At 45.6% G+C, this 68,719-nt stretch overlaps 1 protein-coding gene across 1 annotated transcript; it reads right to left on the bottom strand.

Annotated features, from left to right (window-relative positions):
• Nucleotides 1-23,504: 23,504 nt before the first annotated feature.
• Nucleotides 23,505-61,902, bottom strand: LOC310867751 (noelin-3-like; the record flags this gene model as incomplete). Its single annotated transcript, XM_083777872.1, has 8 exons — nucleotides 23,505-23,696; nucleotides 30,230-30,533; nucleotides 33,551-33,732; nucleotides 36,890-36,996; nucleotides 38,181-38,400; nucleotides 40,387-40,542; nucleotides 41,954-42,097; nucleotides 61,831-61,902. 8 exons carry the CDS (start codon nucleotides 61,900-61,902, stop codon nucleotides 23,505-23,507), a joined length of 1,377 nt encoding a protein of 458 aa, XP_083633998.1.
• Between the last annotated feature and the right edge of the window lie 6,817 nt (nucleotides 61,903-68,719).

Here is a 68,719-nt window from a genome sequence, read left to right as displayed (position 1 = left end):
ATTATGCTCATTTTCACTGTGATTATGAGACTGAACGTCAGCAATGCTGCATGCATCACCCCGTCCTCAACAAATGAGCGCTGAAAAGCACCAATCTACAAGCTCGCAATGCGTCGCATGGTTAAGTAGGCCTACAGTTTGTGTATTGCGTTGCACAATGTGTACAATCAGAAAGGACGACGTGCTGTAATAATTAGGCTTTATTCCAGACTGTGGTGGATCACTTTCACATCGGAAGGCTGACTTCACACAACTGACTGTGTATGTGACCGCGCACACACTGTGACACACCCACCACCAGTGGATACGTTCCATTTCCAAATCCTCGAGGCGTGTATTTTAGAACATAATCATTACAACCGTAACGCATAACCATAATATCATGTCTATTTTCAAAAACTATTTTTAAAGTTGAAAGGTTATATATATATATATATATATATATATATATATATATAGTGTAGCGGCCAGCTATGGCTTTAGCCAATGGGACTGTCTTGGGGGTGGGACTCCCGGGACGGAGGAGTGAGTGACGCGGCATGTGAGCCTGTGAGAGGCTGTGTTGGTAGTTAGGTTGAGAGCGCAAACCTGGCTAGCATGTACACACACAAATGCTGTGGTTATATGGATGATTGTTGAACTATAATAAAGAGAGATCTTTATCATTGGAACTACGTCTCTGCCTCCGGTTCCTGGGATCGTTACAATATATAATAAAGCTTGGGTCCTGCACGGGTATTTCGGGTATTCTGCATTTCAGATACCCGAAACGAGATCCGCAGCTTTGAAATGGAACCGCCCGTTCCCCGACGGCACGTCAATATTTTGCACCCGACCCGGCTCGGTTCTCGGGTCGGATCTCGGGTATTCGGGTCTGGGTGGACCCGTGCTGTGCTCTACCTGCCGGCTGCGGGCCCTGGAGCATATAGGGTCCTGCCGGCTACGGGCCCGGCCTGGAGCATAGGGCGCCGCAAGCTGTGAGCCCACATTTTCAAGATTTTTCAAAAATAGCATTTTTCAATAGTTAAAGTATAACATAAGGGGTTCCCGCCCAGAATGGGTTGAAACTGATTTCACATATTTCCTGCTATACGCTCCTGTGTCCCTCTGGGTCTGTCCCTCTGGGTCTGTCCCTGTGTCTGTCCCTGGGTCTGTCCCTGTGTCACTTGTTGGTGACCAAGTGTCACTGTTGCACAGCCTATACACACAGACACACACACAGGCCAGGGAGGAGGGCTTGCACAGCACAGTACAGCACAGTACAACACAGCACAGCACAGCACAGCACAGCACAGCACAGTACTCACTCACTTCAGATGGGTCTGATTTCTGTTTTCTGTGGCATTTCCTCCTTGGCCTACTAGTGTGCGTGCAGATCGTTGTAAACAACGGGCCTGCACTCCTGCAAGCTTTGGAATCCATATAAGGAATGGAATATGAAACATCTGACAGATCTATAGGCTATAGAGGTACTGGGATTCATCCATGTCATCCATGCTAAACACCTTATCGCTGAACCGTTTTAGTTAAAATAGCCATATAAGCTCACAATGTGTCGATGTAGATCAGCTGGTTCAATTATTCAAAAGAATATATATTTTCAAAATAGTAAAGAAAAAAGGGCAAGGTATATACTGTGGTTTAGGGATAAGGGGTTTAGCGTGGCCAAACACAGAGGACAAAGTGGACTAATCCGTGGTGATGTTTGGGCAACATCTGCAGAGAACTGCAGTTTTTCAGGAGGCATTTTGTAGAATCTTCAACATGCAGGTCTTAAACGTGCGTTTACCAGGACGGCACGTGATCTCTCAGAGATTCTGGCTCCGTCGTTTAACCCATTCTGACCTGAGATCAGATTCTAAAAATGTCTTCTACACATCCTGACAGTTTACCATTCTGACCTGAGATCAGATTCTAAAAAATGTCTTCTATACATCCTGACAGTTTTCTGAAAAAGCCATGTTTCTATGTCAGTCGTTCTTCGATGTTTTTCAAAAATAGCAGACCTACAAGCTCGTAGCGCGCCACTCGGTGGCGCGCTATGAGCTTGTAGATCTGCTATTTTTCAATAGCTATAAAGCACAACATAATGCTAACACCAAAATGGGTTTCCGCGCGAAATGGTTTAAGAGAGGCTGACACTCGTGACAGCTCTGAGACGCACCGCGCGATCGGCTCCGCTTTTGTTCTCAAGCAAGCTGCGGAACAGATGAAAGAGTCAGCCTATAGGGGGGGGGGGGGGGGGGGGTACTATACGTACTTTTACTATCTCTCCCTTTTTATCATCAACAACGATGTACTGGTGATTGATATCGCGTGCCCTCGGAGCGCTTCCACTACTAATTGAACTCCTTCAGCGCCACCTGGTGGTCACCAGTTTAGGCTCTGAGTGCCAATTCTCCCATTATAAAAAAAAGAGAGGGCGTTTTAATGGCCCCTGGCATGGCCCCTGAAATGGCCCCTGAAATGGCCCCTGGCATGGCCCCTCAAATGGCCCCCTGGCCTATATACGCTCAGTGCTTTTTTCTTTCCTTCTAATTTTTTATGCCACAATTTTGCAACCCATTTTTTCACCCAGTGTCAAAATGATCTAATGTATTCCTTGCGCTACACTATAACTATCAGAAGCATAAAAATATATAATGATAAGTCATATTAAATAAATTAAAGAAATAAAAGGTCCCGTACGTCCAACAGTAAATCTTTATACTGGGAATTAACTGTAGCAAAAAGGAAACAATACTATTTCTCTCAAAATTAAATTTCAATATTCTTTATCTGATTTAAAGTAGATCAAACAAAAATAACACAATTGAACAATAGAAAATAGAAATTAAACGTTCACTTCAGTTTTTTCCTCACCCCAATGTCCCTTTAAATGTGTCCCAGAGTCAAGTATACACTGACACCAAACAAGATTCACATCCGGTGTTTTACCCTGGGCAGAATTTTCTATGGCTGCCAATGCAACTTTTTCCAATCCTTAATCACATACGGACAAACATCTATGCCGATAATATCTAACTTGCGGAGGTAACGTGCCTTGTCCACGGGCAACAGATCTTTCAACGTATGGCATTGCAAATAACGTTTGATAATCGCTACTCTGCGCAATATTGTTTTGGAAATGCCGCAAATTGCATTGCAGTGAGCGAGAGCAAATCACAACTTACCCTGGGTGTGTAGCCCCTTTCGGGACCCTACATAAAGCTTTTCTGAAATTTTTATGAGTTTTATGTTGGGTCCCTTGTCATAACTATATTTTCGTATGGGAATTCCGGAACGCGGAAGTATACATGCTCTCTAAGATTGAATCTGCGCCGTGTGACGGTCTTTTTTAGCTTGAGTTATTCTGAATTCGGGAACTTTAAGTACCTATACATCCCGCTGCGAATATCTCCTGTGGCGCGGAAGCCGTTAAGTATTTGTAATCTTTGTTTGACCGATTTGGTCGCTTTATTTCTTCTTGTTTGTTTACCGTTTATTGTACCGCCTCCCGGTGTGCGGTTGGCTTGTGCGGCTACGTCCCTGCCTCTGATCTGCTCTGTCATAGCTATAGCGCCACAAGCTAGCCAGATAGGCGGTACAATGAGGAGTCAATAAACAAGGAAGGAAGAGAAGAATCAAAGCGACCAAATCGGTCAAACAAAGATTAAAAATACTTAACGGCTTCCGCGCCACAGGAGATATTCGCAGCGGGATGTACGGGTACTTATACTAAACATATTCAGAAACGCTCACACGAAAAAATATCGTCAAAGAGCGCAGACAGGCGCTAAACATGTTGTTTATGTTTAAGAATGGCTGCGTACCAGGTGGCATGGTAGTGGTGCAACAGGACCCAATGCACTGGGTCGAACAAATGTCAGAAACTTCAGTAGCATTGGGTTCTGCTTGGAGGGCTACCTGGGTGTGGTGACTCCGCCCTGAATACGCGTTGTCGTGTCAGTGTATCCCAAAGTGTATCCCCAAAGCAGTAATCCGAGTAAGTATATCTTCACTTTGGTCCAATAAAGTATATTCACCAAGGTCAAAGTTATACAAAACCAAAAAGCCAATAATGCATTGCTCACTGAAAAAAGAAAAGTTATCCTCCTCACCCAACCTTCATGTTAGAAGTCCCCAGCTGGTTATTCCTTTGTTCACAAACACTGCATTGTTTGCTTCGAGCTCAAAGCTTCAGAAAATGTCCGACCAAACTTGATCTCTTCTCCCACCCAAAGCTCTTCGGTCAAACTGTGTATCGGTTCTCATTTAGCTCAGTATTGGCTTGACAAGAGTGTGTTTGACAAACAAGTGACAACCACCACCAAACACTCTTCTGACTGCACAAAATGGAACCCAGCTCGACGCCTCACTTCCTGGAACTATTCCTGGAACTGTTCCTCACATATTTCCCCCCACAGCTCCCCCTATGGTCAAAATTTGTCATGTTGTCAACAGAAAATGGATGACCATGGTTCAGTTACACACAACACAGTAGTATATTCTCCATAGATCCATCTTAGTGCACTAAATGATACCATGTGTCGCTAGATTTGTTTTTAATGTATTTTCCACTGTTGTCCTGCATTTCTGCCATGGAAATAATTGTGTAAGTGTTGTTACTGTTGCTGTTTTTTTTTTTTTTGTTGACCCTTTCATGAGCAACGGAATATTTCTCTACCTGGTAGGCCTACGGGGAGATTATATACGCGGGAGGACGGGAACATTAACCCATTCTGACCTGAGATCAGATTCTAAAAATGTCTTCTACATCCTGACGGTTTTCCATTCTGACCTGAGATCAGATTCTAAAAATGTCTTCTACATCCTGACAGTTTTCCATTCTGACCTGAGATCAGATTCTAAAAATGTCTTCTACATCCTGACAGTTTTCCATTCTGACCTGAGATCAGATTCTAAAAATGTCTTCTACATCCTGACGGTTTTCCATTCTGACCTGAGATCAGATTCTAAAAATGTCTTCTACATCCTGACAGTATTCCATTCTGACCTGAGATCAGATTCTAAAAATGTCTTCTATATGTCAGTCGCTCTTCGATTTTTCAAAAATAGCAGACCTACAAGCTCGTAGCGCGCCACTCGGTGGCGCGCTATGAGCTTGTAGATCTGCTATTTTTCAATAGCTAAAGCATAACATGATGCCAACACTAAAATGGTGCAGAAACTAAAACAAAAGATGAACCTTTCAATCTGTTCCAGGTTGGTGGCAAAATATGTATATCAGCATGCCACAACATGAGGGACAATGGGTGAACACTATATAAGTCTACTACAATTAATAGATCAATGTCATTTTGCTTATGTTCATCCTTGTCTTGTTTATATTATTTGTTCTGATTCCGAATATGTATAATTTATTGTATTACATACTGTGTGTATGTAATGCTTTGGCAATATAAGAATGCTTGTCGTGACAATAAAGCGAGAGAGAGAGAGAGAGAGAGAGAGAGAGAGAGAGAGAGAGAGAGAGAGAGAGAGGAGAGAGAGAGAGAGAGAGAGAGATAGAGGGGGGGGAGAGAGAGAGAGAGAGAGAGAGAGAGAGAGAGAGAGGGTATATAATGATATATGAATATGACATGAAAGATGATTAGTTTCCTTCATTCTAATGGGTTTTTTTTGTGTTTGCTTTTGCATGAATGAACGTCTCCCTTGACCTTTGCGGTGCAGTGTGCAGGTCTGGTGGTCTAAACATAAAACATAAAGGCATAATGCACGCATATCAAACACTCATTTGGCAATCAATATCACTGTGTTTGCGTGCGTGCGCGCGCGTGTGTGCGGTGCGTGTGCGTGTGTGCGAGAGCGAGAGCGAGAGAGAGAGAGAGAGTCAACAAAGGTTGTGGTAACACAGACATTAAAGCGAGATGCTTAAGCTCTTCTTAATGACTTGATATGAATATAAATCAGCACGCTGTAATTCAGTTGACCCGCCGCGACCTCCCCCCCCCCCCCCCACCCCCTCTCCTGATTGGCTGCTCTGTGCGTGGGTTGCTGACTTTATAGACTATACCTGCTTGCGGAACTCGACTTCGTCTCGTTCCTTAATCACGTTAAACCTGCACACCCTCTCGTGTAATATTGCTTAATTAACAGTATAGCCCTTATACCCGTTGTGAGATATTGTCCTCCCCCCTTTGTGGCCACGGGGGGTACTGCGCCCTGGGTGCAGGGCCTCATGGGCTCATTTTTAATTCATTATTAATTTATAATTTGTTAAATTGGAAAAAGGGCTTCGTTAAGACCTCCATATTATTATGGTGCAACGCTTGTGTGAAAAGTGGGAGCGATCGGTGCAGGCGGTGAGGAGATACGGCGGTGTTTCTGACAGACAGACAGACAGACAGACAGACAGACAGACAGACAGACAGACAGACAGACAGACAGACATTGACTGAATTATAGTATGATGATGATGATGATGATGATGATGATGATGATGATGATGATGATGATGATGATGATGATGATGATGATGATGATGATGATGATGATGATGATGATGATATGCTGCTAATCTTGAGGTTTACGCCGGGCAAAATCAGGGACAAGTTAGCCATTGGGCCAGTGGGGCCGTGGCCCAGGGGCCCTTGGCTCTCAGGGGTCCTTCAGGGAAATTGGGCGGCGTGGTACTGGGTTTGACGCCCTGAAAAGGGCTCCTGGGGCCCTTCATTGGCCATTGATTTTGTTAAATTTAGGTCAAAAAGATGATAAAAACACGGAAAAACACAAAAATTTCGTGCGCATACGCGCTATGGGGGCCCTGCAGTGTTGCCCGTAAACTCTTCTTGTCACACAGTGCGTGCTGCGTCCTATACGGAGGAAACTCCCCCATATGGACTCCTCACGCAGGGAAGGAAGCCTGAGGTCCGTCCGTTGTTCTCCCCAGGTTAGGTTGGCCGAGGGAATGCAGAGCCCAGAATTACACTATACAGTAACTCTATGCTGCTACAGTTTTATTCTTTTGTAATATATATATATCTATAACTGAAATAGCCCATGTGGCTTTAAACGAGTCCTTCATTATTGTCTTGACCAACGGCTGTAATAGGCTACCATCAAAGACAGACATATATTGGTTAATGGTTATGCTGCAGACTGGCCGGCGCTTGATTATACTGCCCTTTTTGCTGTGTTTATGGCTTTTAGCCTTTTGATATTATTTAGCAGTGATCTTTGCTGTGTTTACAGCGTTTAATGCCAATTTACCTTTGGCTCAGAGTGGCTGATTTGATTATTTTGCATATTTTTCTACATAATGCCTCATTTGCATATTTAAAAATGTATGTTAATACAATAAATCATTGTCTTTGTGTAAGTACTCAACTGGGGGAGTTTAATGGTGATAACAATCTAATATAGGTATGGTTTTCAATTTTGGAGCTCTGGCTCATATACTAAAAACCAAAAAGAACTGAACCGGTTCCCATTGGGAACCAACCGGTGGAAAATAACTGAACCGGTTCCCACTGGGAACCAACTGGTGGAAAAGAACTGAACCGGTTCCCATTGGGAACCAACCGGTGGAAAATAACTGAACCGGTTCCCATTGGGAACCAACCGGTGGAAAATAACTGAACCGGTTCCCATTGGGAACCGACCGGTGGAAAAGAACTGAACCGGTTCCCACTGGGAACCAACCGGTGGAAAATAACTGAACCGGTTCCCACTGGCAACCAACCGGTGGAAAAGAACTGAACCGGTTCCCATTGGGAACCGACCGGTGGAAAAGAACTGAACCGGTTCCCATTGGGAACCGACCGGTGGAAAAGAACTGAACCGGTTCCCATTGGGAACCGACCGGTGGAAAAGAACTGAACCGGTTCCCATTGGGAACCAACCGGTGGAAAAGAACTGAACCGGTTCCCATTGGGAACCAACCGGTGGAAAAGAACTGAACCGGTTCCCACTGGGAACCAACCGGTGGAAAAGGGGCCTAGGTGTCACATGGACGGATCGCATCAGAAATGTGGACCTCTATGGGGACCTACCGCGGGTCACGGACCTCTATGGGGACCTACCGCGGGTCACGGACCTCTATGGGGACCTACCGCGGGTCACGGACCTCTATGGGGACCTACCGCGGGTCACGGACCTCTATGGGGACCTACCGCGGGTCACGGACCTCTATGGGGACCTACCGCGGGTCACGGACCTCTATGGGGACCTACCACGGGTCACGGACAAAGTCAGAGAGAGAAGGATGAGGCTGGCAGGGCACTGCGTCAGGCACCCAGAACTAGAGTCTGGCAGGGCACTGTGTCAGGCACCCAGAACTAGAGGCTGGCACTGTGTCAGGCACCCAGAACTAGAGGCTGGAAGGGCACTGCGTCAGGCACCCAGAACTAGAGGCTGGCAGGGCACTGTGTCAGGCACCCAGAACTAGAGGCTGGCAGGGCACTGCGTCAGGCACCCAGAACTAGAGGCTGGCAGGGCACTGCGTCAGGCACCCAGAACTAGAGGCTGGCAGGGCACTGCGTCAGGCACCCAGAACTAGAGGCTGGCAGGGCACTGTGTCAGGCACCCAGAACTAGAGGCTGGCAGGGCACTGCGTCAGGCACCCAGAACTAGAGGCTGGCACTGCGTCAGGCACCCAGAACTAGAGGCTGGCACTGCGTCAGACACCCAGAACTAGAGGCTGGCACTGCGTCAGGCACCCAGAACTAGAGGCTGGCAGGGCACTGCGTCAGGCACCCAGAACTAGAGGCTGGCACTGCGTCAGGCACCCAGAACTAGAGGCTGGCAGGGCACTGTGTCAGGCACCCAGAACTAGAGGCAAGTAAATTGACCCTATGGGAGCCAACCCAGGGCAAAGCCAGGAGGGGAAAGAAGCGTACCACCTAATGTAGACGTGCTGCCTGCGGCGCGACAGCTTAGCTGACAACACTGCAGAGCTCAAGAACCTGATGTTGGATAGGAATTTGTGGAGGGCAGCGATCCAGGAACCCCGAGTTGGTGTTGGCTAGACCTCACTCTCGCAGCAAGTGATTGGCACTGCATGGATGAAAAAAAGGGTTCATGGGATAAAACTATATATATATATATATATATATATATATATATATATAAACAATACATGTAGGTATTGACCCGTTTACCATCGCTGACAGCGTGCCGTGTGTAGAGACTGTTGTTGTGGAATATAGCTTCTGAGATGAAGGCACTTCATTTTATCCGACGGCATTATAAATCATTCTGGGCAGGAACCCCTTTTGGTGTTTTAAGCATTGTGTTATTATACTTTAGCCATTGACAACATAGCAGATCTACAAGATCATACGAGCTTTTGTAGATCTGGTATTTTTTTGAAAAACCGTTCTCAATAATGTTTTGAGAACGATTTTTCAAAAAAATACTGACATACTGTAGAAACACAGGGTTTTTTGAGAACGACTGACATACTGTATAGAAAGACAGGTTTTTTTTAGAACGACTGACATACTGTAGAAACACAGGGTTTTTTTTTTAGAACGACTGACATACTGTATAGAAACACAGGGTTTTTTGAGAACGACTGACATACTGTATAGAAAGACAGGTTTTTTTTAGAACGACTGACATACTGTATAGAAACACAGGGGTTTTTTTTTCAGAAAACTGTCAGGATGTAGAAGACATTTTTGTCCTCAGGGATAAATGGGATAAATTAACCCATTCTGACCTGAGATCAGATTAAAAAAATGTCTTCTACATCCTGACAGTTTACCATTCTGACCTGAGATCAGATTCTAAAAATGTTTCCATGTCAGTGGTTCTTCGATTTTTTCAAAAAGAGCAGACCTACAAGCTCGTAGCGCGCCACTCGGTGGCGCGCTATGAGCTTGTAGATCTGCTATTTTAAAATAGCTAAAGCATAGCATAATGCTAACACCAAAAGGGGTCCACGCCTAAAATGGGTTAATCTGCCCATTCGTCTTGTCAAAGAACCCCTCGTACATTCGGGGCTGTCTTGCGTGAACTGCACGAGGTTGAGAGGGAGACGTGTATCTGGATGATAATATGGAGGTCAGGAGAATGTGATGGCCACTCTCTACAGTCTGAATGGAGACCTTCGCTTGTGTGTGTGTGTGTGTGTGTGTGTGTGTGTGTGTGTTTTCCCCTGCCGTCTGTTTCTAGTCATAATGACAGATTGAGTCGGCCTTGTGTTTTGGTATCACAGCTGTCATGTTGCAGTCGAGCACAAACGGCGCGCGTCCCTCGCCGAGCGCGTTCCGCTTTCTGGGCTGACGAGTTGTGGCGTTGGTCCCAGAGTGTTTTCTGATAACACGGCGGTGCTCCGTCCATCTATAGCCGTCCATTTTGACCCACTTTTTCCCTGTGCCGCTGTTTGGCGCCCCGCCCCCTACAAGATGGAAGACATCAACCCTCAATCCAAGCCAGCCACGAGATATTATCGAGGAAAGCTTACTGTATTATTTCAATCTGTGGCCATCCACGAGAAACACAAGATTAAAATATATTTATACTACTGTATCAGACTGCGGTTCTACTGGTCAGTATGACAGTATCAGACTGTGGTTGTACCGGTCAGTACAACAGTATCAGACTGTGGTTGTACTGGTCAGTACAACAGTATCAGACTGTGGTTGTACCGGTCAGTACAACAGTATCAGACTGTGGTTGTACTGGTCAGTACGACAGTATCAGACTGTGGTTGTACCGGTCAGTACAACAGTATCAGACTGTGGTTGTACCGGTCAGTACAACAGTATCAGACTGTGGTTGTACCGGTCAGTACAACAGTATCAGACTGTGGTTGTACCGGTCAGTACGACAGTATCAGACTGTGGTTGTACCGGTCAGTACAACAGTATCAGACTGTGGTTGTACCGGTCAGTATGACAGTATCAGACTGTGGTTGTACCGGTCAGTACAACAGTATCAGACTGTGGTTGTACCGGTCAGTACGACAGTATCAGACTGTGGTTGTACCGGTCAGTACAACAGTATCAGACTGTGGTTGTACCGGTCAGTATGACAGTATCAGACTGTGGTTGTACCGGTCAGTACAACAGTATCAGACTGTGGTTGTACCGGTCAGTATGACAGTATCAGACTGTGGTTGTACCGGTCAGTATACAACAGTATTAGACTGTGGTTGTACTGGTCAGTACAACAGTATCAGACTGAGGTTGTACTGGTCAGTACAACAGTATCAGACTGAGGTTGTACTGGTCAGTACAACAGTATCAGACTGTGGTTGTACCGGTCAGTACAACAGTATCAGACTGTGGTTGTACTGGTCAGTATACAACAGTATCAGACTGTGGTTGTACCGGTCAGTACGACAGTATCAGACTGAGGTTGTACCGGTCAGTACAACAGTATCAGACTGTGGTTGTACCGGTCAGTACAACAGTATCAGACTGTGGTTGTACCGGTCAGTACGACAGTATCAGACTGTGGTTGTACCGGTCAGTACGACAGTATCAGACTGTGGTTGTACCGGTCAGTACAACAGTATTAGACTGTGGTTGTACTGGTCAGTACGACAGTATCAGACTGAGGTTGTACCGGTCAGTACAACAGTATCAGACTGTGGTTGTACCGGTCAGTACAACAGTATCAGACTGTGGTTGTACCGGTCAGTACACCAGTATCAGACTATGGTTGTACTGGTCAGTACAACAGTATAAGACTGTGGTTGTACTGGTCAGTACAACAGTATCAGACTGTGGTTGTACTGGTCAGTACAACAGTATCAGACTGTGGTTGTACCGGTCAGTACGACAGTATCAGACTGAGGTTGTACTGGTCAGTACAACAGTATCAGACTGAGGTTGTACTGGTCAGTACAACAGTATCAGACTGTGGTTGTACCTGTCAGTACAACAGTATCAGACTGTGGTTGTACCGGTCAGTACGACACTATCAGACTGTGGTTGTACTGGTCAGTATACAACAGTATTAGACTGTGGTTGTACCGGTCAGTACAACAGTATCAGACTGTGGTTGTACCGGTCAGTACGACAGTATCAGACTGTGGTTGTACCGGTCAGTACGACAGTATCAGACTGTGGTTGTACCGGTCAGTATACAACAGTATCAGACTGTGGTTGTACCGGTCAGTACAACAGTATCAGACTGAGGTTGTACTGGTCAGTACAACAGTATCAGACTGAGGTTGTACTGGTCAGTACAACAGTATCAGACTGTGGTTGTACCGGTCAGTACGACAGTATCAGACTGTGGTTGTACCGGTCAGTACGACAGTATCAGACTGTGGTTGTACTGGTCAGTACGACAGTATCAGACTGTGGTTGTACTGGTCAGTACGACAGTATCAGACTGTGGTTGTACCGGTCAGTACGACAGTATCAGACTGTGGTTGTACCGGTCAGTACGACAGTATCAGACTGTGGTTGTACTGGTCAGTATGACAGTATCAGACTGTGGTTGTACCGGTCAGTACAACAGTATCAGACTGTGGTTGTACCGGTCAGTACGACAGTACGCTGCGACGCGTTGTGAGCTTGTAGATCAGCTATTTTCAGCATAAAACCAAGTGAAAAATTACTTGTGTCTTATACTATTGTCCACTAGTCCCTTCCTAACATTTTAGTCTAGTTTTTATTTGTCGACGAAATTGTCAGTATATTTAGTCTTCGTTTTAGTCATCATAGCTTAGTTTTCATTTAGTTCGCCAGTGGAAAAATGTAGTCGACGGACATTTTTCGTCTTAGTTTTAGTCGACGAAAACAACACTGGGTTGCACCGCTCAAAAAAATAGAAAGGAAAAATGAATAAGAAAGGGGGTGAGAAAAAGGGGTCCTGATAATTAATTCATTTAGGCCCCTGACGTCGAAGTTTAAAAGAAATGTCTTCTAAAATCCTGAGAGTTTTCTGAAATACCTCATGTTTCTATATCAGTGGTTCTCAATATTTCGCGTCAAGGACCCCCGAAAACTATTATGTATTAATATTACCTGAAAATATGTTGTTCCAGGAACCCCTCAGAAGCAAAGATTTGAGTTAAACGCACGTTCGCTGTGAAAGAATATATATGGAAAGATTTGCGCGACATTTTAAAAAATAGCAGACCTATACAAGCTCGTAGCGCGGCACTCGGTGCTGCTATTTTTCAATTGCTAAAAAGTATAACATAATGCTTAATAAACACCAAAAGGGGTTCCCGCACAGAATGGATTAAATACAGGTGGACGAAACACTATAAATGCAAATCCGGCGACAGAATTGCAGATACCGTTGCGTTAGTGTCGGGGAGGGAAGGAGAAAAACGGGGAAAGAAAAGCTGTATCCTGCATGGCCTCATGCCCGATTGGAAAAATAACATGGTGGGCTTTTGCTCGTTTCTCGTTAAAATCGATGCGAATCAAAAGGCAGGTCCCGCCGAGCATAAAAGAGAATATCTTTGATGTGCATACTTAGTTTAGACTAGTCATTGGTTAGACATGGGTTAAGGTTTAGGTTTAGGTGTGCTGCCCCGTGGGAGGTTATAGTTTAGACTAGTCATTGGTTAGACATGGGTTAAGGTTAGGTTTAGGTGTGCTGCCCCGTGGGAGGTTATGGTTTAGACTAGTCATTGGTTAGACATGGGTTAAGGTTAGGTTTAGGTGTGCTGCCCCGTGGGAGGTTATGGTTTAGACTAGTCATTGGTTAGACATGGGTTAAGGTTAGGTTTAGGTGTGCTGCCCCGTAGGAGGTTATGGTTTAGACTAGTCATTGGTTAGACATGGGTTAAGGTTAGGTTTAGGTGTGCTGCCCCGTGGGAGGTTATGGTTTAGACTAGTCATTGGTTAGACATGGGTTAAGGTTGGGTTTAGGTGTGCTGCCCCGTGGGAGGTTAGGTTTAGACTAGTCATTGGTTAGACATGGGTTAAGGTTAGGTTTAGGTGTGCTGCCCCGTGGGAGGTTAGGTTTAGACTAGTCATTGGTTAGACATGGGTTAAGGTTAGGTTTAGGTGTGCTGCCCCGTGGGAGGTTAGGTTTAGACTAGTCATTGGTTAGACATGGGTTAAGGTTAGGTTTAGGTGTGCTGCCCCGTGGGAGGTTATGGTTTAGACTAGTCATTGGTTAGACATGGGTTAAGGTTAAGGTTTAGGTGTGCTGCCCCGTGGGAGGTTATGGTTTAGACTAGTCATTGGTTAGACATGGGTTAAGGTTAGGTTTAGGTGTGCTGCCCCGTGGGAGGTTAGGTTTAGACTAGTCATTGGTTAGACATGGGTTAAGGTTAGGTTTAGGTGTGCTGCCCCGTGGGAGGTTAGGTTTAGACTAGTCATTGGTTAGACATGGGTTAAGGTTAGGTTTAGGTGTGCTGCCCCGTGGGAGGTTATGGTTTAGACTAGTCATTGGTTAGACATGGGTTAAGGTTAGGTTTAGGTGTGCTGCCCCGTGGGAGGTTAGGTTTAGACTAGTCATTGGTTAGACATGGGTTAAGGTTAGGTTTAGGTGTGCTGCCCCGTGGGAGGTTATGGTTTAGACTAGTCATTGGTTAGACATGGGTTAAGGTTAGGTTTAGGTGTGCTGCCCCGTGGGAGGTTAGGTTTAGACTAGTCATTGGTTAGACATGGGTTAAGGTTAGGTTTAGGTGTGCTGCCCCGTGGGAGGTCAGGGTTAGACTAGTCATTGGTTAGACATGGGTTAAGGTTAGGTTTAGGTGTGCTGCCCCGTGGGAGGTTAGGTTTAGACTAGTCATTGGTTAGACATGGGTTAAGGTTAGGTTTAGGTGTGCTGCCCCGTGGGAGGTTATGGTTTAGACTAGTCATTGGTTAGACATGGGTTAAGGTTAGGTTTAGGTGTGCTGCTCCGTGGGAGGTTATGATTTAGACTAGTCATTGGTTAGACATGGGTTAAGGTTAGGTTTAGGTGTGCTGCCCCGTGGGAGGTTGTGGTTTAGACTAGTCATTGGTTAGACATGGGTTAAGGTTAGGTTTAGGTGTGCTGCCCCGTGGGAGGTTAGGGTTAGACTAGTCATTGGTTAGACATGGGTTAAGGTTAGGTTTAGGTGTGCTGCCCCGTGGGAGGTTAGGTTTAGACTAGTCATTGGTTAGACATGGGTTAAGGTTAGGTTTAGGTGTGCTGCCCCGTGGGAGGTTATGGTTTAGACTAGTCATTGGTTAGACATGGGTTAAGGTTAGGTTAGGTGTGCTGCCCCGTGGGAGGTTATGGTTTAGACTAGTCATTGGTTAGACATGGGTTAAGGCAGGGATATATATATATTTTTTTGAGAATAATAAGAGGGATAATAAAAGTTGGTGTGTGCGATATTAATTGTTTGATTACCATAATGACGGTAATCATTAAAGGACCACTTTTCAACCTATCTTCATATAATAGGTCCTCACTAATAATCATGATAAAATGACACGTTTTTTTCTACTCGGTCTGTGTCACATAGGAAGGCTGTGGGCAGTTCAGAAACCCACCCAACAGTGACATCAATGGAGAATCCAAGCTAATAGAAACTGCAGGCTATCTAGTCCTGAAAAGTTGCAATGCGAAAATGGAAGCCATCATTCTCACAATAATAAACCCTGTTAGGGTCCATTTGGTTCCATTTGTACACTCTCAGAGTTACAGACCCATAAGGGTCCATTTGGTTCCAAACCATCATTTCCCTGGGGACCCCCTGGAACTGCCTCCAGGACCCTGGGGGTCCCCGGACCCCGAACCCCACTTTGGGAATCACTGCTCTATGTAATCTGATCTTTATAGTCTGATAAACTATTCTCACGTAAATAAATCTTGTTTAAAAAACAATCTGCCTAACGATGATGTCACTGGTGGTCGTGGACGGGTTTCTGAACTGCCCACAGCAGAGTGAGTGTGTGTGTGTGTGTGTGTTTGTGTGTGTGTGTGTGTGTGTGTGTGTGTGTGTGTGTGTGTGTGTGTGTGTGTGTGTGTGTGTGTGTGTGTGTGTGTGTGTGTGTGTGTGTGTGTGTGTGTGTGTGTGTGTGTGTGTGTGTGTGTGTGTGTGTGTGTGTGTCCGTCCAGTCGTTAATGTCAAAGCAATGCTGTTTATGCACTGTCAAATAGGTCTAGGCCTACATCTATTCTAAGGTAGTCTATACCTGTATAGACATATTATCCTGCTCATTACTGTGCGGAAATATACATAAATCTTCGTGTTTGAGCACAAAAAGCATTTTGAGAACCCACACATTTCCGCGCTTTGCGCGCACACTGTGCGGCCCCCAACACACAATAATTCTACAGTTGTGGCCCCCGGCCTAATCTAATTGAATACCCCTGGGTTAAGGTTAGGTTTAGGTGTGCTGCCCCGTGGGAGGTTAGGTTTAGACTAGTCATTGGTTAGACATGGGTTAAGGTTAGGTTTAGGTGTGCTGCCCCGTGGGAGGTTAGGTTTAGACTAAGTCATTGGTTAGACATGGGTTAATTAAGCAATAAGCCACGAGAGGTCTCAGGTTACCGGGTATTTTACACTGCCTGGGAGCGTAGGCAGACCCGAGGCGCAGCCGAGGGTCTTCTACCTCCCAGCCAGTGTAAAATACCCGGTAAGCTGGGGCCTCGAGTGGCTTATTGCTTTTCTAAAACGGTTACAAACATATAGCAATATTAAAACTATTAAATTCACAAAAGTATCTACGCTTTGTGCCACCAGAGCGAGCGACCCAGAGCCAAAACACTTCCTTGTTTTGCTCCGCAAGTAGCCTATGTGACGGGAGAATAGCGCTTGAAGTATTTACAGGGCTGCCTGGAGCCACACATTCACAGTCATATGAGCCGGGCGGTGCTTAGACGCCCGCACGGCATGTGTTTGTAAAGCAATCAAGCGCTCCCCTTCCCCAGTTCAGCTACAAGGCTGCAGTTTGATACAAAGTGATTGAAGGAGTGGGTTATCGGTGAAATTTACACCGGTCACGTGACGGTAACCAGCCAATCAGAATGAAGTATTGGGACTACCCGTTTTAGAAGGTTAGGTTTAGGTGTGCTGCCCCGTGGGAGGTTAGGGTTAGACTAGTCATTGGTTAGACATGGGTTAAGGTTATGTTTAGGTGTGCTGCCCCGTGGGAGGTTATGGTTTAGACTAGTCATTGGTTAGACATGGGTTAAGGTTAGCTTTAGGTGTGCTGTCCCGTGGGAGGTTATGGTTTAGACTAGTCATTGGTTAGACATGGGTTAAGGTTAATGTTTAGGTGTGCTGCCCCGTGGGAGGTTAGGTTTAGACTAGGCATTGGTTAGACATGGGTTGAGGTTAGGTTTAGACTAGTCATTGGTTAGACGTGGGTTAAGGTTAGGTTTAGGCGTGCTGCCTCGTGGGAGGTTAGGGTTTAGAGTGAGGGTTTGAGATAGGTTGTAGTTGTAGGACTAATGACTGGTCTAACCAATGACTAGTCTAAACCAAAAACTGTCTAAACTAAGTACTGCACCCCTCCGCTGCGCGTCGGGGCTGCCTCTGCCTGCCAGACATTGTAAAATAAAGCGATAACCTGAGACCTCTCGTGGCCTATTGCTTACATCTACGAGACTTTGCACAGAGCCCTATTAAAACATTTCATATTCATAATATCTGTATCAGATATTGTATATGTCTGTCCTGTTTTAATGTTACTGTATTCACGAACCAGCTGGTTTTGAATGCGTGCATACAATATACAATTATACTAACAGTATTGTTTCTGTCGACTAAAACTAAGACAAAAACTGTTCGTCGACTACCTTTTTCCTGCACTGACGAAAACTAAATGGAAACTTAATGAAAACTAAGCTACGATGACTAAAACTATGAGACTAAATATACTGACAATTTCGTCAACAAATAAAAACTGGTCTCAAATGTTATGAACGGACTAGTGGAGCTTGAAGATCGGCTATTGTGTAAAAGTGTAAAATCAGCCATTACGGCGGCCTCAAGGCCCGACGAAATACATTTTAGTCGACTAAATCAACTGCAGATTTAGTCGACTAAAATCTTATGATATTCAGACAAACCGAACACATGAAATGGTCCGGTTGGTCCCACTGGGGTCTCCTCCCAGTGGGACGTGGTCCTTGGTCTGCCCCGGGGTCTCCTCTCAGTGGGACGTGATCCTTGGTCTGCCCCGGGGGTCTCCTCCCAGTGGGACGTGGTCCTTGGTCTGCCCCCGGAGGTCTCCTCCCAGTGGGACGTGGTCCTTGGTCTGCCCCGGGGTCTCCTCCCAGTGGGACGTGGTCCTTGGTCTGCCCCGGGGTCTCCTCCCAGTGGGACGTGATCCTTGGTCTGCCCCGAGGTCTCCTCCCAGTGGGACGTGATCCTTGGTCTGCCCCAGGGGTCTCCTCCCAGTGGGACGTGGTCCTTGGTCTGCCCCCAGGGGTCTCCTCCCAGTGGGACGTGGTCCTTGGTCTGCCCCCAGGGGTCTCCTCCCAGTGGGACGTGGTCCTTGGTCTGCCCCGGGGGTCTCCTCCCAGTGGGACGTGGTCCTTGGTCTGCCCCCAGGGGTCTCCTCCCAGTGGGACGTGGTCCTTGGTCTGCCCCGGGGTCTCCTCCCGTCCGTAGACTAATGCATGTCAAACTGGGGGTCCATGAAATTAAAATAGTTGAGAATCACTGCTGCTAGAGGCGCAAAAGCCTTCTCTCATGGGGGTCGCTGGCATATTATATTTTCAAATGGGGGGGTCCGCACAGGGCTAATTAATTAATTAGTGTCAATTTGGGGGTCCTTGACATGAAAAGGTTTGGGGACCCCCTGCTCAGTACACACACAGTACAGTACGTTGTGTCCATCAGAACACGGACACAGGACTTCAGGAAATCACAGCGTACTGTACTGGTATAGCACAGGGTAGTAGTGGGTACACATGGGCATAAAAAGCTACAGCCGCGTGCGTGCGTGCGCGTGTGCGTGTTCGTGCGTGCGCGCGCGCCAGCGTGCGTGCGTGCGCGCGTAAAAATCAATGCTAATCAGGTCCTCTGCGAGAGCCATCTCTGATTTAATACAGCTGCCTCTGATGGTGGAGCCGATGTTCCTTTCTTGTTGTTTGAGGGGCGGGGGGAGGGGGAGGGGGAGGGGGAGGGGGAGGGGGAGGGGGGGGGAGGGTGAGGGGAGGGGAGGGGGAGAGAGCACACAGATGGGGGGGGGGGGCACTTGTAGCCAATCCCCCCTCCCCCCCCCCCCCCCCCCTCCCCCTGGAACCATATAGATGGGAAATCGATAAGGATTCATGATTGCTGGGGAGACTTCACTGACCCCTACCCCCCCCCCCCCCACACACACACACACACACACTCCCTGCCCCCCCCTCCCCCCACACATCACCGCTGAAGTGCCCTTGAGCAATAAGGCACTGAACCCCCAACTGCCCCCCCTGGAGCTGCTTAGTGGCCAACAGTATAATGACACTTTGGTTGTACTGGTCAGCTCCCAGGTTTTAACGTGTGTGTGTGTGTGTGTGTGTGTGTGTGTGTGTGTGTGTGTGTGTGTGTGTGTGTGTGTGTGTGTGTGTGTGTGTGTGTGTGTGTGTGTGTGCATGTGTGTGTGTCTGTCTGTGTGTTTCTATGTGCAGGGTGTTGCTGAAAATGAGCACCTGTGCTCAGCTACTTCCCTGGGTAAATAAAGAATGACAAAAAAAAATATATATATATATATATATATTATCGTCTCGACTCTGGATTTAAATTCCACGCAGCCCTCCGTCCATCAGAGAGTTGGCTTCGCTGTCGAGCGTTTGTGACGAGCGTTCTTATCTCAGGCACGCCAGCGCTGTCGAGAGCGGGCCAGAATTCATCGGCGTATAATGTCGTTGTTTGTTTTTTTCCATCGCTATATTTGCATGTTTCCCGGAAAGGAAAGGACATGTCAAGATAAGTCGTCGCGTGTATAGATGAACCGATCGCCATTTCAGATTATATCCCATTCAGGACCAGTGTTTTAAGCATCGTGTTATACTTTAGCTATTGAAAAAATTGCAGATCTATACAAGCTACGAGCTTGTATAGATCTGCTCTTTTTGAAACATCGTGAGAATGTGGCGCAACATCTTTGAATATAATAATATTCTTTCAGAGCCAACGTTTTCAACTCAAATCTTTGCTTCCCTGGATTGGAACAACATATTTTCAAATGGGGGTCCGCGGCCAAATACAGATATGAAAAAGGTTGAGAAAAAACATAGGTTCTTCAGAGAACGGTTAAGGATTTAGAAGGTCTAAGTGGTTTAAAGGGATGGTTCAGATTTTTTTAACTTAAGTTGTATGAAATACTTCTAAAATAGAGGGGAGGGGAGGGGAGGGGAGGGGAGGGGAGACAGTTTGTTTTTACAGACGGGGTAAAAGGGCAGTTTGTTTTTACAGACGGGGTAAAAGGGCAGTTTGTTTTTACAGATGGGGTAAAAGGGCAGTTTGTTTTTACAGACGGGGTAAAAGGGCAGTTTGTTTTACAGACGGGGTAAAAGGGCAGTTTGTTTTTACAGACGGGGTAAAAGGGCAGTTTGTTTTTACAGACGGGGTAAAAGGGTGCACGGGGCTGAAGCCCCCTTTGATGTCTTATGTGTGCACGGACAGCTGTAAAACCCGGAAGTGACCAGTAGAGTGCAGCACAGAGTACACTATACTACAGTACAGTACAGTACAGTACAGTACAGTACAGTACAGTACAGTACAGTACAGTACAGTACAGTACAGTACGAGCTCTGGATGTTTCCGGGGAACGCCCCGGGGAACCCCACGCGGTTAAAGGGACACTTCACCCTTTTTGCAAAAAAATATATGCTAATGACGTTTAGAAGCTTTAGAACACTTTCCTGGGGGTCGTTATGTGTGTAATATGTGGTTTTAGATATTTTAGATTGTAGCAGTGAGCCCAGTGTCTCTGATGTCATGGACACTGGGCTCACTACCTTCCTGGACTACATGTTGTCTCACTAAGACAGCCCTCCGCCCCTATCCACAAGGAGGAGCAGTGCACCAAAGAATTATGGGAATTGTAGTCCAGGAAGGTAGTGAGACCAGTGTCCATGACATCAGAGACACTGGGCTCACTGCTACAATCTAAAACATCTAAAACCACATATTATACACATAAAGACCCCCAGGAAAGTGTTCCTTTCCCCTCCATCAGGCGCCCCGGCTGGCCAGGGGGAGGCAGTTTTAGAGACCAGGATTACTGCATGTTTTTGTGAGGGTATCTACCCTATAGGGGACACGGGGAGAACATGTGAGGGTACCTACCCTAGGGGACACGAGGAGAACATGTGAGGGTACCTACCCTAGGGGACACAAGGAGAACATGCAAACTCCACACAGAAAGGCCCTATCGCCAACCCCCGCCTTCGGGTATGGGCACTGATGACGCGGAGGAGGGAACACGCCGCCAGTGACCACAGCGTCCCCAGCGGGAATCGAACCCAGGACCTTCTAGCTGTGAGGCGACAGCACTACCAACTGTTCCACCGTGCCCCGTGTCTGTTGGTTTGTATCATTTATGTTGTTCTGTAAAGGTGGTGGTATTATTAGGGGCTTGTTTGTGTGTGTGTGCCTCGACGGAGCGGGCGGTAGAGTTTCTGCTATCTGCGCGCTGGTTGTGGTGGGCCGGTCGGTCGGTCTGGGCCAAATTCACACGAAAATGCCCGGGCCGAATTTTTGTCCCAGCCCTGGTTGCACCGCTCAGTTCACTCTGGTGTGATTCTTCCTATCTCTTTCAGATCAAAGCACGTGTCAATCAATGTCCAAGCCATGAAAACATACACAGGTATCCTCTTATGATGTGTATATATATATTTTTTTTATATATAAAAAAATACAAATGTACTTAATTCTCACACAGAGACAGATATACTATAATACCCATATTTTCATATAACTGACCGACACGTTGTTGTAGCAAATGTGTGCAATGTTACATTTTCAATAATTTAAACACTCTCCATCCAAAGAGACAAAACATTACGAACACTGAGAGAAAAGAAACGCGACAGAACTAAAATCACAGCGGACAATTATTCATGTCAACAACCAACCATGCAAAAAGCTTATCGTGTAAGAGTCCTGGGTTGGTATAGAACGTCGCAGTCCCTCCCCCTTTCAGAACAACGAACGGCCCAGGAAATGAAAACACAATGCATTTCCCCATAGGCAGTTCTTATTTAATTTATTTAAAGACCTTTTAAGCGTCGTACGAAGCCAACTCTTGTCGTGACAAATCATGACAACACACACAATATTTTGGACCAAACAAATAATTACAAAGAAGAAAAACAACAAAAAAAGTGTTGTAACCTGCTGTTTTTTTCTACTTTCTAATTCTTTGTTTGGCCCGAAAAATTCTGTGTGTTGTCATGATTTGTCACGACAAGAGTTGGCTTCGTACGACGCTTAAAAGGTCTTTAAATAAATTAAATAAGAACTGCCTATGGGGAAATGCATTGCGGTTTCATTTCCTGGGCCGTTCGTTGTTCTGAAAGGGGGAGGGACTGCGATGCTCTATGGAAACCAACACAAAGCAAATAAGGCATAGCAGTTTGATCAGCAGCATGTAAATGTAAACAGTGACATATTAAAACTTTAATTAAATAAAGTATGACGTTTTTATTGCGGTGGTTTTCAACATTCTTTTTTTCATATCAAGGCTCATTATCTATTCTGCATGTGAGCCACGGAACCACCGTTTGATGACGTTTAGCCTCTCGGACCCAAAACTAAAGAATATTTTGTTGTCGTCCATTTGATTTCATTTTACGCTCACAAGAGTGAAAGATCTAATGAGGGTCCATTTGGTTACAAACTCTCTGTCATTTAGCTGCATGGGGACCACCTCAAAGCCTAATGCATGCGAAACTAACTTGAATTTAAAATGGTTTAGAATCACTGCTAGAGCTGTGAAAAGATCTTCTGTTATGGGGTTCCGCGGCCTAATGAAATGTCAATCTGGGGGTCCTTGGCATGCAAGGTTTGAGAACCACTGCCAGGATATTCTGTGAAGATGAAACATGTCCTTGTTAGGACAAATCATCACCCATTGTATATGTATCCTTTCAGAGCGAACGTTTTTAACTCAAATCTTTGCTTCTGGGAGGAGGGTCCCTGGAACAACATCTTTTCAGATGGGGGGTTGGCGGCCAATTACAGATGATTTTTGGAGTCCTTGAAATGAAATAGTTTTGAGAACGACTGACATAGGTGAGGTGACCACCGCTCCGGTGGTGAGGTGACCACCGCTCCGGTGGTGAGGTGACCACCGCTCCGGTGGTGAGGTGACCACCGCTCCGGTGATGAGGTGACCACCGCTCCGGTGGTGAGGTGACCACCGCTCCGGTGGTGAGCTGACCACCGCTCCGGTGGTGAGGTGACCACCACTCCGGTGGTGAGCTGACCACCGGAGCTGAAATAACGTTGAGCGGTGATGAGTATAAAAACAGAGAGAAGGGCTGAGGGGCGGTGGCGGTGGTTTGCTCTTCACCGCGGCTCAGTGACGTAACGTTGTTAGTTGCGGTGGTCACCTCACCACCGAAGAAAATATTAGACTATGAATAACGCTTAAGAGTCGTCCTCAGTCTCGTGGAACAGCGGAACGTTGTCCGTTGTTCCAGGCGTAGAGCGCCCCGGTCTAAGAGTCGTCCTCGGTCTTGATGACGTGGAACAGCGTGACGTTGAAGAGGACCTGGTGTCCGTTGTTCCAGGCGTAGAGCGCGCGGTCTCGGGCGTTGTACGCCAGCATGGAGATGTGGAAGTACTGGTTGTGGAACGGGATGTCCGTGTACTCGTAGGTGGACGTCTCCGTGTGGTACGCGTAGTAGACCTTATGGGAGGAGGACACAAACACTACAATTACAATTTAGGCATTTAGCAGACGCTCTTAATCCAAAGCGACAAAAAGCATGGGAATACATCACAAAAAGCATTTATCATAAAAACATGCGTAAGCTAAGAAAGTAACAGTGGGATATCTATATTATGAGACTATACATATAAACTATATATATATACTACTATGCTATACATAATGTACTATGGCGTGCTATGACTATATACAATGCAATTATAGTGCTGTCTACATAACATGCTATAAGTCTGTATCAGATGCTATCTAAGTCTACAGAAATGCTATCTAAGGGGGTAGGGTAAGTGCTATGGGCCATGATGGAGTCTGAAATGGTGGGTTTTCAGACTACGGCGGAAGATTGGGAGTGATGCTGCAGTTCTGACTGCAATGGGAAGTGCATTCCACAGTTTTGGAGCCAGAATGGAGAAGAGTTTGGGACGTGCGGAGCGTTGTCCCGGCGTGTGTAGTAGTAGACTGTACACTGTAGTAGACCTTATGGGAGGAGAACACAAACACTGTAGTAGACCTTATGGGAGGAGAAAACAAACACTGTAGTAGACCTTATGGGAGGAGAACACAAACACTGTAGTAGACCTTATGGGAGGAGGACACAAACACTGTAGTAGACCTTATGGGAGGAGGACACAAACACTGTAGTAGACCTTATGGGAGGAGGACACAAACACTGTAGTAGACCTTATGGGAGGAGGACACAAACACTGTAGTAGACCTTATGGGAGGAGAACACAAACACTGTAGTAGACCTTATGGGAGGAGAACACAAACACTGTAGTAGACCTTATGGGAGGAGGACACAAACACTGTAGTAGACCTTATGGGAGGAGGACACAAACACTGTAGTAGACCTTATGGGAGGACACAAACACTGTAGTAGACCTTATGGGAGGAGGACACAAACACTGTAGTAGACCTTATGGGAGGAGGACACAAACACTGTAGTAGACCTTATGGGAGGAGAACACAAACACTGTAGTAGACCTTATGAGAGGAGAACACAAAGACTGTAGTAGACCTTATGGGAGGAGAACACAAACACTGTAGTAGACCTTATGGGAGGAGGACACAAACACTGTAGTATACCTTATGGGAGGAGGACACAAACACTGTAGTAGACCTTATGGGAGGAGGACACAAACACTGTAGTAGACCTTATGGGAGGAGGACACAAACACTGTAGTAGACCTTATGGGAGGAGGACACAAACACTGTAGTAGACCTTATGGGAGGAGAACACAAACACTGTAGTAGACCTTATGGGAGGAGGACACAAACACTGTAGTAGACCTTATGGGAGGAGGACACAAACACTGTAGTAGACCTTATGGGAGGACACAAACACTGTAGTAGACCTTATGGGAGGACACAAACACTGTAGTAGACCTTATGGGAGGAGGACACAAACACTGTAGTAGACCTTATGGTAGGAGAACACAAACACTGTAGTAGACCTTATGAGAGGAGAACACAAAGACTGTAGTAGACCTTATGGGAGGAGAACACAAACACTGTAGTAGACCTTATGGGAGGAGGACACAAACACTGTAGTATACCTTATGGGAGGAGGACACAAACACTGTAGTAGACCTTATGGGAGGAGGACACAAACACTGTAGTAGACCTTATGGGAGGAGGACACAAACACTGTAGTAGACCTTATGGGAGGAGGACACAAACACTGTAGTAGACCTTATGGGAGGAGAACACAAACACTGTAGTAGACCTTATGGGAGGAGGACACAAACACTGTAGTAGACCTTATGGGAGGAGGACACAAACACTGTAGTAGACCTTATGGGAGGACACAAACACTGTAGTAGACCTTATGGGAGGACACAAACACTGTAGTAGACCTTATGGGAGGAGAACACAAACACTGTAGTAGACCTTATGGGAGGAGAACACAAACACTGTAGTAGACCTTATGGGAGGAGGACACAAACACTGTAGTAGACCTTATGGGAGGACACAAACACTGTAGTAGACCTTATGAGAGGAGGACACAAACACTGTAGTAGACCTTATGGGAGGAGAACACAAACACTGTAGTAGACCTTATGGGAGGAGAACACAAACACTGTAGTAGACCTTATGGGAGGACACAAACACTGTAGTAGACCTTATGGGAGGAGAACACAAACACTGTAGTAGACCTTATGGGAGGAGGACACAAACACTGTAGTAGACCTTATGGGAGGAGAACACAAACACTGTAGTAGACCTTATGGGAGGAGAACACAAACACTGTAGTAGACCTTATGGGAGGAGAACACACACACTGTAGTAGACCTTATGTGAGGAGAACATAAACACTGTAGTAGACCTTATGGGAGGAGGACAAACACTGTAGTAGACCTTATGGGAGGAGGACAAACACTGTAGTAGACCTTATGGGAGGAGAACACAAACACTGTAGTAGACCTTATGGGAGGAGAACACAAACACTGTAGTAGACCTTATGGGAGGAGGACAAACACTGTAGTAGACCTTATGGGAGGAGGACAAACACTGTAGTAGACCTTATGGGAGGAGGACAAACACTGTAGTAGACCTTATGGGAGGACACAAACACTGTAGTAGACCTTATGGGAGGAGGACACAAACACTTTAGTAGACCTTATGGGAGGAGGACACAAACACTGTAGTAGACCTTATGGGAGGAGAACACAAACACTGTAGTAGACCTTATGGGAGGAGAACACAAACACTGTAGTAGACCTTATGGGAGGAGAACACAAACACTGTAGTAGACCTTATGGGAGGAGAACACAAACACTGTAGTAGACCTTATGGGAGGAGAACACAAACACTGTAGTAGACCTTATGGGAGGAGAACACAAACACTGTAGTAGACCTTATGGGAGGAGAACACAGACACTGTAGTAGACCTTATGGGAGGACACAAACACTGTAGTAGACCTTATGGGAGGAGGACACAAACACTGTAGTAGACCTTATGGGAGGAGAACACAAACACTGTAGTAGACCTTATGGGAGGAGAACACAAACACTGTAGTAGACCTTATGAGAGGAGGACACAAACACTGTAGTAGACCTTATGGGAGGAGAACACAAACACTGTAGTAGACCTTATGGGAGGAGGACACAAACACTGTAGTAGACCTTATGGGAGGAGAACACAAACACTGTAGTAGACCTTATGGGAGGAGAACACACACACTGTAGTAGACCTTATGGGAGGAGAACACAAACACTGTAGTAGACCTTATGGGAGGAGAACACACACACTGTAGTAGACCTTATGGGAGGAGAACACAGACACTGTAGTAGACCTTATGGGAGGAGAACACAGACACTGTAGTAGACCTTATGGGAGGAGGACACAAACACTGTAGTAGACCTTATGGGAGGAGGACACAAACACTGTAGTATACCTTATGGGAGGAGAACACAAACACTGTAGTAGACCTTATGGGAGGAGGACACAAACACTGTAGTAGACCTTATGGGAGGAGGACACAAACACTGTAGTAGACCTTATGGGAGGAGGACACAAACACTGTAGTAGACCTTATGGGAGGAGGACACAAACACTGTAGTAGACCTTATGGGAGGAGGACACAAACACTGTAGTAGACCTTATGGGAGGAGGACACAAACACTGTAGTATAGCTTATGGGAGGAGAACACAAACACTGTAGTAGACCTTATGGGAGGAGAACACAAACACTGTAGTAGACCTTATGGGAGGAGGACACAAACACTGTAGTATACCTTATGGGAGGACACAAACACTGTAGTAGACCTTATGGGAGGAGAACACACACACTGTAGTAGACCTTATGGGAGGAGGACACAAACACTGTAGTAGACCTTATGGGAGGAGAACACAAACACTGTAGTAGACCTTATGGGAGGAGAACACAAACACTGTAGTAGACCTTATGGGAGGAGGACACAAACACTGTAGTAGACCTTATGGGAGGAGAACACAAACACTGTAGTAGACCTTATGGGAGGAGGACACAAACACTGTAGTATACCTTATGGGAGGAGGACACAAACACTGTAGTAGACCTTATGGGAGGAGGACACAAACACTGTAGTAGACCTTATGGGAGGAGGACACAAACACTGTAGTAGACCTTATGGGAGGAGGACACAAACACTGTAGTATACCTTATGGGAGGAGAACACAAACACTGTAGTAGACCTTATGGGAGGAGAACACAAACACTGTAGTAGACCTTATGGGAGGAGGACACAAACACTGTAGTATACCTTATGGGAGGACACAAACACTGTAGTAGACCTTATGGGAGGAGAACACACACACTGTAGTAGACCTTATGGGAGGAGGACACAAACACTGTAGTAGACCTTATGGGAGGAGGACACAAACACTGTAGTAGACCTTATGGGAGGAGAACACAAACACTGTAGTAGACCTTATGGGAGGAGGACACAAACACTGTAGTAGACCTTATGGGAGGAGGACACAAACACTGTAGTAGACCTTATGGGAGGAGGACACAAACACTGTAGTAGACCTTATGGGAGGAGGACACAAACACTGTAGTATACCTTATGGGAGGAGAACACAAACACTGTAGTAGACCTTATGGGAGGAGAACACACACACTGTAGTAGACCTTATGGGAGGAGAACACACACACTGTAGTAGACCTTATGGGAGGAGAACACACTGTAGTAGACCTTATGGGAGGAGGACACAAACACTGTAGTAGACCTTATGGGAGGAGAACACAAACACTGTAGTAGACCTTATGGGAGGAGAACACAAACACTGTAGTAGACCTTATGGGAGGAGAACACAAACACTGTAGTAGACCTTATGGGAGGAGGACACAAACACTGTAGTAGACCTTATGGGAGGAGGACACAAACACTGTAGTAGACCTTATGGGAGGAGGACACAAACACTGTAGTAGACCTTATGGGAGGAGAACACAAACACTGTAGTAGACCTTATGGGAGGAGGACACAAACACTGTAGTAGACCTTATGGGAGGAGAACACAAACACTGTAGTAGACCTTATGGGAGGAGGACACAAACACTGTAGTAGACCTTATGGGAGGAGGACACAAACACTGTAGTAGACCTTATGGGAGGAGGACACAAACACTGTAGTAGACCTTATGGGAGGAGAACACAAACACTGTAGTAGACCTTATGGGAGGAGGACACAAACACTGTAGTAGACCTTATGGGAGGAGGACACAAACACTGTAGTAGACCTTATGGGAGGAGGACACAAACACTGTAGTAGACCTTATGGGAGGAGGACACAAACACTGTAGTAGACCTTATGGGAGGAGACAAACACTGTAGTAGACCTTATGGGAGGAGACAAACACTGTAGTAGACCTTATGGGAGGAGAACACAAAACACTGTAGTAGACCTTATGGGAGGAGGAGAAAAAAAAACAACAAGAAATAAAACCCGCTCTAGACGGGCCAAAAAACCCCGTTTGGTGTTCATAGCATCATGTTACCCCGTTTAGTCGAACTTTAAGAAAATGTCTTCAATAAATCCTGACACTTTTCTGAAATAAACATGTTTCTATGTCAGTGGTTCTCAAACATTTTCATGTCAAGGACCTCCAAAAATATATGTATTTTGCCGCACACAAAGTGTATTGTATTGTTTGTCATATACCAATATGTTTCATTACTTTATACAACTTTAACTACCATTTTGTTTATGATCTTAGGTGAGAACCATGCATAAGGCGTTTATAGATTTCTTTTCTCACCTGCACTTTTGTTCCTTTCTTAATGATGTTAACTTTTTGTGCCGTATTCTTATTGTGTCGAATGAATAAAATGGTCATGAACTGTGTGTCCATGACCGAAAGAATGGGGATACCAGCGGCCAAAATGAGTTCTCCCTAGCCCTCTAACACCCGCATTAATTTCTACTTGCACAAAATAGATTTCAACCTTACTACTACTTTGTACTACTAGGACTAAGACTATAAAATATGTTAAAAAAAATAAAAATAAAAGTTTGATGATAAATTTATAATAATTATATAATAATTATATAATAATATAATAAATTAATAATTTACATTTTGGGGATATCTTTCACAATAATGAATAAAACATGTTCTAGACATTCTAATGATCACAAAAAAACATATATTACAATTAGCTACTTTTATTAGGGTAAAGGTCAAAAGTCTTAGGTTAAAAAATGTTCAAAATCGCACAGAGTCCAGACATTTTTAATTTGTGTGAATGTCAGCCTCTGTGGGGGGTATTTATATGCAAATACCATGACCAATGGCATTGAAATGGCATTGCAATGAACATCACTGATGACGTTTGGGTGAAAAAAGAACAGAAAAAAAAAAAAAAAAAATAGTAATAAAATAAAATAAAATTGTTGCTAAAAAGCAACGCTGGGTCTTAGAGGGCTGGGGGAGGGTCTTCGAGGCAAAATCGAGGGATACAAATTCAAAAAGATGGATAGGATAGGATGGAATAAACAGAAAACGGCACCTTGGCTCCCGACAGGTGCGAGTTGGTGACGTAGAGCGTCCCGCAGATCATGAAGGCCTCCCCGGCGTTCCTCTTGCTGTACTCCGTGTTCCAGGTGGCGAGCACGGCCAGCGTGTCGGGGTCGAGGCGCGACAGCACCACGTTGCCCGCGTTCTGGTTGGTGGCGTACACGGCCCACATGCCCAGCTCGTCCGCCATCACGTCGATGTCCGAGAAGCCGCCCCACGTGTACGGGTAGGTGTTGTGGAAGCCGGCGAACTCCAGGGCGCGCTGGGCCAGCACGGCGCCCAGCTCGAAGCTGTACCTGCCAGCGTGACGGTGAAAGGAAAGGAAAGTTATGTGATTTCAACCACAAGTCGGCAGTAATGAAACTTTACAATAGTCCAAACTACTTTTTTTTTCTTTCTTTTTTTTCTTTTTTTGCCACATTAACGCAGTTGGAATCAGGGGCGCTGGAAGGTATTTATACAGCTCGAAGCTGTACCTGACAGTGGTGGGAAAAGTACTCAATTGTTTTACTTATAGGTAAAAGTATACCAATACTGCAATTTAGAACTACTTCGTTACAAGTAAAAGTATACGGAATTGAAAATGTATACTTGAGAAAAAGTACAAAAGTATCGAAAATAATTTTACTAAAAGTAAAAGTACTCATATTGCAGAATGTCCTATTTCACAAGTTCAAAAAGTGTACAAAATCTATTGAAAATGGCCGATCTACAAGCTCACAATGCGTCGCAAACGCGACGCATTGTGAGCTTGTAGATCGGCCATTTTCAAATGGCCGAAATGGATAGGGTTGAAGTGGTTAATTTTCTAATCAAAATTAAAATCGCCAAAGTAACTAAAGTAACTAAAGTTTTCAAGCAATTGTAGTGGAGTAAAAGTACAAATTCTGGCTCTGAGATGTTAGTGGAGTAGAAATTGGAAATGCTCAAGTAAAGTACAAATACCTCAAAATCGTACTTGCAGTACTTAAGTAAAAGTACTTAGTTACTTTCCACCACTGATACCTGCGTGACGATGGCGGCGGCGGTGAAAGGAAAGTTATGTGACCGCTCCCAGTGATTTCAACCACAAGTCGGCAGTAATGAAACTTTACAATAGTCCAAACCTACTTTCTTTTTTTTTTCGTTTTTAGCCACATTAACACAGTTGGAATGTTAAAGAATGTTTTTATTCCATCAGAAAGTCGTTTTAGTGTAATTAAGTCGTTGTGATTACGTACATGTCTCTATAATTACAGATTATTCTGGCTATTTTGGGGGAAAGCAAAGCAATGAAATACAGCCTCCCTGCTAAAGTATGCAAATTCCGCTAAAATCCGCCTTTTCGTACACAATCGTTTTTGGGAGATAATACTAGTCTTTTACTAACTGGCTAACAGAAATAGCAGAGAAAGAAGTATTAACAACTTATTTTGTAAAAAGTGTGTTTATTTTCGGTCCAGGGTAACTGGACTAAGCTCAAGAAATGCCTTGTCCAAGGGCACTTCAGCGGTGGTAATTTTAACGTGCCGGTCCGGGGATACGAACTATAGCGACCTTCCGATATCGAGACCGCTCCGCAAACCGTTCGTCCACCGCTGCCTCCGGTGGTGGAGAGAAGGGGGAAAAAAGTAGAGGTTCCACGATTATGGAATTATGACTATAGGGTTGTCCCGGATCGGATCGGGTGATCGGAAATCGGCGCCGATCACAAAGCTCACAACGCGTCGCATCGCGTTGTGAGCTTGTAGATCTGCTATTTTCAAATACCCTGGAGGTTTCATGTATAATGTTTTGTAATAATAAGCCACAAAGTAACTTTTTCAAATACTTGTAGTGGAGTAAACGTGCAGTATTTGCCTGCATGCCGAGATCAGAGTAATCTAGTAAGAGACACTATAGTGGAACTATAGTGGCCCTCTGGGAGTGAGTGTGGAACTATAGTGGCCCTCTGGAGTGAGTGTGGAACTATAGTGGCCCTCTGGAGTGAGTGTGGAACTATAGTGGCCCTCTGGGAGTGAGTGTGGAACTATAGTGGCCCTCTGGAGTGAGTGTGGAACTATAGTGGCCCTCTGGGAGTGAGTGTGGAACTATAGTGGCCCTCTGGGAGTGAGTGTGGAACTATAGTGGCCCTCTGGGAGTGAGTGTGGAACTATAGTGGCCCTCTGGAGTGAGTGTGGAACTATAGTGGCCCTCTGGGAGTGAGTGTGAAACTATAGTGGCCCTCTGGGAGTGAGTGTGGAACTATAGTGGCCCTCTGGGAGTGAGTGTGGAACTACAGTGGCCCTCTGGAGTGAGTGTGGAACTATAGTGGCCCTCTGGAGTGAGTGTGGAACTATAGTGGCCCTCTGGGATTGAGTGTGGAACTGTAGTGGCCCTCTGGGAGTGAGTGTGGAACAATAGTGGCCCTCTGGGAGTGAGTGTGGAACTATAGTGGCCCTCTGGGAGTGAGTGTGGAACTATAGTGGCCCTCTGGAGTGAGTGTGGAACTATAGTGGCCCTCTGGAGTGAGTGTGGAACTATAGTGGCCCTCTGGAGTGAGTGTGGAACTATAGTGGCCCTCTGGAGTGAGTGTGGAACTATAGTGGCCCTCTGGAGTGAGTGTGGAACTATAGTGGCCCTCTGGAGTGAGTGTGGAACTATAGTGGCCCTCTGGGAGTGAGTGTGGAACTATAGTGGCCCTCTGGAGTGAGTGTGGAACTATAGTGGCCCTCTGGGATTGAGTGTGGAACTATAGTGGCCCTCTGGGAGTGAGTGTGGAACAATAGTGGCCCTCTGGGAGTGAGTGTGGAACTATAGTGGCCCTCTGGGAGTGAGTGTGGAACTATAGTGGCCCTCTGGGAGTGAGTGTGGAACTATAGTGGCCCTCTGGAGTGAGTGTGGAACTATAGTGGCCCTCTGGAGTGAGTGTGGAACTATAGTGGCCCTCTGGAGTGAGTGTGGAACTATAGTGGCCCTCTGGAGTGAGTGTGAAACTATAGTGGCCCTCTGGGAGTGAGTGTGGAACTATAGTGGCCCTCTGGAGTGAGTGTGGAACTATAGTGGCCCTCTGGAGTGAGTGTGGAACTATAGTGGCCCTCTGGAGTGAGTGTGGAACTATAGTGGCCCTCTGGAGTGAGTGTGGAACTATAGTGGCCCTCTGGGAGTGAGTGTGGAACTATAGTGGCCCTCTGGAGTGAGTGTGGAACTATAGTGGCCCTCTGGAGTGAGTGTGGAACTATATTGGCCCTGTCAACCTCGTCAAAGTTGCCCACCCCTGTAAGTACTATAAGTACTAAGTACTTTAAGTACTAAGTACTACTGAGATACGTTCCACAGCGCTGTGTTTGTTTACCTGACGATGATGTTGCTCTGGTACTTGTTGTAGTACAGCGAGCCGTTGTACACCACGTGATTGGTTCCCTCCCACCTGAAGGGCAGGCTGTAGGTCCGCGAGACGACGCCCGACACGAAGTCCGCCGTCGACTTGTACTCGCGCACGATCTTACTGTTGGTGTAGCTGTCCATGTACCACACCTAGAGGGGGCCACCAGGGGGAGACAAAAACTCATCACTGTCCATGTACCACACCTAGAGGGGCCACCAGGGGGAGACAAAAACACATCACTGTCCATGTGCCACACCTAGAGGGGCCACCAGGGGGAGACAAAAACAAATCACTGTCCATGTGCCACACCTAGAGGGGCCACCAGGGGGAGACAAAAACACATCACTGTCCATGTGCCACACCTAGAGGGGCCACCGGGGGTACATTTTTGTACATTTTGTATTTTTTTGTACATTAGTACATTCTTTTTGTACATTCTCATATTGGTCGACTGGAACTAAATATTTTTGAGATGCGGGTTGGCGGCCAGTTACATTTGTACATTTTTGTACATTTTTGTACATATTGTACATTTTTGTAAATTTTTGTACATTCTCATATTGTTGCATTTTGTAAATTTTTTGTAATTTTTTTATTTTGTACATTTTTGTACATTTTTGTACTTTTTGTACATTTTTATTGTAATTTTTTTTGTAATTTTTTGTAAATTATTTATTTTGTACATTTCTGTACATTTCTGTACATTTCTGTACATTTTGTACATTTGTACATTTTTGTACATTTGTAAATTTTTGTACATTTTGTACATTTGTAAAAAAATTGTAGATGATAAAAGAAAAACGGAAAAAATATGAACAAGAAGCGCTATCTGGCGGCCGTCAAGAATCACGGGCCCAGGGGCCCTGGTGTATGGGGTTAATCATTAAGGGCCCTGGTGTATGGGGTTAATCATTAAGGGCCCTGGTGTCCTGGTGTATGGGGTTAATCATTAAGGGCCCTGGTGTATGGGGTTAATCATTAAGGGCCCTGGTGTATGGGGTTAATCATTAAGGGCCCTGGGGCCCTGGTGCATGGGGTTAATCATTAAGGGCCCTGGGGCCCTGGTGCATGGGGTTAATCATTAAGGGCCCTGGGGCCCTGGTGCATGGGGTTAATCATTAGGGGCCCTGGTGTATGGGGTTAATCATTAAGGGCCCAGGGGCCCTGGTGTATGGGGTTAATCATTAAGGGCCCAGGGGCCCTGGTGTATGGGATTAATCGGTCCCTGCACCCGATAAACATGATGGATAGTTAAAAGGAGCTCTAGAGTCGGCCCGGCGAACGCAGCCAACCTCCCGGTCACAAACAAACAAAATAAAGGTCACCTTTTGCATAATTATCAGCGCTCTGTGAATATTACATGAACCGCTGCACACACAGAGCCGTGATGAATCAGGACAGACAAACAATCTATTATGTTCCTCCTCCTTTAACCCATTCTGACCCGAGATCAGATTCTACAAATTACTTCTACATCCTGACAGTTTTCCATTCTGACCCGAGATCAGATTCTAAAAATGTCTTCTACATCCTGACAGTTTCCCATTCTGACCTGAGATCAGATTCTACAAATGACTTCTACATCCTGACAGTTTTCCATTCTGACCTGAGATCAGATTCTAAAAAGTGACTTCTACATCCTGACATTCTTCCATTCTGACCTGAGATCAGATTCTAAAAATGTCTTCTACATCCTGACAGTTTTCATTCTGACCTGAGATCAGATTCTAAAAATGACTTCTACATCCTGACAGTTTCCATTCTGACCCGAGATCAGATTCTAAAAACTACTTCTACATCCTGACAGTTTTCCATTCTGACCCGAGATCAGATTCTAAAAAATGTCTTCTACATCCTGACAGTTTTCATTCTGACCCGAGATCAGATTCTAAAAATGTCTTCTACATCCTGAAAGTTTTCCATTCTGACCCGAGATCAGATTCTAAAAAATGTCTTCTACATCCTGACAGTTTTCCATTCTGACCCGAGATCAGATTCTAAAAACGACTTCTACATCCTGACAGTTTTCCATTCTGACCCGAGATCAGATTCTAAAAACGACTTCTACATCCTGACAGTTTTCCATTCTGACCCGAGATCAGATTCTAAAAATGTCTTCTACATCCTGACAGTTTTCATTCTGACCCGAGATCAGATTCTAAAAATGTCTTCTACATCCTGACAGTTTCCATTCTGACCTGAGATCAGATTCTAAAAATGTCTTCTACATCCTGACAAATGGGGTTCCCGCACAAAATGGGTTAAAACCGCACAGCGTGATATTATTCAGGGCTGTGTGCGTTGGGATTGCCGTGATGAATCATCGCCCTCGTCGCTCTGAAAACAAGACGCAGACAGCGTGCACGGTGCACGGCACAGAGCGCACGTGACCCCCCCCCACACTCCCCCCCATCTTAACCCATTCTGGGCGGGAACCCCCCTTTTGGCGTTTTTTAAAAGCATCGTTATAATTTATCTATTGAAAAATAGCAGATCTTTTTTTTTATCCCACGATTTTGTAACCCATTTTTCACCCCTGTGTCAATCATCTAATGTGATCCTGGGCTCTACACACCCTCCACCAACCTAGTCCCCATATATGGGGGACAAGGGGAGACCAACCTAGTCCCCATATATGGGGGACGAGGGGAGACCAACCTAGTCCCCATATATGGGGGACAAGGGGAGACCAACCTAGTCCCCATATATGGGGGACAAGGGGAGACCAACCTAGTCCCCATATATGGGGGACAAGGGGAGAGCAACCTAGTCCCCATATATGGGGGACAAGGGGAGACCAACCTAGTCCCCATATATGGGGGACAAGGGGAGACCAACCTAGTCCCCATATATGGGGGACAAGGGGAGAGCAACGGACTTGAACTCATGCTTCCTTCATGCCTGTGTGAGTGTCCAAGTTGAAAAATAGCAGTGAAAAATAGCAGATCTCTACAAGCTCGTAGATCTGCTATTGTTGAAAAATCGTGAAAATGTCTCATGGTGCAAAACTTTGAATATAATCTTCCAGGGTGAACGTTTTTTAACTCAAATCTTTACTTCCGGGTTTCTTTACTTCGCGGCTCTGGGGGGGTCCCTTGGGGGTCCCTGGGGGTCCCTGGAACAACATATTTTCAGATGGGGGGTCGGTGGCCAATTACATTTATTTCTTGGGGGTCCTTGTCATGACAATGTTTGAGAACCACTGACATTATAGAAACATGAGGTATTTCAGAAAACTGTCAGGATTCAGAAGGCATTAGTATCGAATCTGCTCTCAGGTCAGAATGGCTTAAGGCGATAACTCACCCTGTTGTTGCTGGTGGACGCCTGAGGGTCAGTCATCCACGCCCCGAAGCGCGTCCCGGAGGTCTTTACGGTGACCGGTCCGGTGATTTTCATTAGTTTTCCACACGCTGTTTTCACACACACGCGCGCACACGCACGCACGCACACACACACGCACACGCACACGCACACGCACACACACGCAGATAAAAAGATAAAAGAAATGCAGCAATAAGACCTGCAGTATTAACCCTGTAAAATCCGGATTAATTTGTACTTGCAAGAAAGAGATTTCAACCTTACTACTACTATTTACAACTAGGACTTATCAGAGGAAATTATGTTTTTTTTTTTTTATGCTAATTTTATGCACATTATTACAATTATAATAAATTAATATTTAACATTTGGGGGATATCTTTCACAATAATAAATAAAACATGTTCGAGACATTCTAATAATCACAAAAAAACATATATTACAGTTATTTTACTTACTGTTATCAGGGTTAAAGGTCAAAGGTTAAAAATTGTACAGAGTCCAGAGATTTTTAATGTGTGTGAATTTCAGCCTCTGTGGAGGGTATTTATATGCAAATATCATGACCAATGCACCATTTACCATTTACCATTTTGCGCATGCAGCTGCAGCGCAGTCGGTTGGTTTACCACTCACTTATAGCTTGCGCATACAGCTGCGTAGACAGCTGTTGGTTTACCACTCACTTAGCTTGCGCATGCAGCTGCAGCGCAGACACCTGTTGGTTAACCACTCACTTAGCTTGCGCATGCAGCTGCGCAGCTAGTCGGTTGGTTTACCATTCACTTAGCTTGCGCATGCAGCTGCAGCGCAGACAGCCGTTGGTTAACCATTCACTTAGCTTGCTCATGCAGCTGCACAGCTAGTCAGTTGGTTTACCACTCACTTAGCTTGCGCATGCAGCTGCTGCGCAGACAGCCATTGGTTAACCACTCACTTAGCTTGCGCATGCAGCTGCAGCGCAGTCGGTTGGTTTACCACTCACTTAGCTTGCGCATTTAATTGCGCAGACAGCTGTTGGTTTACCACTCACTTAGCTTGCGCATTTAGCTGCGCAGACAGCTGTTGGTTAACCACTCACTTAGCTTGCGCATTTAGCTGCGCAGACAGCTGTTGGTTAACCACTCACTTAGCTTGCGCATTTAGCTGCGCAGACAGCTGTTGGTTAACCACTCACTTAGCTTGCGCATTTAGCTGCGCAGACAGCTGTTGGTTAACCACTCACATAGCTTGCGCATTTAGCTGCGCAGACAGCTGTTGGTTAACCACTCACTTAGCTTGCCCATGCAGCTGCGCAGCCGCGTGTCCAGGCGCAGCACGCGCTGGTAGAGCGCGTCGTAGTCGGAGGCGCCCAGCTCGTCCTGGATGGCGGTCAGGACCGCCGACAGGTCGCGGACTTCCTGCTTGAAGCGGGAGATGACCGCCGCGTCCGTCTTGTACTGCTCCAGCACCGGGATCAGAGGCTTCAGCTCCTCCATCTTGTCCGTGAGCTCCTGGTGGCGGCGGGGACACGTGTGGGGAGGGGGAGTGGATTGGTAGATGTTTAAAGGGATAGTTCAGATTTGTTTAAACTTAAAGGATCACTTCACCACTTTTCAACCTATCTTCATATAACAGGTCCTCACTAATAATCATGAAAAAAATGGTGCAATTTTTTTCTACTCGTCTGTGTCTCATAGGAGGGCTGTGGGCAGTTCAGAAACCAGTCTGTGTCTCATAGGAGGGCTGTGGGCAGTTCAGAAACCAGTCTGTGTCTCATAGGAGGGCTGTGGGCCGTTCAGAAACCAGTCTGTGTCTCATAGGAGGGCCGTGGGCGGTTCAGAAACCTGTCTGTGTCTGTCTCATAGGAGGGCTGTGGGCGGTTCAGAAACCAGTCTGTGTCTCATAGGAGGGCTGTGGGCAGGTCAGAAACCAATCTGTGTCTCATAGGAGGGCTGTGGGCAGTTCAGAAACCAGTCTGTGTCTCATAGGAGGGCTGTGGGCAGGTCAGAAACCAGTCTGTGTCTCATAGGAGGGCTGTGGGCAGTTCAGAAACCAGTCTGTGTCTCATAGGAGGGCTGTGGGCGGTTCAGAAACCAGTCTGTGTCTCATAGGAGGGCTGTGGGCAGTTCAGAAATCAGTCTGTGTCTCATAGGAGGGCTGTGGGCAGTTCAGAAACCAGTCTGTGTCTCATAGGAGGGCTGTGGGCAGTTCAGAAACCAGTCTGTGTCTCATAGGAGGGCTGTGGGCGGTTCAGAAACCAGTCTGTGTCTCATAGGAGGGCTGTGGGCAGTTCAGAAATCAGTCTGTGTCTCATAGGAGGGCTGTGGGCAGTTCAGAAACCAGTCTGTGTCTCATAGGAGGGCTGTGGGCAGGTCAGAAACCGTCTTCCAGTGACATCATTGACGAGGAATACAAGCTAATAGAAACTGCAGGCTTTCTAGTCCTGAAAAGTTGCAATGCGAAAATGGAAGCCATCGTTCTCTTGAGTTAACGTATGCACTGAAAGAATATATATATTCAAAGATTTGCTCCACACTTTCATGATAAAATAAATAAATAGGGGTATAAGTATAACGTAATGCTTAAAACAACAAAAGGGGTTCCCGTCCAGAATTGGTTAATTTGGTTCATGTATCACGCGGGGATCAGCAGGATTATTATAGAGCCTGAAGTTATTATCGCCAACCTGCCATAAAATGTAATTATCTAAATGTACATTATTTATGCTGCAATAATAAAATAAATAAAAATAAATCCTTGTAGGAAATAAAAGCAGACTCTTTAAAAGCAAAGCTTTCTGGATCAGGGCCAGTGGTGGAAAATAGTACTCACATTTTTGTACTTACTTGTAAGTAAAAGTATCAACGCTGATATTTAGAAATACTCTGATAAAGGTTAAAGTCTGAATATTCAGAAATGTGCTTGAGTAAAAGTACCAAAAGTATTGGTATTTGAAAATAGACGATTGGCTATTTTCAAACGAAATGTGTATATATACTGTACATGTAGGGCTGCCCTATAAGTGATTAATGTATGTTTTGTGATAATAATCAAAATCTACAAAATCACTGGTAACTAAAGTGTTCTAATATATGTAGTGGAGTAGAAGTATTGGAGTAGAAGTATTGGAGTAGAAGTGTTGGAGTAGAAGTATTGGAGTAGAAGTATTGGACATTGCGGGAATGCTCAAGGAAAGTACAAATACCTCAAAAAGTACAGCACTTAAGTAAATGCACTTAGTTACTTTTCACCACTGATGACACAAACATCTCAAGGGGTTTTCCATGAAATAACTTTTAACACATGACTCTTGCACGCGCGCACGCACATGCACGCACGCACGCATGCGCACGCACGCATGCGCACGCACGCATGTGCACGCACGCATGCGCACGCACGCATGCGCACGCACGCATGCGCACGCACGCACGCGCACGCACGCATGCACGCTCGCACGCACGCATGCACGCTCGTACGCACGCTCGCACGCAGTGTACCTGGAAGTTCCTAGCCATGGTGGTCTTCCTCTCGTCCTCGACCTGCCTGAACTTTGACCTCAGGCCCTTCATCTGGTTCTCCATCTTGATGACGTACTGGAAGTCCCTCTGGGTGCGCAGGTTGAGCACCTCGATGCTCTGGGACATGTTCTGGACCTGGGAGGGGGGGGGGGGGGGGGGGGACTTGATTAATTTAGCAATATTACACGAGAGGGTGTTGTTTAACGTGATTATTGCCACGACAGTGATGCGGTCAGGAACGAGACGGAGTCGAGTTCCACAAGCATCAGTGAAGTGTCGTCTGTTTTGTGTCGTCTGTTTTGTGTCGTCTGTTTTGTGTCGTCTGTTTTTGTTTATCTTTGTGTGTCGTACGTTTTTTTTGTTTTCCGTTTTTGTGTTTTCCGGTTTTCCGGTTTTTCCGTTTTTCCGTTTTCCGTTTTGTGTTGTCCGTTTTGTGTTATTGTTTTGTGTTATTGTTTTGTGTTATCTGTTGTCTGTTTTGTGTTATCAGGATAAGTGCCAGGCACGTAATCCCGTAACCGAGACGTCTTTGCACTGAGTGCTAAAGACGACAAGACGTAATTAAAAATAAATAAAAATAAAAATAAAAATGTTCTTTTTTTTTTTTTTTTTTTTTACATTTTTTTTTTTTTTTTACATTTTTTTTAAACGCCCTCTCTTTTTTATAATGGGAGAATTGGCACTCAGAGCCTAAACTGGCGACCACCAGGTGGCACTGAAGGAGTTTTAAACAGAAAATGCATTTTCAGAAACTGAAACTGGGCCACCAATTGTATCCAACCATGATAGAGAACCCAGTCAGTACGCAGATTAAACAAGTGGATGTCTAATAATATAAACAGGAAGAAAAAGATGGTACAATATAATGTACACAATGATCCATAAAGGCATCAAAAGGTGATAAGATGTGCTGTTTGCTTTTCCATGCTAGATCTCTCTAAGCCAATTTCATGCCTGTGTCACCGGAGAGTTTGCCCTCTGCGTGTACACAGATACACTGGAGGTGTGTGTGTGTGTGTGTGTGTGTGTGTGTGTGTGTGTGTGTGTGTGTGTGTGTGTGTGTGTGTGTGTGTGTGTGTGTGTGTGTGTGTGTGTGTGTGTGTGTGCGCGCAGAGATGGGCAAAATACATTGAAAATGTATTTCGATACAAAATACAAATACTGGGTCAAAAAATGTATCTAAATACAAAATACAAAATACATCTTCCATCCCCATCGAAATACAAATTACAAAATACAAAAAAAGTATTTCAAATACGTATTTCAAATACATGTATTTCAAATACTGCCCATCTCTGATGGGCAAAATACATTGAAAATGTATTTTGATACAAAATACAAATGCTGGGTCAAAAAATTTATCTAAATACAAAATACATCTCATTTCTTCCATCCCAGCGAAATACAAATTACAAAATACAAAAAAGTATTTCAAATACGTATTTCAAATACATGTATTTCAAATACTGCCCATCTCTGCATGTGTGTGTGTGTGCGTGTGCGTGTGCGTGTGCGTGTGTGTGTGTGTGTGTGTGCGTGCGCGTACCTTCTCCAGGAGCTGTCTCAGCTGTCTGCTCTTGGCGTCTCTGGAGCAGAGCGTCTGCTCCGGGGCCACCACCGTGCAGACGCAGCGGCCGTCTGCGTCCTGCGCAGAGCTGTACACCTGCCAGCCCTCCTTAGGACCGATGGTCTGCACACACGCACGCACGCACGCACGCACACACACACACACACACACACACACACACACACACACACACACACACACACACACACACACACACACACACACACACACACACACACACACACACACACACACACACACACACACACACACACACACACACACACACACACGCACACACACACGCGCAGATTAGCCTTTAATCCATTTAGGCTTGACGTCGAAATAAATAAAAACGTTCCCTCTGAAAGAATATATAATTATACTTATAATTATTTTTCCAAAAAAAATAGCAGACCTACAAGCTCATAGCGCACCACTCGGTGGCGCGCTATTTATTTATTTGACAGGGACAAAGCTCATTAATCAACATTTTAATCAACAATCACCAGTTTTTACATCAATGTAAATGGACCAGAGTTAGCCAAAGCTAAATTTTCATCTGTAGTCCCTGGGCAGGCTCTTAAAAAGTGAATGATAAAAGAAAGACAAAGTGTAGGGCGCCTGCACACAACACCATGCGTTGATGCCATGTGTGCATAATGTGCAAGCACCCATCACCATGAGGAGGAGAGCGTTTCCGGGAATCTGTCCGTCGCATCAGTCAGTCGCGGAGGTGGAGCTTCTTTTCCATCCACCAGCTGTCGGAAAGACGTCGGGCGGCAGCTTCCTCTGTCCGCGGCTGTGCGCTAAGGTGTGTCCGGGACAGAGTGTGACGAGATGCAACAAGTTGCTACAGATCACTGGCACAGGAAGCACCCGCCTCCTCCATATATGGTCGACTGCCAATTATTGCAGAAGCTGAGCATGATTAACTCCCTTGCCGCCATTGCCGTAGCCCTTCGGCAATTGCAATTTTATAGTGCATTTGATCGATCGAGCCACAATGCTGTAAAATTGAGCCTCTCCAGACCGAAATCCGCCGGTAGGCAATTTTTTTTGCCAACGGCTGATTCGGTCTGGTTTATTAACCAGGCTAACTCACGTTAGCCGGTTAGCTAGCTGTGTTGTTAGCACAGCACTGGATCGTTCATCTTAGATCGCCGTCGCCATAAGAATCCATTCTATCCGTTTCTTTCAATCGCCTGTATCTCCTATTCCTTGTCCCAGATGGCATTTTTTGGTCAAAACAGCGTTTCTTTGACGGCACAGAGCCGACGCTGTGGAGTGCTAAAATGTACCGGCATGATTCGATCATGTAAACAAAGGTTGTCTTGGCAACGTAAAGCTGGCTGGGATAAGCCCACATCCGGTTGAGGCAAAATGTGGCTTTTCAAAATAAGAGCTCAAATTAAAAAAATGCTGGCGTGAATTAGATCCTAATTTCTCAATAAATGGTAGCAGTAAATGCAGGGTTCATTTGCCAAAATGCCTGATCAGCTCTCTGCATTGTTTGAGCACTGTTTTAACCCATTCTGAACGGGAACCCGTTTTGGTGTTAGCATCATGTTATGCTTTAGCTATTGAAAAATAGCAGATCTACAAGCTTGTAGGTCTGCTATTTTTGAAAAAATCGAAGAACGACTGACATTCTTATAGAATCTGATCTCAGGTCAGAATGGGTTAATAATGAAACTGTCAGGATGTAATAGACATTTTTTTAATCTGATCTCAGGTCAGAATGGATTAAACAAAACAACAGTAGGATGGAACCAACCCTCACCCCCCCAAGGAGAGACTAGATAATGAATGGATTTGTTTGTAGCATTCCTATATGCTAATCGTTGATGTCCAGCTCCCTAATGCTCTGTCGATAGGGAACCCTCCAACGGTTGGCCTAGGAACACAACTAAATAAAACTAATCTATTGGGGAATTAAATCCCTTTAGCATAGCCCATTCTGGACGGGAACCCCCTTTGGTGTTGTTAAGCATTACGATATACTTTTAGCTATTGAAAAATAAATAAATCTACAAGCTTGTAGATCTGCTATATGCTTTTTTCTAGCGTGGAAATGTGGCTTGTAGATCTTCTATTTTTGAAAAAAAGAAGATCTGCTATTTTTGAAAAATCGTGAAAATGTGGCATGAATCTTTGAATATATATTCTTTCAGAGTGAACATTTTTTAACTCAATTATTTGATTATGGGGGAGAAGGGGGGTCCCTGGAACAACATATGTTCAGATGGGGGTCTGCGGCCAGTTACATTATATTTTATTGGGATCCTTGAAATGAAAAGGTTTGAGAACGACTGACACAGAAACATAGGGTTTTTTTTAGAAACCTGTCATGGATCCAGAAGATGTTTGTATAGAATCTGTTCTCAGGTTTGGGATATAAGCTGTGCTGCCATGAAGCCAGCCATCCAGCGTGCACGACTTACTTATTTTATATTTATTCAGAAGAAAAAGGCACCTAAACCTAAACGGATGATTTATGTGAGCTCATCGATCAAAACTGTCCAAACAAAAAAAGAGCTACGAGAGGGGGGGGAGGGGGGGGGGGTGGAGCGGAGGGACGTGGAGTTAATTAATGCACATGGGGAGGGGGGGGGGGGGGGGGGGGGGGGGGCTGTAAACCAATGATCAGCCTCCATAAACTGTATACCCACAGTACGGGAGAACCCCTATTGGTGTTTTAACCCATTCTGACCTGAGATCAGATTCATACGAGGTTTCCACTGGGGACACACACTGGTCTGATTAACCCATTCTGACCTGAGATCAGATTCTAAGAATGTTCAGTCGCTCTTCGATTTTTCAAAAATAGCAGACCTACAAGCTCATAGCGCGCCACTCGGTGGCGCGCTGTTAGCTTGTAGATCTGCTATTATTCAAAAGCTAAAGCACGACATGATGCTAACACCAAAATGGGTTCCCGTTCAAACACATTTAGGCCTGACGTCGAAAGTCTAAATCCTGACAGTTTTCTGAAATATACCTTATGATTCTATATCAGTGGTGCTCAATATTTCACGTCAAGGACCCACACAACTTTATTATGTAATTGGCCACACGGACCCCCATCTGAAAATATGTTGTTCCAGTGAGATTTTAGTTAAAAGAAAAACGGTGGAGACAACAAAACATACTCTCTCCCCATGCCTTCGGCCTGGTGGAGACAACAAAACATACTCTCTCCCCATGCCTTCAGCCTGGTGGAGACAACTAAACATACTCTCTCCCCATGCCTTCGGCCTGGTGGAGACAACTAAACATACTCTCTCCCCATGCCTTCGGCCTGGTGGAGACAACTAAACATACTCTCTCCCCATGCCTTCTGCCTGGTGGAGACAACTAAACATACTCTCTCCCCATGCCTTCGGCCTGGTGGAGACAACAAAACATACTCTCTCCCCATGCCTTCAGCCTGGTGGAGACAACTAAACATACTCTCTCCCCATGCCTTCGGCCTGGTGGAGACAACTAAACATACTCTCTCCCCATGCCTTCGGCCTGGTGGAGACAACTAAACATACTCTCTCCCCATGCCTTCTGCCTGGTGGAGACAACTAAACATACTCTCTCCCCATGCCTTCGGCCTGGTGGAGACAACTAAACATACTCTCTCCCCATGCCTTCGGCCTGGTGGAGACAACTAAACATACTCTCTCCCCATGCCTTCGGCCTGGTGGAGACAACTAAACATACTCTCTCCCCATGCCTTCGGCCTGGTGGAGACAACAAAACATACTCTCTCCCCATACCTTCGGCCTGGTGGAGACAATAAAACATACTCTCTCCCCGTGCCTTCGGGCCTGGTGGAGACAATGAAACATACTCTCTCCCCATGCCTTCGGCCTGGTGGAGACAACTAAACATACTCACTCCCCATGCCATCGGCCTGGTGGAGACAACTAAACATACTCTCTCCCCATGCCTTCATGGTGGAGACAATAAAACATACTCTCTCCCCATGCCTACGGCCTGGTGGAGACAACAAAACATATTCTCTCCCCGTGCCTTCGGACTGGTGGAGACAACAAAACATACTCTCTCCCCATAACTTCAGCCTGGTGGAGACAACTAAACATACTCTCTCCCCATGCCTTCGGCCTGGTGGAGACAATAAAACATACTCTCTCCCCATGCCTTCTGCCTGGTGGAGACAATAAAACATACTCTCTCCCCATGCCTTCAGCCTGGTGGAGACAACTAAACATACTCTCTCCCCATGCCTTCAGCCTGGTGGAGACAATAAAACATACTCTCTCCCCATGCCTTCAGCCTGGTGGAGACAATAAAACATACTCTCTCCCCATGCCTTCTGCCCTGTGGAGACAATAAAACATATTCTCTCCCCATGCCTTCGGACTGGTGGAGACAACAAAACATACTCTCTCCCCATGCCTTCGGCCTGGTGGAGACAATAAAACATACTCTCTCCCCATGTCTTCGGCCTGGTGGAGACAATAAAACATACTCTCTCCCCATGCCTTCTGCCTGGTGGAGACAATAAAACATACTCTCTCCCCATGCCTTCTGCCTGGTGGAGACAATAAAACATACTCTCTCCCCATGCCTTCGGCCTGGTGGAGACAACTAAACATACTCTCTCCCCATGCCTTCGGCCTGGTGGAGACAACAAAACATACTCTCTCCCCGTGCCTTCAGCCTGGTGGAGACAATAAAACATACTCTCTCCCCATGCCTTCAGCCTGGTGGAGACAACTAAACATACTCTCTCCCCATGCCTTCGGCCTGGTGGAGACAATAAAACATACTCTCTCCCCATGCCTTCTGCCTGGTGGAGACAACTAAACATACTCTCTCCCCATGCCTTCGGCCTGGTGGAGACAATAAAACATACTCTCTCCCCATGCCTTCAGCCTGGTGGAGACAACTAAACATACTCTCTCCCCATGCCTTCGGCCTGGTGGAGACAACTAAACATACTCTCTCCCCATGCCTTCGGCCTGGTGGAGACAAGTAAACATACTCTCTCCCCATGCCTTCATGGCGGAGACAATAAAACATAGTCTCTCCCCATGCCTACGGCCTGGTGGAGACAACAAAACATACTCTCTCCCCGTGCCTTCGGCCTGGTGGAGACAACTAAACATACTCTCTCCCCATGCCTTCAGCCTGGTGGAGACAACTAAACATACTCTCTCCCCATGCCTTCTGCCTGGTGGAGACAATAAAACATACTCTCTCCCCATGCCTTCTGCCTGGTGGAGACAATAAAACATACTCTCTCCCCATGCCTTCGGCCTGGTGGAGACAACAAAACATACTCTCTCCCCATGCCTTCGGCCTGGTGGAGACAACAAAACATACTCTCTCCCCATGCCTTCGGCCTGGTGGAGACAATAAAACATACTCTCTCCCCATGCCTTCGGCCTGGTGGAGACAATAAAACATACTCTCTCCCCATGCCTTCGTCCTGGTGGAGACAACAAAACATACTCTCTCCCCATGCCTTCTGCCTGTTGGAGACAACTAAACATACTCTCTCCCCATCCTGCCTTCGGCCTGGTGGAGACAACTAAACATACTCTCTCCCCATGCCTTCTGCCTGGTGGAGACAACAATACATACTCTCTCCCCATGCCTTCATGGTGGAGACAACAAAACATACTCTCTCCCCATGCCTTCATGGTGGAGACAACAAAACATACTCTCTCCCCATGCCTTCAGCCTGGTGGAGACAATAAAACATACTCTCTCCCCATGCCTTCAGCCTTGTGGAGACAGTTAAACATACTCCCTCCCCATGCCTTCGGCCTGGTGGAGAAAATAAAACATACTCTCTCCCCATGCCTTCAGCCTTGTGGAGACAACAAAACATACTCTCTCCCCATGCCTTCAGCCTGGTGGAGACAACTAAACATACTCTCTCCCCATGCCTTCAGCCTGGTGGAGACAATAAAACATACTCTCTCCCCATGCCTTCAGCCTTGTGGAGACAGTAAAACATACTCTCTCCCCATGCCTTCGGCCTGGTGGAGACAATAAAACATACTCTCTCTCCCCATGCCTTCAGCCTTGTGGAGACAACAAAACATAGTCTCTCCCCTTTGGCCTGGTGGAGACAACTAAACATACTCTCTCCCAATGCCTTCGGCCTGGTGGAGACAACTAAACATACTCTCTGCCCATGCCTTCAGCCTGGTGGAGACAATAAAACATACTCTCTCCCCATGCCTTCAGCCTGGTGGAGACAATAAAACATACTCTCTGCCCATGCCTTCGGCCTGGTGGAGACAACTAAACATACTCTCTGCCCATGCCTTCAGCCTGGTGGAGACAATAAAACATACTCTCTCCCCATGCCTTCAGCCTGGTGGAGACAATAAAACATACTCTCTCCCCATGCCTTCGGCCTGGTGGAGAGAACAAAACATATACTCTCTCCCCATGCCTTCAGCCTGGTGGAGACAATAAAACATACTCTCTCCCCATGCCTTCTGCCTGGTGGAGACAATAAAACATACTCTCTCCCCATGCCTTCTGCCTGGTGGAGACAATAAAACATACTCTCTCCCCATGCCTTCGGCCTGGTGGAGACAACTAAACATACTCTCTCCCCATGCCTTCGGCCTGGTGGAGACAACAAAACATACTCTCTCCCCGTGCCTTCAGCCTGGTGGAGACAATAAAACATACTCTCTCCCCATGCCTTCAGCCTGGTGGAGACAACTAAACATACTCTCTCCCCATGCCTTCGGCCTGGTGGAGACAATAAAACATACTCTCTCCCCATGCCTTCTGCCTGGTGGAGACAACTATACATACTCTCTCCCCATGCCTTCGGCCTGGTGGAGACAATAAAACATATTCTCTCCCCATGCCTTCAGCCTGGTGGAGACAACTAAACATACTCTCTCCCCATGCCTTCGGCCTGGTGGAGACAACTAAACATACTCTCTCCCCATGCCTTCGGCCTGGTGGAGACAACTAAACATACTCTCTCCCCATGCCTTCAGCCTGGTGGAGACAACTAAACATACTCTCTCCCCATGCCTTCGGCCTGGTGGAGACAACTAAACATACTTTCTCCCCATGCCTTCGGCCTGGTGGAGACAAGTAAACATACTCTCTCCCCATGCCTTCATGGCGGAGACAATAAAACATACTCTCTCCCCATGCCTACGGCCTGGTGGAGACAACAAAACATACTCTCTCCCCGTGCCTTCGGCCTGGTGGAGACAACTAAACATACTCTCTCCCCATGCCTTCAGCCTGGTGGAGACAACTAAACATACTCTCTCCCCATGCCTTCTGCCTGGTGGAGACAATAAAACATACTCTCTCCCCATGCCTTCTGCCTGGTGGAGACAATAAAACATACTCTCTCCCCATGCATGCCTTCGGCCTGGTGGAGACAACAAAACATACTCTCTCCCCATGCCTTCGGCCTGGTGGAGACAACAAAACATATTCTCTCCCCATGCCTTCGGCCTGGTGGAGACAATAAAACATACTCTCTCCCCATGCCTTCGGCCTGGTGGAGACAATAAAACATACTCTCTCCCCATGCCTTCGTCCTGGTGGAGACAACAAAACATACTCTCTCCCCATGCCTTCTGCCTGTTGGAGACAACTAAACATACTCTCTCCCCATCCTGCCTTCGGCCTGGTGGAGACAACTAAACATACTCTCTCCCCATGCCTTCTGCCTGGTGGAGACAACAATACATACTCTCTCCCCATGCCTTCATGGTGGAGACAACAAAACATACTCTCTCCCCATGCCTTCATGGTGGAGACAACAAAACATATTCTCTCCCCATGCCTTCAGCCTGGTGGAGACAATAAAACATACTCTCTCCCCATGCCTTCAGCCTTGTGGAGACAGTAAAACATACTCCCTCCCCATGCCTTCGGCCTGGTGGAGAAAGTAAAACATACTCTCTCCCCATGCCTTCAGCCTTGTGGAGACAACAAAACATACTCTCTCCCCATGCCTTCAGCCTGGTGGAGACAACTAAACATACTCTCTCCCCATGCCTTCAGCCTGGTGGAGACAATAAAACATACTCTCTCCCCATGCCTTCAGCCTTGTGGAGACAGTAAAACATACTCTCTCCCCATGCCTTCGGCCTGGTGGAGACAATAAAACATACTCTCTCTCCCCATGCCTTCAGCCTTGTGGAGACAACAAAACATAGTCTCTCCCCTTTGGCCTGGTGGAGACAACTAAACATACTCTCTCCCAATGCCTTTGGCCTGGTGGAGACAACTAAACATACTCTCTGCCCATGCCTTCAGCCTGGTGGAGACAATAAAACACACTCTCTCCCCATGCCTTCAGCCTGGTGGAGACAATAAAACATACTCTCTGCCCATGCCTTCGGCCTGGTGGAGACAACTAAACATACTCTCTGCCCATGCCTTCAGCCTGGTGGAGACAATAAAACATACTCTCTCCCCATGCCTTCAGCCTGGTGGAGACAATAAAACATACTCTCTCCCCATGCCTTCGGCCTGGTGGAGACAATAAAACATACACTCTCCCCATGCCTTCAGCCTGGTGGAGACAGCAAAACATACTCTCTCCCCATGCCTTCATGGTGGAGACAATAAAACTTACTCTCACCCCATGCGTTCGGCCTGGTGGAGACAATAAAACATACCCTCTCCCCATGCCTTCAGCCTGGTGGAGACAATAAAACATACTCTCTCCCATGCCTTCGGCCTGGTGGAGACAATAAAACATACCCTCTCCCCATGCCTTCAGCCTGGTGGAGACAATAAAACATACTCTCTCCCCATGCCTTCGGCCTGGTGGAGACAACAAAACATACTCTCTCCCCATGCCTTCAGCCTGGTGGAGACAATAAAACATATTCTCTCCCCATGCCTTCGGCCTGGTGGAGACAACAAAACATACTCTCTCCCCATGCCTTCAGCCTGGTGGAGACAATAAAACATATTCTCTCCCCATGCCTTCGGCCTGGTGGAGACAACTAAACATACTCTCTCCCCATGCCTTCGGCCTGGTGGAGACAATAAAACATACTCTCTCCCCATGCCGAAGGCCTGGTTGGGGACAACTAAACATACTCTCTCCCCATGCCTTCAGCCTGGTGGAGACAATAAAACATACTCTCTCCCCGTGCCTTCGGCCTGGTGGAGACAACTAAACATACTCTCTCCCCATGCCTTCGGCCTGGTGGAGACAACAAAACATACTCTCTCCCCATGCCTTCTGCCTGGTGGAGACAACTAAACATACTCTCTCCCCATGCCTTCGGCCTGGTGGAGACAACAAAACATACTCTCTCCCCATGCCTTCTGCCTGGTGGAGACAACTAAACATACTCTCTCCCCATGCCTTCATGGTGGAGACAACTAAACATACTCTCTCCCCATGCCTTCATGGTGGAGACAACAAAACATACTCTCTCCCCATCATGCCTTTGGCCTGGTGGAGACAATAAAACATACTCTCTCCCCATGCCTTCGGCCTGGTGGAGACAACAAAACATACTAGCAACTTCAAATTTGACGCACGCGTTCCACACCCCCACAGGGAGGGCAGGGCCCGGCCTTCAGTCGGTGGCATACACAAAAACACCACAAAAAGCTCTGGCCAAATGAGGTCAGGTTCCCTCACCTGTGTAATGTTAAGCCTCGGCCTCAGCCAATTGATTGCCATGGAAACCCCAAAACCTGCCACGGACAAAGCCAACTCGGATCGTGACAAATCATGACAATAATTACAATGTTTTGGGGCGATCAAATAATTAGTAAAACAAAACAAATAGTGTTGTATCCTGCCTTTATTTTCTTCTTTCAAATTATTTGATCGGCACAAGATATTGTGTTTGTTGTCATGATTTGTCACGATCCGAGTTGGCTTTGTCCGCGGCGTAACCGTCTTTATATAAATACTTTTTTGAGGCAAAATGAATGGAGAATCATTTCCTGGGCCACTCGTCGTTCTGAAAGGGGGCGGGACTGCGACGCCCTATAGTGTCAGAGTGCAGTGCAGTGCAGTGATGCATTCTGGGTAGTGCAGTGCAGTGGTGCATTCTGGGTAGTGCAGTGCAGACTGTGGCGTCCATGCCGTTGCTTGCATGTCCCATTGGTGGCCAGAGCACTATATGCCACTATTCAGACGATGGTTTTTTTTAGCTTGCGCAGCCAATCCTGAACAAGTGTCTGGTATAGCCTTTATAGAGACGAGCCAGCCAATCAGGACTAGGCAAAGGTACTTGGTCGCCATGGTTATCGACCAGCTTGCAGCTGGTAAAAAAAAGAAAAGAAAGAAAGAAAATGAACTGAACCGTGAGAATTAACCCATTCTGACCGGGCACCCATTTTGGTGTCAGCATCATGTCATGCTTTAGCTATTGAAAAATAGCAGATCTACAAGCTCATATCGCGCCACCGAGTGGCGCGATACGAGCTTGTAGGTCTGCTATTTTTGAAAAAAATCGAAGAACGACTGACATTTTTAGAATCTGATCTCAGGTCAGAATGGGTTCATCAGACCAGTATGTCCCCAGTGGAAACCTCGTATGAATCTGATCTCAGGTCAGAATGGGCTAAAGCACAAAAACCTGCTGACTGCTACTGCATTTATTCCACATTGCTCTCGGTGGCACGTCTAAGGTCCGGCCGCTGGGAGCCCAGCGGCTTCAGGAGAGATTAAATTCACCGAGGCCAGCCACCTCTCCTGACCTCTGCTGACCCGGCCTGAGATGGGACAGATAATTCTGCACATTTTGTCATACGTTCAACGTGCGGTTGCGTGTGGTGTGTGCGGTGCGTGCGGCCGCACGGTGCGCGTGTCTCTCCTCGGCCCATTCAGCGCGTGCTGGGACCGGTACTTGGTGGAACGTAACTAAGTACATTTACTCAACTATACTATTAACTACTATTATGATAGACACCACGCTGTTGCTATGAGAGAGAGAGAGAGAGAGAGAGAGGTAATTACTCCATACAACACTATTATGGTAGTCAGGAGTCATTCATCCAGAAATGGGCGACGACCATTAAACCGAAGACAAGTCATTGTAACCATGGTAATAATAACCTCTATAGGTGGTGATAAGTGAGTTTGAATGTGTCTCATAATTAGAGAGAGAGAGAGAGAGAGAGAGAGAGAGAGAGAGAGAGAGAGAGAGAGAGAGAGAGAGAGAGAGAGAGAGAGAGAGAGAAAATACCGTGATTACCGCATTGTGCCGAATACAAGACGACACCCATTAAGACTAATTTGTGGGGAAAAGAACATTGGATGTCAAATAGACTATTTCCATATAGTCTTACATTCATTCAGGCCAATACAGGGTGTGCAGCAGTGTTGTTTTCGTCGACTAAAACTAAGACGAATTGACAATTTCGTCAACGAATAAAAACGTTACGTATAGGGACTATGGTGGACAAGAGATCCCCCTAAACTAAATGGAAGATGTCATCCAAATAATAATAATATGATGCTGGCTGGAAGGAGAAAAAACAAAACAAGTGAATGGTAAATGGTGCATTTACATAGCAGCCTTTATCCAAGGCGCTTTACAGAGATAGTGTGCATTACATTCACCCATTCACACACCTTTACATAGGTTGTGCATTACATTCACCCATTCACACATACATTCATACACCTTTACATAGATTGTGCATTACATTCACCCATTCACACACACACATTCATACACCGCTTGCGGCGGAAGCCATGCAAGGCACCAACCAGCACATCGGGAGCAATTTGGGGTTCAGTGTCTTCTTGCCCAAGGACACTTCGACATGTAGACAGGAGGAGGAGGAGCCGGGATTCGAACCGCCGACCCATGGATCATTGGACGACCTGCTCTATACCTCCTGAGCCACGGTCGCAGTCACAGTACAAATCTTTGTAAAGTTTAGCGGAAAACATCAGTGTGTGTGTGTGTGTGTGTGTGTGTGTGTGTGTGTGTGTGTGTGTGTGTGTGTGTGTGTGTGTGTGTGTGTGTGTGTGTGTGTGTGCCTTGCCATTCGTCATAATTAAGGGCCTGGTGTCAGTGACAGCTATAGGCATGTTGTGGAACAGAGCCTCTTCTCATCTCTACAGCGGCGGAAAAAAGTACTCACATTTTGTACTCGAGTAAAAGTATCAATACTGCAATGTAGAAATACTCTGTTACAAGTACTGTTAAATGGCCAGTATTCAGAAATAACTTAACCCCTTTAGACCTAAATTAGACCTAAATCCTGACAGTTTTCTGGAAAAAACCCTATGTTTCTATGTCTGTCGTTCTCAAACATTTTCATGTCAAGGACCCCCCTTGAAGCAAAGATTCAAGTTAAAAACGCTCACTCTGAAAGAATATATATTCAATGATTTGTGCCACGTTTTGACGATTTAAAAAAAATAGCAGACCTACAAGCTCGGTGCCGCGCTATGAGCTTGTAGATCTGCTTGTATAGATCCTCGGTGGCGCCCTATATGAGCTTGTAGATCTGCTTGTATAGATCCTCGGTGGCGCGCTATATGAGCTTGTAGATCTGCTTGTATAGATCCTCGGTGGCGCGCTATGAGCTTGTAGATCTGCTTGTATAGATCCTCGGTGGCGCCCTATATGAGCTTGTAGATCTGCTTGTATAGATCCTCGGTGGCGCGCTATGAGCTTGTAGATCTGCTTGTATAGATCCTCGGTGGCGCGCTATGAGCTTGTAGATCCTCGGGGCTAATTAGTGTAAATGTGGGGGTCCCTGACATTAGAAAGCAATGAGCCAGTGCTATAGTGAATATAATCTCACACTGCCCAGTGCTATATATATAATCTCACACTGCCCAGTGCTATATATATAATCTCACACTGCCCAGTGCTATAGTGAATATATTCTCACACTGCCCATGCAGTGCTATAGTGAATATATTCTCACACTGCCCATGCAGTGCTATAGTGAATATATTCTCACACTGCCCATGCAGTGCTATAGTGAATATATTCTCACACTGCCCAGTGCTATAGTGAATATAATCTCACACTGCCCAGTGCTATAGTGAATATAATCTCACACTGCCCAGTGCTATAGTGAATATAATCTCACACTGCCCAGTGCTATAGTGAATATAATCTCACACGGCCCGCCCGGCCACTCATTGTCTGATCCTAAAACACATTGACCTCTCTCTCCACATCATTCTGCTATCATAAAACACCTCTCTCTCTCCACATCATTCTGCTATCATAAAACACCTCTCTCTCTCCACATCACTCTGCTATCATAAAACACCTCTCTCTCTCCACATCATTCTGCTATCATAAAACACCTCTCTCTCTCCACATCATTCTGCTATCATAAAACACCTCTCTCTCTCCACATCATTCTGCTATCATAAAACACCTCTCTCTCTCCACATCACTCTGCTATCATAAAACACCTCTCTCTCTCCACATCATTCTGCTATCATAAAACACCTCTCTCTCTCCACATCATTCTGCTATCATAAAACACCTCTCTCTCTCCACATCATTCTGCTATCATAAAACACCTCTCTCTCCACATCATTCTGCTATCATAAAACACCTCTCTCTCTCCACATCATTCTGCTATCATAAAACACCTCTCTCTCCACATCATTCTGCTATCATAAAACACCTCTCTCTCCACATCATTCTGCTATCATAAAACACCTCTCTCTCTCCACATCATTCTGCTATCATAAAACACCTCTCTCTCCACATCATTCTGCTATCATAAAACACCTCTCTCTCTCTCCACATCATTCTGCTATCATAAAACACCTCTCTCTCTCCACATCATTCTGCTATCATAAAACACCTCTCTCTCTCCACATCATTCTGCTATCATAAAACACCTCTCTCTCTCCACATCATTCTGCTATCATAAAACACCTCTCTCTCTCCACATCATTCTGCTATCATAAAACACCTCTCTCTCTCCACATCATTCTGCTATCATAAAACACCTCTCTCTCCACATCATTCTGCTATCATAAAACACCTCTCTCTCTCCACATCATTCTGCTATCATAAAACACCTCTCTCTCTCCACATCATTCTGCTATCATAAAACACCTCTCTCTCTCCACATCATTCTGCTATCATAAAACACCTCTCTCTCTCCACATCATTCTGCTATCATAAAACACCTCTCTCTCCACATCATTCTGCTATCATAAAACACCTCTCTCTCTCCACATCATTCTGCTATCATAAAACACCTCTCTCTCTCCACATCATTCTGCTATCATAAAACACCTCTCTCTCTCCACATCATTCTGCTATCATAAAACACCTCTCTCTCTCCACATCATTCTGCTATCATAAAACACCTCTCTCTCTCCACATCATTCTGCTATCATAAAACACCTCTCTCTCTCCACATCAATCTGCTATCATAAAACACCTCTCTCTCTCCACATCATTCTGCTATCATAAAACACCTCTCTCTCTCCACATCATTCTGCTATCATAAAACACCTCTCTCTCTCCACATCACTCTGCTATCATAAAACACCTCTCTCTCTCCACATCATTCTGCTATCATAAAACACCTCTCTCTCTCCACATCATTCTGCTATCATAAAACACCTCTCTCTCTCCACATCATTCTGCTATCATAAAACACCTCTCTCTCTCTCCACATCATTCTGCTATCATAAAACACCTCTCTCTCCACATCATTCTGCTATCATAAAACACCTCTCTCTCCACATCACTCTGCTATCATAAAACACCTCTCTCTCTCCACATCACTCTGCTATCATAAAACACCTCTCTCTCCACATCACTCTGCTATCATAAAACACCTCTCTCTCCACATCATTCTGCTATCATAAAACACCTCTCTCTCCACATCATTCTGCTATCATAAAACACCTCTCTCTCTCCACATCATTCTGCTATCATAAAACACCTCTCTCTCTCCACATCATTCTGCTATCATAAAACACCTCTCTCTCTCCACATCACTCTGCTATCATAAAACACCTCTCTCTCCACATCATTCTGCTATCATAAAACACCTCTCTCTCTCCACATCACTCTGCTATCATAAAACACCTCTCTCTCTCCACATCATTCTGCTATCATAAAACACCTCTCTCTCTCCACATCATTCTGCTATCATAAAACACCTCTCTCTCTCCACATCAATCTGCTATCATAAAACACCTCTCTCTCTCCACATCATTCTGCTATCATAAAACACCTCTCTCTCTCCACATCATTCTGCTATCATAAAACACCTCTCTCTCTCCACATCATTCTGCTATCATAAAACACCTCTCTCTCTCCACATCATTCTGCTATCATAAAACACCTCTCTCTCTCCACATCACTCTGCTATCATAAAACACCTCTCTCTCTCCACATCATTCTGCTATCATAAAACACCTCTCTCTCTCCACATCATTCTGCTATCATAAAACACCTCTCTCTCTCCACATCATTCTGCTATCATAAAACACCTCTCTCTCTCCACATCATTCTGCTATCATAAAACACCTCTCTCTCCACATCATTCTGCTATCATAAAACACCTCTCTCTCTCTCTCCACATCATTCTGCTATCATAAAACACCTCTCTCTCTCCACATCATTCTGCTATCATAAAACACCTCTCTCTCTCCACATCATTCTGCTATCATAAAACACCTCTCTCTCTCTCCACATCAATCTGCTATCATAAAACACCTCTCTCTCTCTCCACATCAATCTGCTATCATAAAACACCTCTCTCTCTCCACATCAATCTGCTATCATAAAACACCTCTCTCTCTCCACATCATTCTGCTATCATAAAACACCTCTCTCTCTCCACATCATTCTGCTATCATAAAACACCTCTCTCTCTCCACATCATTCTGCTATCATAAAACACCTCTCTCTCTCCACATCATTCTGCTATCATAAAACACCTCTCTCTCTCTCCACATCACTCTGCTATCATAAAACACCTCTCTCTCTCCACATCACTCTGCTATCATAAAACACCTCTCTCTCTCCACATCACTCTGCTATCATAAAACACCTCTCTCTCTCCACATCATTCTGCTATCATAAAACACCTCTCTCTCTCCACATCATTCTGCTATCATGAAACACCTCTCTCTCTCTCCACATCATTCTGCTATCATAAAACACCTCTCTCTCTCTCCACATCATTCTGCTATCATAAAACACCTCTCTCTCTCTCCCTCGATGGCATCAACGCAGATTATCACGGCCTGGCATACCAGACCAACGAGGGAGCCCAGCCCTGGTCCAGAGCTGGGCAGTGTTGTTTTCGTCGACTAAAACTAAAGACGAAGAATGTTCGTCGACTACCTTTTTTCACGGACAAAGACTGAATGGAAACTAAATGAAAACTAAGCTACGATGATTAAAACTATAAGACTAAATATACTGACAATTTCGTAGACAAATAAAAACTAGACTAAAATGTTAGGAAAAGGGAACTAGTGGACAAGAGATCCAGTATAAGTCATTTTACACTTGGTTGCATGCTGAAAATAGCCGATCTACAAGCTCACAACGCGTCGCAACGACGAGTGTAAAAACACACATTACGACGGCACCAAGACCCGCCAAAACACATTTTAGTCGACTAAATCAACTGTAGATTTAGTCGACTAAAATCTTATGACATTTAGTCGACTAAAACTAGACATTCCAGGTGACTAAAATGTGACTAAAACTAAGTAAAGTTTCAGTCCAAAGACTATATGACTAAAACTAAAATAGAAATTTGCTGCCAAAAACAACACTGGAGCTGGGCACCCTCGAGTCCTGGTCTAGTGGTCCTGGTCTAGTGGTCCTGGTCCACTTGTCCTGGTCTAGGGCTTACAGTGAGTCTCTCTAGTCCTGGTCTAGTGGTCCTGGTCTAGTGGTCCTGGTCCACTTGTCCTGGTCTAGGGCTTACAGTGAGTCTCTCTAGTCCTGGTCTAGTGGTCCTGGTCCACTTGTCCTGGTCTAGGGCTTACAGTGAGTCTCTCTAGTCCTGGTCTAGTGGTCCTGGTCTAGTGGTCCTGGTCTAGTGGTCCTGGTCCACTTGTCCTGGTCTAGGGCTTACAGTGAGTCTCTCTAGTCCTGGTCTAGTGGTCCTGGTCTAGTGGTCCTGGTCCACTTGTCCTGGTCTAGGGCTTACAGTGAGTCTCTCTAGTCCTGGTCTAGTGGTCCTGGTCTAGTGGTCCTGGTCTAGTGGTCCTGGTCCACTTGTCCTGGTCTAGGGCTTACAGCGAGTCTCTCTAGTCCTGGTCTAGTGGTCCTGGTCTAGTGGTCCTGGTCCACTTGTCCTGGTCTAGGGCTTACAGCGAGTCTATCTAGTCCTGGTCTAGTGGTCCTGGTCTAGTGGTCCTGGTCCACTTGTCCTGGTCCAGGGCTTACAGCGAGTCTCTCTAGTCCTGGTCTAGTGGTCCTGGTCTAGTGGTCCTGGTCTAGTGGTCCTGGTCTAGTGGTCCTGGTCCACTTGTCCTGGTCTAGGGCTTACAGTGAGTCTCTCTAGTCCTGGTCTAGTGGTCCTGGTCTAGGGCTTACAGCGAGTCTCTCTAGTCCTGGTCTAGTGGTCCTGGTCTAGTGGTCCTGGTCTAGTGCTCCTGGTCTAGGGCTTACAGCGAGTCTCTCTAGTCCTGGTCTAGTGGTCCTGGTCTAGTGGTCCTGGTCTAGTGGTCCTGGTCCACTTGTCCTGGTCTAGGGCTTACAGCGAGTCTCTCTAGTCCTGGTCTAGTGGTCCTGGTCTAGTGGTCCTGGTCCACTTGTCCTGGTCCAGGGCTTACAGCGAGTCTCTCTCTGACGGCCTGTGGAAGTCCCTTCCGCAGCCCTCTGGTGATATTCTCACTCCTGTGCGCGGGTTTACAATTCCCAGCAAATAAAACTAAACGACCTAAGTATACTCACCGACAAAAAGCCTGCATGCTATAGACCTTAAGGTAAAAGTCTATATTCTCGTATAGCAGGGAAGCGTCTCAGGTCGCCATAGCTTCTCTCTAAAAATGCACTATTTTAATCATGAAATGAAATGAATCCAACCACATCGGCCGCAGGCAAAACCCGGAAATGGCGTAGTAGAAGAAATGAGTGGAGTGGACAGCTGCACGGACACATATTCAGCACCACCGGTGGAGTGGACAGCTCCACAGAGCAGATTCAGCTCCCCCGTGGGAGCAGTGTTGTTTTCGTCGACTAAAACTAAGACGGAAAATGTTGGTCGACTACCTTTTTCCACTGACAAGAACTAAATATATATATTATATATATATAACTAAATGAAAACTAAGCTATGACGAGTAAAACTAAGACTAAATATACTGACAATTTCGTCAACAAATAAAAACGAGACTAAAATGTTAGGAAGGGACTAGTGGACAAGAGATCCAGTATACGTCATTTTACACTTGGTTGCATGCTGAAAATAGCAGATCTACAAGCTCACAACGCGTCGCAGCGCTTTCAGCAAGTGTAATTATGACGGCAACAAGGTCCGCAAAAATACATTTTAGTCGACTAAATCGCCTGTAGATTTAGTCGACTAAAACTAGACTAACACTGAGACATTCCAGGTGACTAAAATGTGACTAAGACTAAGTGAAAACTATTCAGGAGACTATGACTAAAACATGCCGTAATCCTGGTCTCTAAAACTACCTCCCCCTGGCCAGCCGGGGCGCCTGATGGAGGGGAAAGGAACCGGTCTCTATACTGCCTCCCCCTGGCCAGCCGGGGCGCCTGATGGAGGGGAAAGGAACTGGTCTCTAAAACTACCTCCCCCTGGCCAGCCGGGGCGCCTGATGGAGGGGAAAGGAACTGGTCGGAATAATGTGTCCCTTTGCACGCGCTACGTCCGGCTCGGGGAAATCCCCCTCTGTCAGGTGAAAAGAATCAGCTTGGACTCCTCATGCATAGAAGGAGGCATGAGGTCAGTCCGCTGCCCCCCCCCCCCCCCCCCCCAGGTTGGCAGAGGAAGTGTAGCGCCCAGGATTACATTAGATAATTGGCACTGGGTGAAAAGAAAACTGGTGACATCGGGAGCTCTATATCATTTACATAATATTCAATTATTAATCAATGCTAGAACGTTCAGCCACGACACGAGCGACATTATGCATATTTAATATCTCAACATATATAGCCACGCGTCAAACTATAAAGTAGGCGTCATGACATGTTTTAGAGTTAGACAGACAGATGACCCCACATCGTCTCCTGCATGCATAATTGCATTCATATCACTTGAATAGCCTACATGGCACAATAATCTATAGTGGCTAATAGTGTATTTGTTTTCGTTGTTTTGGTATAGGCTGCAAAATGGTCATGGTTGTGTTGCATTATACATTATACAAAATGATCTGATGTTACCTTCCATGCTGTCGAGGAAAACACCGTATGGTTTATATGCGGACAATTCCACAACAAAAAGAAACAAACTAGTTGACTTCATATCTTTAACCCATTCTGAACGGGAACCCATTTTGGTATTAGCATCATGTTATGCTTTAGCTATTGAAAAATAGCAGATCTACAAGCTCGAGCTACGAGCTTGTAGGTCTGCTATTTTTGAAAAATCGAAAAACGACTGACATTTTTTTAGAATCTGATCTCAGGTCAGAATGGGTTAATCAGACCAGTGTGTGTGTGTCCAGTGGAAACCTCGTATGAATCTGATCTCAGGTCAGAATGGGATAAAGGCAGCCTAACTGCTGCGACACATCATGAACACAACTAATGCCATGCAGATTCCAGTCATTATAGATTATATGGGGGAAAAGGGACGACATGCATGCAGGTATGTATATATATATATATATATATATATATATAGGCCACCAGTAAAAAAACTAAAATAATAATAATCAAAATAATAGTATAGATAAATATAAATTAACTCACCAGTGACGGATATAATCCGAAAACGGTGAGTGAGATCACGGCGGGGTAAAGCACGCTCAACAGGAGCCTCATGGTGGAGCCTCTGGTCTGGGAGCAGATCCCCTGGTCTGGGAGCAGATCCCCTGGTCTGGGAGCAGATCCCCTGGTCTGGGAGCAGATCCCCTGGTCTGGGTGTCTCTTCTCTACGTCAGTCTGAAAGAGGCATGGAGCTGTTCACATGAAAAGCATGGTGGAGCCTCTGGTCTTCTGTGTCAGTCTGAAAGAGGCTGCTGTTCACATGAAGAGCATGGTGGAGGCTCTGGTCTCTGTGTCAGTCTGAAAGAGGCTGCTGTTCACATGAAGAGCATGGTGGAGGCTCTGGTCTCTGTGTCAGTCTGAAAGAGGCATGGAGCTGATGCTGGTCACATGAAGAGAAGATCCCCGCATGCCGTGATGACTGCGAGCTGGCTGCTGCTGCCGCCGGCGTTATTGACTCCACGGTGGCCGCTGGTCCAGATGGAGGGATGGAGGGATGTGGAGCTGTCCACTAACCCGGTGGTGCTGAATCTGCTCTGTGGAGCTGTCCACTCCCCCGGTGGTGCTGAATGTGCTCTGTGGAGCTGTCCACTCCCCCGGTGGTGCTGAATCTGCTCTGTGGAGCTGTCGACTATAGCCCGGTGGTGCTGAATGTGCTCTGTGGAGCTGTCCACTCCCCCGGTGGTGCTGAATGTGCTCTGTGGAGCTGTCCACTATAGCCCGGTGGTGCTGAATGTGCTCTGTGGAGCTGTCCACTGGCCCGGTGGTGCTGAATGTGCTCTGTGGAGCTGTCCACTAACCCGGTGGTGCTGAATCTGTGTGGAAACTGTGGCACAGAGAGAGAGAGAGGAAGGGAAGCATGCAGTCTGCAGGCTGTACGTCCATGCATCCACACTCACCACCACGCACACAGCGCTGCTTGAATGGAAGGAATGCACGGAGGTCTGGTGTGTCTGTGTCTCTCTCTCTCTCTCTCTCTCTCTCTCTCTCTCTGCGATGTTGCTCAGGCACACTGCCGACAGCACAATGAGAGAGAGGGGGAGAGAGAGAGAGAGAGAGAGAGAGAGAGAGAGAGAGAGAGAGAGAGAGTTTGGGGCATGGAGGGAGGGAGGGAGGGAGGGAGGGAGAGGTGTATACATTTTATTATCTACCGACTGCAGGGAAGCATAATGACATCACCGCACGCACTCTTTTATAGGTTAAGGAATGAATAAGAATCGCAGCGTGAAGCTCTGCTCTCATGACTATGCCGGATAAATCCCCCTCACCGCCAACCAAGCACGCACACGCTACCACCACAGGTAGAGAGGAATATCATTTATATAGGTCTATTCTACTATAGTACAGTGTTGTTTTCGTCGACTAAAACTAAGACAAAAAATGTCCGTCGACTACCTTTATTCCACTGAAGAAAACTAAATGGAAACTAAATTTAAAGTATATGCAATGGTGACTAAAACTAAGACTAAATATACTGACAATTTCGTCAACAATTAAAAACTAGACTGAAATGTTAGGGAGGGACTAGTGGACAAGAGATCAAGTATAAGTCATTTTACACTTGGTTGCATGCTGAAAATAGCAGATCTACAAGCTTGTAGATCGGCTATTTTCAGCAAGTGTAAAATAAGTCATTATGACGGCAACAAGGCCCGCAAAAATACATTTTAGTCGACTAAATCACCTGTAGATTTAGTCGACTAAAATCTTATGACATTTAGTCGACTAAAACTAGACTATAACACTAATACATTCCAAGTGACTAAAATGTGACTAAGACTAAGTGAAAACTATTCAGGAGACTAATGACTAAAACTAAAATAGAAATTTGCTGCCAAAAACAACACTGCTATAGTAGCATGCACACGGTTGCACCTCAGGTATAGAGGAATATCATTTATATAGGTCTATTTTACAACAAGACAACTCACCCTTTTTTACCCTTTTTGGGTCAGAAAGTGAAGACAACTCACATAGCGGTGAGATACTTCCGGGTCCTACTTTTGTATCGCTTTTGTGTCCCCATTATACTGTGACGCTCCGTCGGACTAAATCTGAGACGAAAACAACCACGAAAGTCTCATTTTACCGCTTTCCTCACAACAACAAAGCTGCGCTGCTCTCCAAAATCTGGCTGTGACAGGCCATCTGCCCCACATGGAATACTATCGCCATTTTATTTGATTGTGTCAACTAAATCCTCATTAATGCAAACTAGATTCAACATACTCAAGCCTGCACACATTGTAAATATCCCCCGAAATATTTTACCGAGCAAATGGACTGTTGCCACCTTCAATAATAATGATAATAATAGTCTTTATTGTCTCCACATCATATATTTTGTTGTCATGGACACTTGTACAAAACATTAATAATTCTACTCGAGTTGGAAGCATTAAGACCCATTTTAACCCTCTATGGCTTCCTTTCTGAAAAATAACGTCAATTTAAAAAGATTCACGCGTTTAGATATTCTATTTACAATGGGATGCGGACGGGAGCTGGTGCCACTTGGACCCGGACGTAACGTAGCACTACAAAATGACGTCGGACTTAAATACTGAATAGTAGCATGCACACGCTTCAACCTCAGGTATAGAGGAATATCATTTATATAACCCTGTCCTACTAGTATAGGCTCTGTAGACAATTAACAATATTTAATAGTTTGTTTTAATGAAATATTTCATGTCACGATTAAAGGTATATTCAGTGATTTCACTCAAACAACCTTAGGTTTCGTTTTTGGCTGGGACCTCCTAAGCCTTTCATCCAATCAGGATAGAGAGCCAAAAACGAAACCTAAGGTTTTTTGACCCCCAGCGGGGGTTAACTGGGGACAGGGAGGAACTCCTTATATGGTCAGCACACTCTATAGTAGAGAGGACTATCACAACAAAACAAAAAAATAAGTGATGTTTGAATTAAGTGAAATCACTGAATATACCTTTAACTGGAGGTGTGGTGAGATGAACGGTTTTTAATTCAGGTGAAGATTAAATAAATCTTACACTGCGTGAAAAGGGGAGTTTACGGGCAAATTATGGGCACTAGATTTACCCGTAAACCTCAAGTTTAGCAGCATATATACAGTTAATATACGGTCATACAATTTCAATTTACAATTTAGGCATTTAGCAGACGCTCTTAATCCAGAGCGACTTACATTAAGCAAGAACAAAAGCATGGGAATACATCACAAAAAAGCATTTATCATAAAACTAAACATGCGTAAGCTAAGAAAGTAACAGTGGAATATCTATATTATGAGACTATACATATAAACTATATATATATATATTATATACATATGTACTATGGCGTGCTATGACTATATACAATGCGATTATAGTGCAGTCTACATAACATGCTATAAGTCTGTATCAAATGTCTACAGAAATGCTATCTAAGTCTACAGAAGTGCTATCTAAGGGGTTAGGGTAAGTGCTATGGGCCATGATGGAGTCTGAAAAGGTGGGCTTTCAGACTACGGCGGAAGATTGGGAGTGATGCTGCAGTTCTGACTGCAATGGGAAGTGCATTCCACAGTTTTGGAGCCAGAAGGGAGAAGAGTTTGGGACGTGTGGAGCGTTGTTGTCCCGGCGTTTTTCGTGAGGGTACTAAATTACACAGGTGTGATGGTCTCTCTAGGTGGTCCTCAGACGAGCCCTCCATCGTCGTTTCCAGTCCTCCCGGTTCTCCGTACATCTGGACCAGTTCGTTGGTACTTTGCGCTCCTGCAGTCGCTCTTGAGTACATCCACGTATGTTATAGCGTGGGGCGTCCTGGTACAATTCGGGAGTTTACCGGAGTTTGTTGGAAAAGTTTAACGGGAGTTTCCTGTAATATAATACACGTCCGTGTTCCATGCTTTTTGCGCAGTGCATAAAATGTCACGATTATCTGGTGGTGAGGTGGTGAGTGCGCCTATGGTGAGCAGCAACACGATGATGGAATGGGAAACATAGTTAAAGTGATGCAGAGGCAGAACGACATCACGGAGATGGTTGCAAGGCAACAACAGATTTCTCACCTTCCTCAAGTGAGCATCCCAGTTTTCCATGGCGACCCACTCCAATACAGAACTTTTATGAGAGCGTTTGAACACGCAATTGAATCAAAGACACAGAACGATGCAGACAAGCTCTACTACCTAGAACAATATACTTTGGGAGAGCCGAGAGATCTCATCAGGAGCTGCCAACATATGACGTCTACGCGTGGTTTCAAAGAAGCAATGAAGCTACTCACAGAACATTATGGAAATGAGTTGAAGATCGCTACTGCTTACATGGAGAAGGCATTCCAGTGGCCCTCAATAAAATCAGAAGATGGCAAATCACTGCACTCTTTCTCGCTGTTTCTTGTGTCATGTCGCAATGCCATGGAGGACATTGAATACATGGATGAGATGGATTACATAGGTGTGATGGTCTCTCTAGGTGGTCCTCAGACGAGCCCTCCATCGTCGTTTCCAGTCCTCCCGGTTCTCCGTACATCTGGACCAGTTCGTTGGTACTTTGCGCTCCTGCAGTCGCTCTTGAGTACATCCACGTATGTCAGCGTGGGGCGTCCTGGTACAATTCGGGAGTTTACCGGAGTTTGTTGGAAAAGTTTAACGGGAGTTTCCTGTAATAATATACACGTCCGTGTTCCATGCTTTTTGCGCAGTGCATAAAATGTCACGATTATCTGGTGGTGAGGTGGTGAGTGCAGGGCAGGAGGATAGTGTTCTAAACGCCCCGGTCGGGTTTTTAACCCATTCTGACCTGAGATCAGATTCATACGAGGTTTCCACTGGACACACACTGGTCTGATGAACCCATTCTGACCTGAGATCAGATTCTAGAAATGTCAGTCGCTCTTCGATTTTTCAAAAATAGCAGACCTACAAGCTCGTATCGCGCCACTCGGTGGCGCGATATGAGCTTGTAGATCTGCTATTTTTAAATAGCTAAAGCATAACATGATGCTGACACCAAAATGGGTTCCCGTTCAGAATGGGTTAATAATATGCTATAGACTATACTCTATAGTCACTAGAGTATTGATCACCATATTATTATGCTATATAGACTATACTCTATAGTCACTAGAGTATTGATCACCATATTATTATGCTATATAGACTATACTCTATAGTCACTAGAGTATTGATCACCATATTATTATGCTATAGACTATACTCTATAGTCACTAGAGTATTGATCGCTAGACGTATTGATCCCTCCGGCTGACATTGATGGTGTGGTCTGCTGCTAGTGGATTACGGGATTAGACATGCCTCTCCCTCTGAGAGGGTTGGCCAAATGTTTACTGGATTAGACGTGTGTGTGTGTGTGTGTGTGTGTGTGTGTGTGTGTGTGTGTGTGTGTGTGTGTGTGTGTGTGTGTGTGTGTGTGTGTGTGTGTGTGTGTGTGTGTGTGTGTGTGTCAAATTATTTGAGTTAAACATGTGCCGTGAAAGAGTATACAGTGTATATTCAAAGATTTGCGCCACCATTTCACGGTGCTGCGCTATATGAGCTTGTAGATCTGCTATTTTTTCAACCACTAAATCAGGGGGGGGGGGTTTGCCTCTTAGAGGCGGATTTTCACGGATCAAAAGCCCAAATACTTCAGCATATAAATTATGCTCTAAAAGGCAATAAAACAATGTGGGCAGCGTATAATATTTGATTAAAATGCTAAAATGTTAGCACTATGTTATGCTTTATTAGCTATTGAAAAATATCAGATCTACAAGCTCGTAGCGCGCCACCGAGGGGCGCGCTACGAGCTTGTAGGTCTGATATTTCTTTGTCAGGATTTAAGACATTTTTAGAATCTGATCTCAGGTCAAAATGCCATTAAAGAACCACCATTCTTCTGTGCGTTAGAATCTGATCTCAGGTCAGAATTGCCATTAAAGAACCACCATTCTTCTGTGCGTTAGAATCTGATCTCAGGTCAGAATGCCATTAAAGAACCACCATTCTTCTGTGCGTTAGAATCTGATCTCAGGTCAGAATGCCATTAAAGAAGCACCATTCTTCTGTGCGTTAGAATCTGATCTCAGGTCAGAATGCCATTAAAGAACCACCATTCTTCTGTGCGTTAGAATCTGATCTCAGGTCAGAATTGCCATTAAAGAACCACCATTCTTCTGTGCGTTATAATCTGATCTCAGGTCAGAATGCCATTAAAGAACCACCATTCTTCTGTGCGTTAGAATCTGATCTCAGGTCAGAATGCCATTAAAGAAGCACCATTCTTCTGTGCGTTAGAATCTGATCTCAGGTCAGAATGCCATTAAAGAAGCACCATTCTTCTGTGCGTTAGAATCTGATCTCAGGTCAGAATGCCATTAAAGAACCACCATTCTTCTGTGCGTTAGAATCTGATCTCAGGTCAGAATGCCATTAAAGAACCACCATTCTTCTGTGCGTTAGAATCTGATCTCAGGTCAGAATGCCATTAAGAACCACCATTCTTCTGTGCGTTAGAATCTGATCTCAGGTCAGAATGCCATTAATGAACCACCATTCTTCTGTGCGTTAGAATCTGATCTCAGGTCAGAATGCCATTAAAGAACCACCATTCTTCTGTGCGTTAGAATCTGATCTCAGGTCAGAATGCCATTAAAGAACCACTATTCTTCTGTGCGTTAGAATCTGATCTCAGGTCAGAATGCCATTAAAGAACCACCATTCTTCTGTGCGTTAGAATCTGATCTCAGGTCAGAATTGCCATTAAAGAACCACCATTCTTCTGTGCGTTAGAATCTGATATCAGGTCAGAATGCCATTAAAGAACCACCATTCTTCTGTGCGTTAGAATCTGATCTCAGGTCAGAATTCCATTAAAGAACCACTATTCTTCTGTGCGTTAGA

Source organism: Protomyctophum parallelum (assembly GCF_964188405.1).
Source record: "Protomyctophum parallelum genome assembly, chromosome: 12".
Classification (NCBI taxonomy): domain Eukaryota; kingdom Metazoa; phylum Chordata; class Actinopteri; order Myctophiformes; family Myctophidae; genus Protomyctophum; species Protomyctophum parallelum.
This window is presented reverse-complemented; position numbering and strand designations above follow the sequence as displayed.